Genomic DNA, 72,089 nt, shown 5'->3' on the forward strand with positions numbered 1-72,089 from the left:
GTACTGATGAGGAGTTGGGGTTGGGCCGGTCTCCTGGGTGACGCTGAGGAGCGGCCAAATGTCCTCGTGCGCCCTCTGGAGCCCTCTCAAGGAAAGAGATAGTTCTTGCAGCAAGAAAGTCAGCTTTAAGGTTAGGAATGATAGGGGGTGGCCTGCTAAACATGATAGGAGAGCCACCCAGTCCCCGCCAGTTTCCATGGTTCCTTTTTACCTGCCCTGAACTTTGGGGTCTATAAGCACAATGTAATTTCCAATTTGCCCCAATAGCCCTGGTTACTACCTGCGTTACTTGTGCCCTTTGTGGCAGAGCAGCAACCAGGCCTCTTTCAAGGGAGTGCACTAGAAGGAGATATCAGCCCCTCCTTTGCTAGCAGCAACAGATACCAAACCCTTTCAGTACATTTGACCAGCTTCATTTCAGCCCATCTTTACAGATTCCAGGGTCCATTGTCTTTCTTTAACCAGCAAGCTAAATGACATTGGCCTGTATTATCTAATTCAGCACAGGCAGGGGGAAGGGCCCATTAAATCTTTGCCTTGAGAAACTGTGAGCCCCACCCTTAAATGTTCCAATCAGACTAGAAAAGCCACAAATACCTTTTAAATTTACCCCAGAATTCCAAAATCCCAACACAGCACAGAATGTCACATAGCAAATCAAAGTTCCCAGCAAACAAACAGACAGAGGTGTTTACAAACATCAAATAAACATTTATACTTACACCTTTTCAGTGAACAAGTATCTTTACAGTCTTGGGCTCTTGAGCAGATAACAGGAACACCGCCCAAGTCCCCTGATGGGGGCCTGACAGGAACAGATGTGGGGGCCTTTCTTTCCCACATCCCAGGACAGGATTTTTGACCTATGTCTCATTCAGATAGAAACGGTTTTCATCACAAACAAACAAACAAATCCAAAACCAAAAACCAAGAAAATCAAGGCCAGAAGTATGTTTCAGGGGTACCAAGGAAGGAGAAGTTAGGCAGTGTCCAGCTCTTCTCACAATCCACCACCAGTGACCAGTTCCAGCTTACTGGCCTATTATTTATTCAACATTTCTTTTTCTTTTCATCACACCAAAGCCATGCTTTTCAGTTAGTTAGAACTTTTAGCCTTAATTTTTAGGTGACACATAAATATTTAACATTCCTCAGATTAACAATACATTCAAATTTAACAACAAGGATACATATTTAAGCAATAAGGACAGATCAATTTACAGAAGCAGAGACAGCATGCAATCCAAACCACAGCTGTGGGTAAACACATTATCTAGAACCTAGGTTAAACTTAGGCATATCCTGGGTCTCCCGAACACTGAGTTGCAAGTTAGCTGGAGCCCTCCCGACCCTGGGACAGCTGCACTGTCCCTTCCAGGCAAAGGAAAAATATGCCCTTTAAGATCAGTATGAAACCACAGTTTCTATCTGAAAATTAGAAATTGGATTACTGCTATCAGTGCCTTTTAAAGACTTTGACATAACCTTTAATTGTTTTTAGTTTAAGGAAAGCAGGGTTTTCTAGATTTAAGAGATTAGCTTAAAAATAAATCTGCGAGGCAAGCACACTTCCTGCCCCATCCACATTTCTGCAGCAAAACTCCGCCTTAAAGCTCCACCCCTGACTAAATCAGAGGGAGGGGCCTTTGCTGTTTCAAGATGGCGGCCCCCAGGGGAGCGGCAAACCATGCGGCCAACATGGCGGCAGCCAAGTCACACAGCTCAGAGTGGCTGTCTAAACTGTTCTCTGACAGAAAAGATGATTTCCTTATTCTCACAATAAACAAGGGAAGAGCAAACCAAAATTCCTAAAAGATAGATGGCCAACCTTATATTGTAGACAAACAGAAATCTCATTAGCTGTTTATATCTTTTATAATTATCTTAAAGAATATCAATCAAATTCAAACTGGTTTTTGCATTAAAAATTCAGTTGAGATCTTAAAATTAATCCCCCTTTTAATCAGACCAATGAGTAACATATTTTGACAAAAACAAGTTATACATTAGATATTTAATTAATTTCTTCCGATTCAATTTGCACTTTAAACCTTCAGAGCCCACAAGTCAAATATTAGCAGTTCTTTGACTAGTAAACTACTTTTTACTTCCAAGTGGCTCTGGAAAACTACATTTGAGCCCTGCAAACAGGTTCTGACATACCTGGTCTTTTCAGATGTAAATTGACCACATTCTTTAAGATTTTGCTGCAGGCAGGAGGCAACTATCTCCTTCCTCCATTAAGAAAAGCTTTCTTAATTAACAAAGGACCATTTTTTTTTCCTTTGGAAAAACTGTTCTTTATTATGGAAATGCCAATCCTGCTGCTAGAATTTAGCTAGCATCTTTTTCTGCACATTTGCAAGGAGCTTCCAGCTTAAAATTCTATCCAAAATCGGATGGTGCGCACATTAGTTCTAAGCCAGCTTTTCTTCTCACACGTGCACAGAAATTTCAGACCCATTTACCTGGGGAGGGGGTGACCTGTTTTCACAGACCCTTACTCAGATGCCCACCTGACCAAAATCCTGGAGCCACACAAAGGAGGGGAGAGGGCAGGCCCCCTCCCTCCACACTCACATACTTTCACCAGACATTCATTCAGAGTTTAAACAATCCATTCAATTTCTAACAACTTCCCAACTCCTGAGGGAGCTCTACAGCCTCCCCCAATCTCCTTGAAATGATCAATCACAATACCCAAAGGAGCAGTCTGAGTCTGTCCCATAACATCCGTCCAGTAAGTCCACAGAAAACAAAAACACAGACACAGACAAACAAGAGGGCCCCAAAGAACAGCCTTCCAACTCCATGGAAGCAAAAACTGAAGCTAGACGATGGCTGCGCTCCAACCAGCGGGAGCAACCCGCCTTGTCTCAGATTGAGGGGGTTCCTACAGACCTTCCGACTCCGCGGAAGAAAAATTACACCCCTACAGATGGAGGGTTGAGGCTTCCCCCGACTCCTCCCTCCCTTGATCCTCCTGTGCGTCCACTTGGATCATTCCAGGCGATTACATATTTCAGAAGTGAGCTCACACAGGACAGATAACACACATTGTGCAGGAGTGGTTTCAAGAACATGAGGGAGACTTTACCTTGCTTAGGTGGCCCCCACAATCACCAGATCTCAATCCAATTGAGCATTTGTGGGATGAAGTTAAAAGAGCAATCAGGCAGCTGGTTTCACAACTATCAAATCTCACAGAACTGGACAGTGCTATTCATCAGGCATGGTGTCAGATTCCTCGCATCACCTTTCAACATCTCGTGGAGTCAATGCCAAGAAGAATCGCCACAGTATTGAAGGCAAAAGGTGGCCCAATGAAGTACTGATGGGGTGGTCATAATAATCTGGTTATAATAATATTATATATATTCCATGTTCAAAGCCTGTTAAATTGCGTTGTTTACCCATATCTTCAGAAAAAATAATTTCTACTGTCATGGTAAACAAACTGCTTCCCTATTTATAATGGTCTGGCCCTCTAGCAACTTCAGCATGAAATTATAGCTAATTTTCCTACAAGTCAGGTGGTTGAAATAACCTGGTCATTCAGTGTACTTCAAATATGCAAGTTGTGATGCCTTTTAGATTGAGGGTATCAATCAAGACACCAATAATTTCTTCTTATTGTACTTTACGTTTACTGAGTCCTATCTTTCCTGATCTTAGTCAACTTATGTTTCGTGTGAATAAAAGCTGTACTAAAAATCACATTTCTATATAGAAACCTGATGCTAATATTTTCTTTTCTTCAAAAGAAAATTTGTCATAGTGTTTAGACATGATTTTCTAATTTGAAGTATGGTGTTGGAGGAAGGCTCTACAGATACCGTGGACAGCCAGAAAGATGAACAAGTGGATCCAAGGGCAAGTTAAGCCTTCAACATCACTGTAGGTAAAAAAAAAAAAAGACAAAACTGAAGCTGTCTTACTTCAGGCACATCATGAGAAGGCAGAATTATTTTGAAAAGACAATAATGCTTGGAAAAATCAAAGGCAGCAAAAAAGAGGAAGATCAAATATGAGATGGATTGAGGCCATAAAAGAAGTTATAGTTAGCTATCTACAAGGGCTGAGTAGGGCAGTTGAGAACATGATATTGTGAACATCACTCATTCATAGGGTTGCTAATGGCTTGTAACACACACACACACACACACACATCATGAGGTGGTAGAAATACATTTTGATCTTCTAGATATAGCCAAAGAATCTCTTTATTTGTGAAACAGGTCAGTCGTTGGTCCAGAAACTGATGTTCTACAGTTGTCTGTGACAATGAACAGACCATCGATTCAGTAGTCCATCACCTGGAGAGATTTCTAGATGATAAATCCCTGGGTACCCAGTGGATGCTTGGGGCTTTTGCTGATTCCCAGATAGTCCTAAGAGATTTCACTTTCTCCGTTCTATTAAGCAAAATATGTTGGTTTTTCCACTTATTTTTCAGAGTCAGGGAAACTCAAGATCAGTCTATGATAACTGCACTGGAATCATTTTGTTAGGGAGTCTGAGTGACACTGAGGACCTTAACTCAAAGTGCTATTTCTTTTATTACTTATTATAAAGCAGTCACCAACTAATTTATCTTTTATAGTAATATATATTTCAAACACATCAATTCTTAGAAAAAAATGTAGCACCAATGTCTAAAATGTAGTTTATTATTAGTATCTACCTCATTCAAGCAGGAGCATGATAAGTAATAGGGACACAAGCAGATATTTGATCATCTTCCTATTTTTAAAAAAGTCAGCATCTCCATGTTGCTCCTGCAGATCATACGTTCTCCATTCCAACTCAGTTTAACTGACACAGTTTAAGTGAGTTTCCAATTGAAATATGTAAAATAAATTATTCTGGGGCCAAGTGAAGATTTTAAGCCAAAAGGTAACACAAAGCAATGCTTTGTTTTAAATTTAATTTCATGGCTAGTGTAGGGTCACTACATTTTTTTAAAAGGCAAGGTTTATATGTAAGTGCATGAAATTGAGAAATATTACCAATTTCCAAGAATAAAACTTCAACTATCCAAAATCATCTGGGGATGAATGTTCTACATATATCTACTTTCTAGACAACAAAGTTTACCATATCTTAGGAATCATTTTCAACTGCATCATATACTTCCTTGACTTTTTCTCAGCAACATACGGACTGACTTGTCTGCACTGGAGTCATTGGGATGGTAAAGTGCATAGAGCTGTTGACCCTGCCCGGAATGTCTAAGCCCATAATACTTTCCCAATGACTTTGGTTGGGTAACCTCTTCCTTTGATATCCATTAAAGAATATATATTCCATTCTCTTAGTTTGTTGTTTCTTCCTGCTATTGCCTTGAGAAAACTAAAGAAACAATCTCTGTCCATGCACCAGGTCACAAGTACACTTCCCAGTCAGGGCACACACCTAGGTGTGAGTTCAGTCCCCAGTCTGGAGGTAATGGGAAGCAATGGATCAAGGTACCTCACTTACACCACATCGATGTTTCTCTCTCTCCCCATTCCTCCCACTCTAAAATCAATGTAGAAACAGAAACAATCTCATTAAAATTATTTATTAAAAGAAGTTTTTTTTAAGTCATTGAATGAGGGAATACAGATATTGTCAAAGGAATTCAAATTCAGGAAATTTGTGTCAGTTGTCAGCTTGACAGGTGTGTTATGGAGTACTGAATTTCCCAGTAGTTTAACCCTAAACTAAGTGCTGGATTACTATGCATGTATGGCCTCTTTTCTCCTTAATAATGAGAGAATCCTAGAAGATCTGTGTTCTAATGATACCCCCCAGTTATAGACCCGAGTTTCATAAAGCAATAGCATATTGTAGTAGAGATTTAGAGTTTAGACCTCTATCTATTTCCAGCTCTGTCACCCACTAGTGGTATGACTTTGGATAGAAACTTACCTCTGATAGATCTTATCCCCTTGGAATGAAAAGGAGTATAACCTGATAAGGTCAAAGGTGCTTCCAGCTCCAAAAGCCATTATGAGGGATTGGCAATAACCAAGAGGAATCTCTCCCGATAATATATGATGTGAGAAGGTAATTGTGATGTTATGTAGCATGAAATGAAATGAAGGCCATAGAACACGGTTAAAAGTGAAATAGGAAAAGAACCTATGAGTCAACTTATAAATGATCTGCTCTCCTTGATAAAATCTGAAAAGTATCATCATCATTATTCTTATAACTGATGCCACTCATATAATTATTAAAACCTAAGCTCCAGCCTAAGTATTTAATTACCCTTTTCAAATTAAATGTATATGTATATATGTATATTTGTGATGAACAAGAATACCTTAAAGAAATTCAGGAAATTCAATGAACTTATATCCTTTGGTTTTGTCAATTGAAATTGAATTGGTCTATAGATCCCTCTGTTGAGAAATGTATACGTTTATTTGGGTACGGATATCAGTTAACTTGTCCTTTGCTATCAAGAGCAAGGGTAAGATAATGGTGGTGATGAAAATATAAAAGCCCTCTCTTTGGAAGACTTTACCCCAAGGTAAATGGTGATAAGAAAAAATTAGGAGTAGGGATTAACACATTGAAAATGCAAAGTTTCTCTTAAAGAAAGACTTTATTCCTATTAAGGCACAGCCCAATAATAGAGTTAGGATGCATCTACATTTCTCCTCTTCAACTTGATCCAGATGCCATTAGTAGGACGAAGAATCACCTCTCCTGTCAGACCAAGTTCTTCTCTTTTCTGGTTGGATTCTACCCAAAAATGCCTCAGGATGCATGAAAGAACGACCTTTTCTTCCATCATGGCAAACCTTTGACCTTCAAATTAATGTAAATAACATGACTTTAATTACAGATATATCTCAAATGGGAGAAACAACAGGTACTATTAGAGGGAGCAAGTGATGTTAGATTTTCACAGCAGGCCCTGGGAGAACCAGTATCACTTAGGATGCTTCCTAATAATAAAGATTCTTGGGTGCCCTTCTGGCTCCCACCCAGTGCATCTGAATAGCTCTGAGGACAAGGAATCTAGCCCACGCAGCACCCAGGTGAATCCTGGGCTCATTGAAGCATGAGAACCACAACTCTAGAACGCTTTCCTACTGGGCCTTTCATGTAGTTTACTATAGAGTTACCAGGCCTCATTGTACCAATGCCTGCATTTACATAAACACTAAAACCCCAGGTATACTAAAGCCAAAAGTGTTTATAATGCATGGCAATGTGCATTCATTTTGTTGAAGTGTTTCTGCTGGTCCTATGGTGAGCATTCTCTGTTTTGGTTTTGAAAAAAGGAATTCCTACAAGCAATAAAAACAGGTTAAATAAACTAATTGTTATAAATAAGCTTTCTACCATATAAAGTATATTCTACTTCAATCCAAAGATCTATATTTTAAAACTCTACCATGAAACTGGTTATGCTTTATGATATGGGCTGAATGGTATCCCCCCCAAATTCATCTGCTCAATTCTTAACCCTCAGAACCTCAGAAAGTGACTGCATTAGTAGATTGGGCCCTTAAAGAGGCGATTAAAATAAAATGAGGTCCTATGGATGGGCCCTAATCCAATCTGACTGGTGTCTTTATAAAAAAAAGAGATCAAGCCCTGGCTGGGTGGCTCAGTTGGTTGGTTTGTCATCCCATTCAGCATAAGGTTGTTAGTTCAATTCTATCAGGGCATATACCTAGGTTGTGGGTTAGATTCCTGGTTTGGGCACGTATGGGAGGCAACCACTCAATGTTTCCCTCACATCAATGTTTCCCTCTCTTTCTAAAAATAAATAAAAACATATCCTTGAGTGGAGATTAATTAGAAACACACACACACACACACACACACACACACACACACACACACACACAGGAATAAACTATGTGAAGACACAGGGAGAAGACATCTATCTACAAGCCAAGGAGAGAGGCCTCAGAAGAAACCAGCCCTGCAGACACCTTGATCTTGTACTTCTGGCTTCCAGAATTGTGAGAAAATTAAATTCTGTCATTTAAGCCACCACCTGTCTGTGGTGCTTTGTTACAGCAGCCCTACAAAACTGATATACTTTACGACAGTCATAATAAAGTGGGAGAAAAAAATAAAACAAGTTTTTTAACAGACTTGTATCTGACACACCACATCTCAAAGACATTATTGTAAGAAACCCCTGTCATGTGCGCCTGAAAGGTCAAAACAATTCTGATGGATACAAACCTATACAGTTTCTGGGTCCAGCAGAGAAGGGCACATATGCGTATGGATGGCGTCCCATCGAATTCTCGGGAAAGAACCGCTCTGGCTTGAACTCCTCAGGGTCTGGGAAGTACTTCGGGTCTCTATGCAGTGCGTAGGGAATGATGAGTATTTGAGAGCCTTTCACAACCTTGTATCCTCCTGTCATGAGGCAGTCGATATGTCATGAGAATAAAGCAAGACAGATACAAAAAAGTCCACTCTCCCCACTACTTTCATGAAAGAATTCTCACCAACATCACAATCTTCATTAAGACCACGTCCAATTATAGGCACAGAAGGAAAAATACGAAGGGTCTCCTTAATAACACACTCGAGATATTTAAGTTTCTTCAGGTCTTCTAAGGTAACAGGGCGATCAGAATTCCCTGATCAAAGTAAATACATGAAATAAAATAAATGAAAGAACGATTTGGGCTTGGCGGATAAGACATCAAAAAATAATCTACATTAATAAAAGACAAAGATGCTAATTGACCATACCTTTGCTATGCCCACCAGCCAATCAGAAGAGTATGCAAATTAACCCAACAAAGATGGCCATTAAATTTGCATACTGCAGGTGGGACCAGCAGCGCCAGATAGTGCCCGCGGATCCGGGCCGCAGATCGGGGACCGAGAAGTGGGGCGGGCAGCGCCAGATGCCACCCGGGGAGGCGGAGCCGGCAATCACCCCGGCCAGAAGCCTGAGGCCTGGGCAGGGGTGGAGCCTGTGATCAGAGTGGGCTGGGGGTCCCTTGCCAGGCCTAAGGCCCCAGCCAGAGGCCTTAGGCCTGGACAGGCAATCTGAGCGGCCTGGGGGTTCCCTACCCAGGCCTAATGCCCCTCTGGCATGGGCAGGAGTGGAGCCTGTGATTGGAGCAAGTTGGGGGTCCCCTGCCCAGGCCTAACGCCCCAGCCAGAGGCCTGAGGCCTGGGTAGGCGATCAGAGCGAACTGGGGGTCCCCTGTCCAGGCCTAATGCCCTGGCCAGAGGCCTGAGACCTGGGCAGGGGCAGAGCCTGTGATTGGAGCAAGCTGGGGGTCCCCTGCCCAGGCCTAATGCCCCAGCCAGAGGCCTAAGGGCTGGGCAGGAGCGGAGCCTACGATCGGAGGGGGCTGCAGGTCCCCTGCCCAGGCCTAAGGCCCCAGCCAGAGGTCTTAGGCCTGGGCAGGGGTGTAGTCAGTGATCCCACGGGGCTGGGGGTCCCCTGTCCAGGCCTAATGCCTAGCTTAAGGCCTTAGGCCTGGGCAGGTGCCGAGCCGGGGATCGGTATGAACTACAGAGGAAACACCTTTTCTGACAGCTCATTGGCTAAGCTCCCTGTATGCCACTGGTAATATTCTTAGTAACTTGGGTAATAAGAATCCAAGAAGGTGGAGAAACCAAGATGGCGACATAGGTTAATGCCGGAGTTTGCTGCCTCGAACAACCACTCCAAAAATACAACTAAAAGATGGAACGGACATCATCCAGAACCACAGGAAGGCTGGCTGAGTGGAAGTTCTACAACTAGGAGGAAAGAAGAAAGCATACCGAGACTCAGAGGAGGCGCAGTGCTGAAGTAAAATACTGAGGTGTGGAGGTGCGCACGGAGCGGGCTGGTGGCTGAGGGCGTGGTTGTCTGTTTCAATCCGGAGGGAGCCTCAGACTCTGAGCTCCATATCCGGGGCGAGTCTCTAGGGACCCAGACTCAAACGGGAGAAGCAGGACTGTCTGGCTTCGGTCGGAACTCGAATGCAGCTTTCTCTTCGAGGTTTGCAGCGGTTGCTGGGACTCTGAGAGGAAGAGCCCCTGGGGACAGACCGAGAGCAGCCATAACTGCTCGCTCCGCCCGCCCTGTAGATCCCCTGGGACCCGCCCCGCCCAAGCCCTGCACAGAGGCATTTGACGGATAGTCTCAGGCAAAGGCTAGATTAGCACCTCCCTAGAGGACAGTAGTTCTCCCACTGCAGACACAGCTGATTCACATAGCCAGTTGGCCTGGAGGTCAAGTAGTAATTACCTACAACAATCAAGGCTTAACTACAACAAGACTTCGCACAAAGACCACAAGGGGGTGCACCAAGAAAGCATAAAAAATGTGGAGACAAAGAAACAGGACTCAGATGTCAGATTTGGAGGATATGGAGCTCAAAACCACACTTTTAAGGTCCTTCAATAATTTTCTAGAAACTGCCGATAAACTTAATGAGATCTACAAGAAATCTAATGAGACCCTCAATGTTGTGGTAAAGAACCAACTAGAAATTAAGCATACACTGACTGAAATAAAGAATATTATACAGACACCCAACAGCAGACCAGAGGAACGCAAGAATCAAGTCAAAGATTTGAAATGCGAAGAAGCAAAAAACACCCAACCGAAAAAGCAAAAGGAAAACAGAATCCGAAAATACGAAGATAGTGTAAGGAGCCTCTGGGACAGCTTCAAGCGTACCAATATCAGAATTATAGGGGTGCCAGAAGATGAGAGAGAGCAAGATATTGAAAAACCTATTTGAAGAAGTCATGACAGAAAACTTCCCCTACCTGGTGAAAGAAATAGACTTACAGGTCCAGGAAGAGCAGAGAACCCCAAACAAAAGGAATCCAAAGAGGACCACACCAAGACACATCATCATTAAAATGCCAAGAGCAAAAGACAAAGAGAGAATCTTAAAAGCAGCAAGAGAAAGAAAATCAGTTACCTACAAGGGAATACCCATACGACTGTCAGCTGATTTCTCAACAGAAACTTTGCAGGCCAGAAGGGAGTGGCAAGAAATATTCAAAGTGATGTATGCCAAGAACCTACAACCAAGATTACTTTACCCAGCAAAGCTCTCATTCAGAAGTGAATGTCAGATAAAGAGCTTCACAGATAAGGAAAAGCTAAAGGAGTTCATCACCACCAAACCAGTATTATATGAAATGCTGAAAGGTATCCTTTAAGAAGAGGAAGAAGAAGAAAAAGGTAAAGATACAAATTATGAACAACAAATATGCATCTATCAACAAGTGAATCTAAGAATCAAGTGAATAAATAATCTGATATACAGAATGAACTGGTGATTATAATAGAATCAGGGACATAGAAAGGGAGTGGACTGACTATTCCTGGGCGGGGGAGGGAAGGGGTGTGGGGGGTGCGGGAAGAGACTGGACAAAAATCGTGCACCTATGGATGAGGACAGTGGGTGGGGAGTGAGGGCGGAGGGTGGGGTGGGAACTGGGAGGAGGGGAGTTATGGGGGGAAAAAGAGGAACAAATGTAATAATCTGAACAATAAAGATTTAATTAAAAAAAATAAAATAAAATAAAGAAAAAAAAAAGAATCCAAGAAGGTGATGTAGGGTTTTTCCACCTCACTCCTGGAGAAAAAAACGAAGGTCTGATGCTGGAGGGGCTAAGAAATATCATATCCTGCCCTAGCCGCTTTGGCTTAGTAGATAATGCCTCGGCCTGCCTACCACATGTCTGGGTTCAATTCTGACCAAGGGCATGTATCTAGGTTGCAGGCTCTTCCCTGGCTGGGGCCCAGGTCAGCGCTCATGCAGGAGGCAACTAATCAAAGTGTTCCTCTTACTTTGATGTTTTTCTCTGTCTTTCCCTCTCTCTTCCACATTCTCTAAAAATCAATGGAAACATATCCTCAGGTGAGGATAAAAAATAAATAAATAAATAAATAAATAAATGTCATATCCTATGAAAGACACATCTTGAAAATGCCTAAAGAAAGTTGTCATTTTTTCATGGGGAAAGAACTGGAGTCCATGTTGATGAAAACACCTTGGTGGCTGCGGTGACTGGCAGTGGCTGCAGCAGCGGGATAATGGGCTGGTGCCTTCCCCTGATCAGCCCGGTCACCTCCCACAAAAGGAGGCCAGACTGTGACTTAGGCCCGCTCCCCAAGGGGATCAGGAAGCAGGCCTAAGCCGTCAGAAGGACATCCCCTGAGGGCTCCCCGTATGTGAGAAGGGGCAGGCTGGGCTAAGGGACCACCCCTCTCCCAGTGCACAAATTTCATGCACCGGGCCCCTAGTATATTATAACATCAATATACTTAATGTTAAATACCAACAGCTAAAGTATAATTCTTAATAGTATAGATAATCAAAATAAAATGAGACAATAATGCTAAGTAAAAAAAAAAACAGATACAAAAGGTCACATGTTGTTTCATTAAATTTGGAGGAAGTACTCAAAGCAGATAAATCCATAGAGACAGAGTGTAAATGTGGTGCCGCAAGGGACTGGAGGAAGAGAAAATGGGCAGTGGCTGATTAATGGTGCAGGGGTTTCCTTTTGGCTGCTGAAATGGGTTGGAATTAGAGGGAGGTGACAGTTGCATAACATTGTGAATGCATGAAACTATAAGTTTAAAACATTTAATTTTGAATTCTCAGAGCCTCCTCCAGAAGTGTATCTTCTCCTGGGCCAGCTTCTTGGACTCTCCCCATAGCCTGACCCCCAAACGCCTTCCATTCCCCCCTCAAGAAGAAATCCAATGGCTTCTTGGTCTTGCCAATGGGAGAAAAAACACAGCAAGAAGCAACTGAACATATTGAGAGAGCAAAAAATAAGACAGACCAACTCAATGAACAAGCCAGGGAGAAGATTCTCAAGGTGGACATATAACAAATTCTGCCAACCATTGTTTTTCAGAAGAGGTAGGAATTGATGGCCCAAATCCCACATTTTTGAGCAACAATATTTGCAACCATCTCTATGACTGCACTGTGTGGGGACACGCATGGAAAGGCACTGTGTTATTTAACCAGAGTTGAAGTACAGAATTGAAAAGTAATAAATCAGGTCACAGAACAGATTTTCATTGCGATGAAAACCTTTCCTTGGAAAATAGTTGTACCCAAAGAATTTCATCTGAGTGCAAGCCGTGATGCATTTTCAAAGTCCACAAAATATCTGGAAAGGATTTGGTGAAATGTTCACATCCAATGCAGGATAAAGCCAGCAGGAAGAGGCCGAGAAACAAAAATCTGGTTTATGGCCATTCTGATGCAGGTGCAGGTAAGTTGGGAGAGATCATCGAAGGTGGTATTTGCCAAAATCCAATTCATTACTACTTGCTTCCTGATATGGAAGATGAAGATGGGGAAGGAGAAGAGAAGAAGATGATGATGGAGGGGGAGAGGGAGAGGATTGAAAGCTACCAACGAAGAAGCTGATGGGGATGAAGGAGACGGTGACTAAGGAACACAGATGGATTCCAACCTTCTTTTTAAAAGTTTCCTCCAGTCACTGGGAGCAAGTTCAATCTGGATTTTGTTTTGTTTTGTTTTACTCTTAGGCTCAATCATTCTGCCCTTAAAGTCTTTTCTCTCCCTTACATCCTGGCTCTCAACTTATTTTGGGGGAAATACCTTGAGCAGAATACAGTGGGAAAAGAATCTCTAATACTGTCTGTTCCCAATTCACTTTTTTTTTTTTTTAGTTTTAAAAGTATTTTTATTTTTTTCATTTATTTTTATTTATTTATTTTTCTTTATTGATTAAGGTATTATATATGTATCCCTATCCACTCCTTGTCCCCTATAACCCCCCCTCCCCCACTCATGCTCTCATCCCCCTGTTGTCTGTGTGCATTGGTTAGGCTAATATGGATGCACACAAGTCCAAATTCATTTTTATCCCTTCCCTACTCAACAAACACTATGTGGAATCAATGCCCTGTGCTCCGTGGAAAAGAAAAACTTTCTGATTACATTGCTCCTCTGGAGGCTGGAGGCTGGAGGCTCAGCCCATGCAGTAGTGCACAAAATTCGCGCTTTCTTCCTCCTTTCTCTGTACATTGAGCACACAGATTACACAGTGTCTCTGTGAATGTAAACAGCATTTACCAACATATACTGTCTACTTACTCTTGTATGGAACATTTTTAAAAAAAATAAAAATGGGTTTATAGAAGGTCAAAGGGTAGATATGAGATATTTGGGTTAGTTAAGTGGGCATTTTGACAACAAGGTTTCCCCTTTGGTATGTTTAATTGTGATGTTTAATGGACTTCCTTGCAGTTTAAGATGAAATTCTCTCCTACGGCTTGGGCGCTGCCACTCAATGGGACAATAGCAGACCTGCAGAATCTTATTTGGAATCATCATTCCCTATTGTATTTTGTTCCTGTTTAATTAATTTTCTTTTGTTTGTTTCACTGGAAAGAAAAGGTAATGCTCAATTTTAAACATTAAAAGTGTACCAGTTGCTTTCTTATAATGAAACTAAATGTGCAGTTTACCCCAGTAACAAAAAAAAGAAAAAAAAAGAAAAAGAAAAGAAAAAATGAGGAATGAATACTTACATCTCAATTTCCAAAGATCAGTTGCTCAAAAAATGTTTAGAACTAATACTGGGGATAGAAGAGAAGTGAGGCACAATTAGCAAAAAGCATGAGAAGCAGCCGAATAAAAATTCTAGTAAAAATGGTGTCACTAATCATGTGAGATCCAAAAGCATTTGTGACACCTGCATTGGGCTAGAAATTGTAAAAAACACCAACATGGGAACACATTCCAAAAGAACCTGGGTTGGGGGTATAGCTCAGTGGTAGAGCATTTGACTGCAAAAGAACCTGGGTTTCTAGAATACCCAATTTGCCCACCAGAGGCAATCTGAGAGAAATTCAACTTGATACAGGAAAAATGAAATGATGACAGTAACAGAGCCCAGAAGTTTAGATCATCTCCATTCTACAAAATACAGTCTTCCCTCTTGATATGAAAATCCAGTCCTCACACCATCTGGACATGAAATTACTTTTCCAACTTTACCTCTCAATGGGTTCTAACAAATGTTCTGAATTCCACCTGTCCTTTGATGCTTACTGTTATCTTCCAACTTCTCCACTTTGCCATTGTGCAACTGGAGCCTGTCTTTCTAGAATGTCTTCCACCTTCTCCTCTTTTCCTTTATTATTCCTTCCCCACTTTGCACTAGGAAAATCCATCAGACAGCACTTTGTTGGTTGGCCAACCCAACCTTTACTTTTCTCTTCCCAGCCATGGGAAGCCATATGACATCTGATAAAACAAAGGATTAAGTTGATGGCACAATGCACAGTTGCTTTGTCTTAGGCTGATCATGACCCACAAACATATCACGTCCTAATCCCTAGTACAGGGGTGGGCAACCTTTTTGTGAATGCATGCCAAAACCAGCAAAATCTCTGACTCAAAATCTCTGACTCTGCGCGCCAACCCTAATTTTTTGAGAACATGTTACGCCTACTTGACATCTCTTAAGGCAGTGATGGCAAACCTTTTGAGCTCGGAGTGTCAGCATTTTGAAAAACCCTAACTTAACTCTGGTGCCATGTCACATATAGAAATTTTTTTATATTTGCAACCATAGTAAAACAAAGACTTAAATTTTTGATATTTATTTTATATATTTAAATGCCATTTAACAAAGAAAAATCAACCAAAAAAATGAGTTCGCGTGTCACCTCTGACACACGTGTCATAGGTTTGCCATCACTGTCTTAAGGTGTATGTATGTGAAGAACCTTGAAGAAATAATAAAATTCATTTGAGTGACAAAAACACAGATATGATGATGAAAAGTAGATTTATTTTTTAATGTATATATGTACACTGATAGTCTGACAGAAAACTTTATGACTCCATTTGATATTATCAGTAGGACTTTTGCTGCTGCATCACTGATGACAGAGATTTTACATCACGTTTATATTTCGTGACATTCAGAGATATGCACGAGCTACTACTTTCATCAGTCAGGCTACTCCTACTATGAGACTTAACAAAATTCATCACTGAGAACAAAGATTCACAAGCGTATGTGGATGAAACCAAGACACTGGTTGAATCTAGGAAGGCAGGGAGAGTTAAGACAGAGGCATAGAAATTGCTCTTCCCCTCTCTCATCAATCCATGTCTATGGTCTTTAAGATAACTTGTTATGTAAAATTATTTATTTATCTAAGATGCACCTACACTGAATTTATCTGAAAAATAAAAAGTCGATATTAAGAAAAAAATTGTAAATGGAAGAGTATAAGAGAGGGTTTGGCGTGCCAGCAAAAGTTACTGGTGTGCCATGTTTGGCACGCATGCCAGGGGTTGCCCACCCCTGCCCTAGAACCTTTAAATATTACTTTTTTGGGGGGGAAAAGGTGCTTTTGAAGATTTTATCAAGGATCTTAAAATGGAGAGATGATCGTGGATTATTCAGGTGGGCCATGAATGCCATCACAAATGTTATAAGAGAGAACAGAGGGAGATTTGACACCCACCCACAGAAGAGAAGGTCATGTGAAGATGGAGACAGAGATGTGAATGATGTGGCCATAAGCCAAAGTATGTTGGCAGTCACCAGAAGGAATGGATTCTCCCCTCAGGCTTCCAAAAAGTGCAGCCCTGCCAACACATTGATTTAACTCAGAGATACTCATCTGGGCCTTCTGGTGTCCAGAACTGTAAGAGAATAAATTTCTATTGTGCTCAGCCACCCAGTTTGCAGAATCGGTGATAGCAGTCATAGGAGACTAATATTATCCTCCATCCCCTCCTTCCCTTTCTTATTGCCTTAGAGATAAACATGAGACCCAGAACAACAATCAAGAAAACAAAATCCACGATGATAAAATGACAGAGACAGAAAAGAGCAAGCTCAGGATTCTAACAACATCCCTATTGGCTTCAGCCTAGGACCCCTTACCTACAGGTTACTGGTTGTACAAAAGAAATGTATGTCCCATCAGCTTAACCCACAGCAATCCTATATGAAACAGCTCTCCTTGACCCGCTAACCAGCTTCACCTCTCCTCTCTGCCCTCCGCTAGCTTCTTCTTCCTCAGATCGCTCAAGCACACAGCCATGACTTGATACTTTCTACACAGTGTCTGCTTCACTTGCAGCAGCAAGGTTTTTGAGTACAGTGATATTTATCTATGTATCCCCAGGATCTCCCCCGATGCAGTCACATGCCAAGCAATCAGCAAATGCCCGTAAACAAATGGATGAGGTCTTGCAAAGGACATTAGGCCTTGAAGGGGTACCATATGGCAGCCTTCCTGCTTATTACAGTGTCTTTAGAATAGGCCAAACTGCACATTCTTAATGAGCAAGAATGCCATTTGCTTCAGTGACTTGGGACGTTCAGTGTAAGTAGTGAAAGGGCCATACGTACCAAACACTTCATCCAGTTCATTGTCCAATGTTTTCTGGACTTCTGGATAGCAACCCAGTAGGTACAAGGCCCAGTTTATTCCAGCTGCAGTTGTGTCATGGCCCTACAAATGTAAGAGAAAAAAACAACAGCTTAGAAAGCAGAGTTCTATTGAGAAGGTTAGGATGCTAACTCTATTTTGAATTGTCTCTGGATTTGACAGTGGTGACGTGACCTCAGACAGAACAAGTTAATTTTATACAGTATTTTACCTCCGTGGGGAACAAACCAATGGAACAATCCCTTCAAAGGGGATGCCTCTGGGTACAGGGACATTCAATACGACAGAGTCACATACTTGGTGAGAGTGGCTGGGCTGGGCTAACAGGAGGCATTCCAAGGGGACTCCGTGCGCTGGACTGTTTTTGAGGGAATAAAAGTGTGACTTTCCTGAGCCAAGTGGCCAGATCTGCACTTGTCCACTGTCCCCCATTTGTACGGTCGGCTTCACCCAGACACCAGGGAGCACATGGGTGGTTCTGAGCAACAGTCTCCACATCACGAAGTTGATAAACACCCCATTTAAACCTTAATGAGTTTGAGGCAAAATTCCAAACATTTTGTAGAAACAAACTCAATTATTCTTCACAAAAAATCCATGGGAGCCCAGCAGGCCTGGTTCAGTGCTTGAGCATTAATCTATGAACCAGGAGGTCATGGTTCGATTCCTGGTCACGACACATGGGGTTATGGGCTCAATCACCAGTAGGGGGCATGCAGGAGGCAGCCAATCAATAATGATTCTCTCTCATTATTGATGTTTCTGTCTCTCCCTCTCCCTTCAATAAAAATATATTTCTCTGAAATCAATAAAAATATATACATATTTAAAATCTCCATGGGATGCATGATACTGCTATTCACATTTTAGAGATGACAAACTGAGCCCCCAAAAGATGCTACATGACTTTCCCAGGGCCCGACAGCTTCATAGGAGGTGGAGGCAAGAATAGGATCCTCAGAGTTTCTGATGACAAAGCAGAGTCCACACTCTTCACCTCGGGGAGCGTGGAGGATCCGGGGTGAGGAGACTCCAGCTCCAATACTGATGGTGACACCCTGGAGGACCTTATTCTCTATCCGTTCAGGGTCTTTAGACATCAGCCCCTTATTTACTGTCCTCATCTCACCACGACACTCCATATGCATAATGGTAAATTCTTCAGAAAAAAAAATGTATTTGAAAAAAAAAAGATACTATTATAACTCTTACTCGTCCATTTTCCCTATGCAACACAAGTGATCATTGTAATATTTCATCTCCTGGAAGAAGTCTCTGAAGCACTTGTTTTAGCTCCTAAGTGGAATTGTTGTGGACTTTTCTGCAATTTTCTGATGTTGGCATGATTGTCTTTTCTCATACTTGCAATTTCTTTACAGAAATGACCCTGAAGTCCAGACAAAAGCTGGCCCATGTCACTCAGTTGTTTAGCAAAGTCATAGAGGACGTGCTCTTGCTAAACAATTCTAATAGCTTCTCTTGAATTTGAAAGTGAAGTTCCTGTTTTATTTTTTTCTGTGACCCAAAGGCAGCAAATACAAAGCACAGAGCCAACAAGTGCATTGGTGGAACTGCGCAGGGCAAGAATCAGCCAGACCAGGAGCATAAAAGGCCTGGCATAGACATAGAAGCATGGAACAGATTGTCTGTTCCATCTCAGAGGGAAGGAGGGGGTGGGTGTGTGAGGGGGTGGGAAGAGATCAACCAAAGAACTTGTATGCATATATGCATAACCCATGGACACAGACAATAAGGTGGTGAAGGCCTGGGGTTGGGGGCAGGAGCAGGCTATAAGGGGTTATTGGGGGAAAATGGGGGACATATGTAGTACTTTTAACAATAAAGATTTTAAAAATTAATAAAATGAAATTTAAAAGTAAAAAAATAAAATAAAAGGCCTGGCAGCAACAGCCTGCATCCTCTTACGGAGGAGATCAGAATATTGTAGTTATACATGCTATGTTCTCTATTTCATGGGTAGAAGGGAAAAATTAGAACATCAAAGAATGTTAGAGCTGCAAGAAAGAGATCATTAGTCTGGTTGTTTTTGTGGAAGTGAGAGGTTACTGGTGCCAGATGGATGTGTATGTACAGGTGTGAGTGTGTGTGTAAGTGCATGTGTGTGTGTGGGTGTGTGGGTGCAGGGGCCACTTCAACATCAGATACCAGCCAATATCTATTGCACAAGAATGTGCCGGGCATGATGGTTGGTGCACATTAGAAAACTATTCACCTAGTCCTCAGAGCTGTTCTGTGAGGCCCGTGCTGTAACAGCGAGGACACAGAAGTCCCGAAAGGGAGAGGAGGTGCCTGAGGTCACACTTCTAGTATAGGTCAGAGCTGGGATTTGGCTCCACAGCCCACATTTTAGTGAAATACTTGTAGATGTCCATTTTCTGCATAATGTTTCTTTTCTATGAAGTGATCTGCTTAAAATAGCAGTTTAAAACCACTGATAGAGTCCATCTTTCCACTTTCCACACAGGGGACTGTGGCAGAGATCTGCAATGACTGGGCCTGTCTCGTATGGCCAGTCAGCACAGACCTGGGAGAGGTCAGGTCTGCAGACCCTTCGCACCGCTTGCTTCCTGCTACAGGGCACTGCACCCAGGCGGCTGCAGGCAGAGCAAACACAGTGCATGCAGCCTGCCATAGAAAACTGATGGCTTTGCCTTTCTTCTATTTCCAGGATATTCCACATACTGCCTCTTAAAACCATTTCTTAATCTTTATTTGGTAAGCCACATGTTAAGAGCTTTTCTATTTATAATATTTAATGTCGTTACTTGTAAAGTTATCTTTGTGAAAAATTCGTCTTTTTGCCCAGCCGGTATGGCTCAGTGGTTGAGTGTTGACCTATGAATAAGGAGGTCATGGTTCAATTCCTGTTCAGGGCACATTCAGGAGGCAGCCAATCAATGATTCTCTCTCATCATTGATGTTTCCATCTCTCTTTCCCTATCCCTTTCTCTCTCTCCTTAAAAAAAAAGAATAAAACTATATATTTTTTAAATTTGTCTTTTTTTTTTTAAATGTAAAGACCAGAAATCTCTTTAGAATCACAAACTGGTTAACTATCTACTAGAAGGAGCTGGGAAGATGGTGGCTGGCAGGACAGAGTTGAGGAAGAAGGTCTGAGTGAGTGAGGAAGTGACAGGGGAGTGCGTGGATGTGTGTAGTGTGTGGGAATGAGTGAGGGACAGTTAAAACCGGCAGGAGTATCAGAGGCTGGTAGACCAGGCTCTTCTGGACAGGGAACCCCTACCACCGCTGCGGGCACTCCCCTAGCTGTGGGGATCGGGCAGGGAGCCCACACCATCTTGAAGGGGAGAGGGGCCTCCTCTAGGAACTCATCAGCACCACCACCCAGACTGGCCTTGGACACCGCCTGCGACCCCGCAGCCACACCAGACGAAGTCATGCCGCCTTGTCCGCAGACCTGCAGACCCTAGGACATCTCCCTCCAAGGGCGCACAGATCCCGCAGCAGTAAGTGGGACTTCCCCCTCCCTGGCTGCCGACCTCCAGACACCGTGGTCACGCCGATCCAGCGCACAGGCACCCTGAGTCTGCCACCCTGGCAGAGGGCTCTCTGGTGCCTCTGTAAGCCCCTGCTGGGTGCGCACATATCCAAATAAGAGCGCACGGCCCTGGCAGTAGAACCTCGGACTTCCCACTTCCTGGCTGCCTGCCCACAGATACAGTGATCATGTGGTTTCAGCACACAGGTCCCCTGAGTCCTCTGCCCTGTGAGCAGCCTATGGGCGCACTCATATCCAACTAAGGGCGACAACCCTGGCTGCAGAAACTCGGACTTCCCCCTCCTCGACTGCCGATCTCCGGTCCCCGCAGTGGCACCAATCCAGCGCACAGCCCCCTTGAGCCTGCTGCCTTGGCAGGTGGCTCCCAGGTGCCTCTCAGAGCCACAGCAAGGCATCCAGTTCCCAAGGTAGCGCTGCGGAAGCATACGAGCACCCTGAGCTCACTGTCGCAGCAGACAGCTCCTGGGTGCCTCTGTAAGCCGCTGCTGAATGCATGTATCCAACCAAGGGAACACGGTTCGCCGAACAGAAACTGGGACTTCTCGCTCCCCCGGTTAGCAGCACACCAAGATCTTGCAGCTCCAGCTTGTGGGCCCCACGAGCACACAGCCCCAGCAGATGGCTCCTGGGCCCCTCTGTGAGCTGCCATTGGGCGTGTGCCTCTCCAACCAAGGGCACACGGCTCCCTCAAAAGGATACATGACATCTCCTTCCCGGCTGCCTACCTCTGGACACCTTGGTGAGTTACTGAGTACCCTCCTCCCCAGACAAGGTCACATTGTTTCAGCCATAGACTCCGAGATTCCCACAACCCCAGATGCTGGATCCTGAACCCCCTTGTCATTCAGAGAGGGAAATCACTTTGGCCAGAGTCCCACTGCCTCAACCGCAGACTATGGGACAGCCGTCTCCCACTGTCTCAGGCTCTGGGACCCTCGTAGTGAGTTATAGAGTGACGCTACCCCAGCAAGAGTCACACAACACCAGCCAAAGTCAAAGTACCTGAGCCTCAGGCCCCAAGACCCCTTCCTCCCAAGCCCATGCACTCTGGGAACTCATAGTGAGCACATACCAGTGAGACCTCAGGCAACCCTTTCCACAAGTGCTGGAACCATGATCACATCTACAACAGCTTGCACAACGAAGGTGGAGGTGAGTCACATTGCCAATTTGTGATGAAACTTCATCCACGAATAAGAAACTAACACTCAAGATCCAAGTACATCAAGAGAACCCAAATAGCTCAAGTAGGCGACTCCGCTAGATCACCAAGCCCAGGAGATCTGAGAAACTGCACCACTTGGTCCCAAAAATCACCAACTAAAAAGGATTATCCCCAAAAGAACCTGGGTAGCAAAGCACTTGGATGTAAGACATAGAAACAATTAAAACATTACAGCAAATAGTGGGGAGACATAAAAACAATCCCCAAAGGAAAGAAATAAAGGAATCAACAGAAAGGGAATTAAATGAGATGGAGGCAAGTAACTTGTCAGAGAAAGAATTCAGAGCAATGGTTATAAGGATGCTCAAACATCTGGATGACAAATACACACAATTCAATTAGAATTATAAGAAGCTGAATAAGAATGTCATCAACATGAAAAGGAATCAAGAGGAAATGAAGAATGACCTAGCTGCAATAAAGAACATAAAGAAAGGCTTCAATAGCAGACTTGAAGAGGCTGAGTACCATACCAGTGAATTAGAAGACAGGGTAGGAAAAAACACACAAACACAGCAGCAATTGGAAAGAAAACTTACAAAGCAGGAGGTGAGCCTAAGGGAGCTTTGGGACAACAAGAAAGGAAACAACATCTACATAATAGGGGTGCCAGAAAGACAGGAAGCGGAGCAAGGAATAGAAAACCAGTTTGAAGAAATAATGACAGAAAACTTCCCTGATGTTGGGAAGAAAGAAAACCATACAAGTCTACAGCTTTTTCTGAAGAAGAAAGTTGATCTGGTATTTAATTAGGGTCTTAAATTTTGTAATTTCTAACTACAATATAATGACTCTTCATCAGTTATAACAAGCTACTTCAAAATGTAATCAGACTTATAAAAATGCTAAAAACTTTTTAAAAGAATTCCTAGAAATTATTTTTTTAAGTTAAAAAGAAATTGAGAACAGATCATCCCTTATACCAAGGATCTCAACATATTTTAAAAGGTGGCTACAAATAATTCTTGCTATTTCATGTTATTTTTAATTTTATTATTCAATGCTTTAACAAGTCTATTAGTGCTGGCTATTTCTTCATCCTTAGCAACTCCCAAGATTAAAAACAAATATTTTCTTGTTATGTAACAGGAACTGTAATTTGTTTAATGATGATACCTGAGACTAACATGACAACACAAAATACCTCAAACATGAAAGTGTCCACTTCTTCTCGAATTGCCTCAAGGCTTAGCTTGTTCCCTTCATCATCCATCACATTTAAAAGCAGGTCGAGAAAAGCCTTGTGTTTTCTCTTGGAGAGGTTCATGCCTTTGTCATCACTTTTACGTTCTTCATATCTCTTTATTTCATTGGCCCGTTCATTGATGACCTGTATGATTTAAATGATCACATGCTTTAGTGTAGAATTTGATATGGCCTAATAATCATTGTCCTGTGAAAATATACTAGCTTCTTCAACTGATTTTTTTTCTAAGCCTTTCCTGTTCTGTCTCACTCAACAGGAACTTCGGTTTTTATGAAAATATAGTAAAGCTTTCTGTGAACATTTTTAGGGCATTATTTGACAAGACTTTTAAAAACAAATTTAATGTCAGACAAATACATCATTTCCAAGGACTATTTTTGCAGCCTTTCCAACATGGGAATAGAGTAGTAGTCTCCTGAATAGGGCCACAGCGACTTGAAAGAGCTCATGAGAAAAAGTTGGGTCATAGTGAGAACACAATCATTATATAATAGACTAATTATAGATCACTCTAATTACGTGTTGTATTGGAGAAAAGAATCACCATGTATGCTTGTTGCTCCTTCTGCCTAAAATGCTCTTGGCTCAGAAGCCAGCATGACTAGCTTCCTCCCTAGTTTAAATCTCCACTGCCCATTGTCACACTGTCAGGGTCACTGCTACCCTAGTCCCTAGCTCTCAATCTCTTCCGAAGCCTACCTTTTTTTCCATTTTACTTACCACCAGGCATTGTATTTCTTATTGAATGACTTTCTCCTCCAACTTTAATGTAGCAGCAAATTTTCCTTTATTCATTGATATATTTCCAAACTTTAGAACACTGCTTGGCATTTTAAAAATGTTCATCAGGCCCTAACCAGTTTGGCTCAGTGGATAGAGCGTCGGCCTGTGGACTGAAAGGTCCCAGGTTCGATTCTGGTCAAGGGCATGTACCTTGGTTGTGGGCACATCCCCAGTAGGAGGTGTACAGGAAGCAGCTGATTGATGTTTCTCTCTCATCGATGTTTCTAATTCTCTATCCCTCTCCCTTTCTCTGTAAAAAATCAATAAAATATATATTTTTAAAAAAACATAAACATCCCTTTAAAATAAAATGTTCATCAGGTATGTGTTGAATGAATAAAAAAATGAAAGCCTCTGAGCTTAATTTGGTTACACATTTCAACTTTCTCCTCCTTTCAGGCAATTGTCCAAACCTGCTTCTGCTTTGAATGAACAGATCCCAAATTCCATAAGGGCAAGCATCATGTCCTCTCTTTGACTCTTGGTGAAACCCCTAGTGCCTGGCACTCAGTATGCAATATTTGATATTATCCATCCAATTTGGAATTCATTCATTATTGATACTGATATTAATGCATGAAATTTGAAGACAAGTGTAATCTACACTAATGAAAGACAAAGATGCTAATTGACCATACCTTTGCTATGCCCACCAATCAGAGCGACTATATGCAAATTAACCCAACCAAGATGGCGACTGGCAGCCACGAAGCTGGAGCAAGCAGGAGGCTTGGTTGCCCGGGTGATGAAGGAAGCCAAGCTTCCCACTTGCCCTGAGCCGGCTGTGGCTTCCGCTCATGGCAACAAAGTTTCAATTATAGAAGACAAATAAATACCAGATAGCTGCTTCCAGCCAGCCTCCACTGGGAGCTTGGGGGGCTGGGGGCCGTGGCCAGCCTGCAAACAGCCATCTGCCTCTCACCCAGGCTGACCACACTCTCATGGGGTGAGGGTCCCCGCTGGAGGCTTGGCCAGCCTGAAAACTGCCATCAGCCACTCACCCAGACTGACCAGGCACCCCAGCAGGACCCCCCCCCACCCTGAAGGGGGTGTGGCCAGCCTGAAAACGGCCCTCAGCCCCTCACCCAAGCTGGCCAGGCACCCTGGGGGAACCCCTTCCCTGAAGGAGCTGTGGCCAGCCTCCAAACAGCCATCAGCCCCTCACCCAGGCTGGCCAGGCACTCCTATATAATAAAACGGTAATATGAAAATTGACCCTAACAGCAGAATGACTGGGAATGACTGGTCACTATGACACACACTGACCACCAGGGGGCAGATGCTCAATGCAGGAGCTTCCTCTTGGTGGTCAGTCCGCTCCCACAGGGGGAGCTCTGATCAGCCACAAGCCAGGCTGCCGTCTGCCAGTACAGTGGTGGTGGTGGGAGCCTCTCCCGCCTCCTCAGCAGCGCTAAGGATGTCCGACTACAGCTTAGGCCTGCTCTCCGCTGGCAAGTAGACATCCCCCGAGGGCCCCCAGGCTGCCAGAGGGATGTCTGACTGCCAGCTTAGGCCCAATCCCCCCAGGGAACGTGCCTAAGCCAGCAGGTGAACATCCTTCGAGGGGTCCCAGACTGCGAGAGGGCACAGGCCAGGCTGAGGGACCCCCCCCCCCCCGCGAGTGCAGAAACTTTTGTGCACCGGGCCTCTAGTTATACTTATAAAATACAAACTGTTCATTGTTCACCTATTGCCAGACAATTATGCTATACTCAACTGAGGGCAGCTCACTCCAACATCTCAGTCATCTAACATCTAGGGACTCTAACCACTTGATCTGTTGGTGGAGGCAGTACCTCATTGTCAGGAAGCAATGCCATCATATTTTAAACTAAAATTTACAGGAAAGAACAAATATAATTACTTCAGCACTTTTATCAATACATATAAATTATAATGCATGTTTTCAATTAAAGTTTGCCTTTTCTAAACATACTTTTAACACAAAGACAGACTATATCCAAAACATTACTATTTCCTTGTCATTAAAAATTAAATAGTAATATCTAGTTAATTTTTATCTTTTCCAGTTTAAGATACTGCTACAAATGCCCTTTGTCTTGGAAAACTATTGCTTAATCCAAACATTTTGCAGAAGATTCTTATAACACAGACCCTGTGTCTTTATTCTCTTAGCATAGCACCCAGTTTCTTAATAAACTACCATAGTTCATATTACATTTTGTAATTATTTATTTATAGACAACCTCCCCCAGTAGACTATCCTCCCCCAGTAGGGAACATTAATGACTGGGTATGTTAAAAAACATAGGAGTCGTGCACTTATAAAAGTTGTAGAAAGTGATAGTGGTAGGGGTTGCACAACATTGTTAATGCCCCTAATGCCACTGAATGGTACACTTAAAATGGCTATTATGATAAATTTTATGTTATGTATGTTTGTCCACATTTAAAAAAATGAGGGCTTACATTGGTGGTAAAATTATGTAAGATCTTTAGGTTCCTTCTGTGGTCCCATCCTTCTTTAAACAAAAGGTACAAAACGTCATGCCAGAACCAAATCGTCTTCATTCTTTGATGTAGTAAATCAGTCATCCTATAAACAGGATGCAAATGTATCAGCTGATATATCAAAAATGTGCATTGCTTGTGTACCTATTTGGTGCCTGGTCTCAATGAGGGTAATATGTGGCAATGATGATAATTCGTCTTAGCGGCTACCAAGAGCTCTATGCTTTATGCGCAACAATGAAGGCATGGGTTATTACACATCCAAGGAAGCTTAAAAAGTAAATGGGTACTATAGAGGAATGAAGAATCCATTACAAAATATCCTTACTAGATGGCCATCTGATCTCTCCTTCTATTTCTTCAGGAAGAGTTCCGAACCACCCCGAGCTGCCTGTAGCTCTTATACCACAGGGTGGGGTGAAATCTGCCTGTTTAATGTCCACACATTTGCTTAATCACTCCTCTGCTAGCCTCATCTCCAGGAAAGTGCCCCTCTGTCACATCACTGTCCCAAGTCCCTCCCTCAACATTTCCAGTGATGGAGCAGAAAGACCTAGACATGATCTCCTCCTTTGAGAGCAGCTTATAGGCCAATTCTGCAGAGTGGCCTTTCCTGGTCACTCAATCAGTGGGCCCTATTTCTGTTTTCTGCTCGAATGTCAACTTTATTTTTTCTTTCTAAGCAATTATTATAGTTTATAAGTTTATACTTATTTGTTTTGATGCTTGTATCCCTGTTATTCTGTACTGTGGACCACTATAAATCTAGTCAGTATCTTGTGTAATGAATGGCAGATTATATCCTATATAATAAAAGCCTTACATGTTGAGTGTCTGGTCCTCCATTCGGACATTCAACCAATCAAAGTTTAATGTGCTAATGATATGCTACAGCCGCACAACTGCTCAATATGATGTGCACTGACCAACAGGGTCAGATACTCCAACTGGTACGTTAGCTTGCTGCTGGGGTCCGTCTGATCAAGAATGAGCGAGATGGGCCAGACACGCCCAGGAGCCTTCCCGGGGTCCCTCCCTGGCTGGCCAACCTCTCGCATCTCTCCCTGGCCCTGATCATACACTGGTGGTGTCCCTTGGCCTGGCCTGCACTGTCTTGAAATCCAGGTCAGGGGACCACCCCCCGCCCTCTCCCCCAGGTGCACGAATTTCATGCACCGGGCCTCTAGTAAGCTAATATGTGGTAAAATTAAATGGACAGTGGACTTAAAGACAGAATTCCTCAAATCAAACCCTGGCCCTGCCTTTTAATACTTGAATAATCTCAAGTAATTTTTCAAAGTAAATATGACTATTTCAATTAAAAAATAATACATACTGAGTGCAGAAAATATGGGAAGAAATAATAACAACTCAAACAAGAAAGGGAATCACATAACACAAAACAATAATCACAGCTAACATTATGAAATAATATCTACAAGTTTTTTTTAATGAATAATTTTTTAAACCTAGTGGTTATCATGCTAAAAATATTGTTTTTATCTCAATGTTATCACTAATCATCATAATGTAATTTATCAGTATATCATAAAATAATCATTTAAAATTATACCATAGCCTGGGTGTGCCACATTTTATACAATAAATCTTTTACTGTTAAAATACATGCTTAAATGATTAGGTTGATTTTTAGTGCAATATTTCATTATGAAACAATGAAAAAGATACAACACAGACAAAAAATTATTAGTGATACTTTTTAAAGCTTGAATCAATAACAATTTTAAAAATAATTAGAAGGGCTCCGTTTACCTATAAACTGCACGGACATACTCAGAATCATCATTAGTCTGAGCATCAATACTCTTGCCCATAGCTGTCTCTGCAAAATATGGGTGAGAAGCAACCACTCAATTCATACACATGCCTTGTGTTTATTTTCCAGTGACAAACACTTGAAAAAAGACATAAATTCTTATATATTTTAGAATTGTTCCTTTCCCTCTTTCACTCTTGCACCTTTTGTTTCTCCTACTCCCTGTTCCTACTCCTGTTTCCCTCTGACCTTCCTGGCAGGTTGGCTCTGCTCCAAGCCCTAATAGTTGGTACTGCTTCTCAGGAGCCTAAATTAGCAGAATGACCACCCCAAAGAAGCCAATATCCTTTCTAACCCCTTCATTTGCATCCCCAGTGAAATGTTATTTTCTATTTGGGCCATTGTATGTTTACACCGTAGCTCTAGAAACAAATCCATGAGACTTACCACAGATAATATCTAAGGCACAAAGAGTGATATAAAAAAAGCAGTTAAATTTTTCCCCGTCAACATGTTTTTCAAGCTTATTAACCAATATGTTGGCTTGTTCATTCATGACATCTAAGAAGTCTTCCAGAATGGTAAAATGGAAAGTGGATGTTAACATTTTTCTCCTGGAGCGCCATTTGTTTCCAGTACTAGAAATACAAGACATGGTTACAAAGAAGAGAAAAGCAACATCCAAAACAAATAAAGCTTAGTCAAGACAACAAATTCTTCTTAATCTACAGATTCCCAAATGCTTTGGTCAGAATGTCAAGGGGAGATTTATATACAGTTACAGGATGGGCATATTTTAAATATTCTTCTATATTACCAATATTTAAAAGAGCACTCACCAAATTTGAAAATTTTAAAAAATTTTCTAAATTTCTAAGTTCTGAGTTTCCAAAAATTAGAAATTTTCCCCCTTTATCCAACCTTAACCCTCTGAAGGTCAATGAGCTCCGTAGTCTACTTTGATCTCTAATATCTTCGAAGTCTCCAAAGTCCCCACCGAAGTCTGCTTTCTCCTTCTCAGTTGATGGGGTCCTGTTGTTGCATGCCAGCTCAAGGATTGAATTACTGTGCTCCACTTACTTCTCTGAGGATGACTGCCTTTTCCATTGAATTTCAAGAATTCCCTGTATAAAACTCCCCTGTGCCATACTCCATTTCTACATTGGGACTTTCTAACTCTCCTTGGAACACTGGTGATCATCATTATTGAATATCATGGCTGGAGATTATTCTACACTCTGGGTTCCTGTCTCTCACAGGCCCATTATCACCCAACCTTTCAGCTTCTCCCTACTACCCGACTGCACATTCTTGCTACAGGAAAACTACCTCGTGTCAACGCCTGACATAAGTTACACACAAGACAGCTTTACCAATTTACACTGACTTACCTTGTAAGAAGTCCTAGGCCAAGCCATGGTTCTACAAACCTGTACAGATGAGATTTGTCAATTTGCTCTGAGCTAGTTAAAATTACCTTAGAAAGAGAGAAAAGAAAAATGAGAGATAGAGATATGAAAGCAACCTTAATTATAAGAATGCTAAACTGGAACACAACTACTTTCTAAAGTAACATTTCATAACAATTACTTCTTTGTGGTTCATTTTCATTACTATGACTCAAAAAAATTTCACTTGTGTTGGAGCATACAACTGTCTCTAACTTTTGGAGACTAGCTGGAGTTGATTGAAAGGAAAATGTCCAAGATAATTCCCTGACTCCTGCCATGAATTAGGAGCCAAGTGGAGTTGTTTATTGAGGGTAGGAGTGAGGGAAGAGAAGGTCAGTGAATCAAAGGATGACCACATTTAGGGAGATGCAAATCACTAGTTTATTATCAGGTATGTTGAATTGGAGGCATTCAAATTGCCATAGTCTGAAAGCAGTTACGAAGCTCAGGATTAAGGCTTATACTAGGTACACATTTGAATGTCTCCAGGATATAAGTAGCATTGGGAACCATGGGTATTATTAGGTTGCCTGGAGTCAAAGTAGAGGAAAAGGGATGAGCATATGCACAAAATGCTTCTCAGGATCTTGCTGCAGTTCCCTACTTTGGACAGATCTCTATCCACATGTACTAAGCCCACTTAACTAGGCCAGCAATGGCTGACATCCCATGTGTGGCCCTCTCCCTATCTCCTCTGGACCAGTAGATTCTGCAGTGTGGTACCGGAGACACTCTAAGAGTTTTACCATAATGAGAAAGAAAAATGTATCCAAGCCCAGCAACCTTAGGAAATTCTGCTGTTAATTTTTCTCCATGAAGAGAAGGTCTGTTGATTCCACTTTTACTTCCTGATCCAAATCCATTGTCATCAAACCATAAGATAATACCCCCAATGTCATGATAATAAGTAAAAGATAGCTATACAATTTTTTTAGGAGTAATTTCAATAGCGTGAATTAACAACATCTTCCCCATCAATATCAGATTAATGTTCTCTTTTTAAAAATTAACTTGAAATAATAAAAGTATAATGGATACTCTGAGCATCTTAAGGGAAACACATAAATTTTATTAGTCTTATATTTTTGTAATCTTAAACGAGTGCCTGGCAGATGATATGAGCTCACCTTGTAGAATAATCTATTTATGGTTCGGTTCAACTGAATACTTCCCAAAAAGGGAGGACAAATACATTACCTGATACCAAATGTGTATAGACATATAGAAGCTGCTACTCTTCTCAGAACTCAGACTATATCTGGAAATCATTAAATGGCACCTTCACAGCCTTAGAAATTTAATGGAGTCCTCACTGTATTGAATTCAATTAAATATAAGGACATACATTTGCTGTTTATTCTGATGAGATTCTCACACCATCAAATATACAGTGAAGCATTGATCATAGTCACCATCGACTCACCTCTATAGTTTCGGCCTTATACATGGCTATTACTGGTACTGTGCCAAGCCAGGCTTTTACCATTGGCACATGTCTGTTTTGTTCAGTATAATAAATCACCTGCTGGAAAAACTCTAGGAGAAAATATTTAATTTTAAATAAGATCCTTAATGTGTCTTTTTTGTTTCTTTTTACTCTTTTAATTTTGGGCAACTCAATTTCTCCCAGATCTTTCACATCTTGAAGCTAACCCACACAGTTGTCCTTACTAAATATTTAGTCAATGAATTATGAGGCTAATTTAATTATGAATGATATATATGCAACAACCTGGTTAACTGAGAAATGCCAAGCACTGTGGATGTTTGTGGTGACCTTGTGACATGCCTTCCCCAAGAATACCGAGGTTGTTCAGTTTCTCCTGACCTGCTTCAGGCTAGTGTTCTATAGAAAGGGATACCTGTCCCAACTCTCCAGCCCTGGTAGATAGATGCTTCCCTTTCACCCTCTCTAAAACAGTATTGAAGTTCGTCAATAAATTGAGATTAGAGCTATGATATGATCCAGCAATTCCTCTTCTGGGTATTTATCTGAAGAACATGAAAACACTAATTCAAAAAGATATATGTACCCCAATGTTAACTGCAGCATTACTTACAATAGCCAGGATATGGAAGCAACCTTAGGTGTCCATCGATGGATGAATGGATAAAGAAGATGTGATAATATTGGCCCAGCTGGCATGACTCAGTGGTTGAGCATTGACTGGGTCAGGATATACGCCCGGGTTGCAGGCAAGATTCCCAGTGTGGGGCATGCAGAAGGCAGCCAATCGATGATTCTCTCTCATCACTGATGTTTCTCTCTCTCTCCCCCTCCCTTCCATATATATATGTATATATATATATATATATATATATGATAAAATATTGACATTTGTGATAACATGAATGGATCTTAAGGATATTATGCTAAGTGAAATAAGTCAGACACACAAGGACAAAAACAGTCTGATTTAACTCATATGTAAAATACAGTCTGATTTAACTCATATGTAAAATATAAAACAAAAAAGTAACAAATGAACAAATATAACAACAGAATAGCGGTTATAGGGGAGAAGGAGAGTGGAGAGAAGGCAAAGTAGTTAAATGGGTTTAAAAAAATGGTAATAGATGGAAACTAGACTTTTGGTTGTGAGCACCCAAAAGAGTATACAAACATCATATTATACTATTGTACACCTGAAATTTAGATAATGTTATTAACCAATGTTACCACAAGAAAAAAATAATTTTAAAAACTTTTGTTTTACTAATCCTTCAACTTCTCAAATGTCTCAGGGCCTCTACAGAACATCTTCTCTTTGTAGGAAACGCTTATTCCTACTGCTTTTTGTCTAATAACACTTACTTATTCTTCAAGTGTCATCTTAAATGTGATTTTGCTGCAAAGTCTTCTGTGATAGTGTGAACAAGATTTCTGGTATTATAACTTCCCAAGTTGACTTCCATTTCTAGTACAGGCACCAGATCTCAGTATTTCTAAATACTATCCTACAATAAAATAAACCAATTCTCCTTGGAGAAGTCATTGATTTTAGGGCCGAGGCAGAAAAAATACAAGAAGACTGGAATATATTATGGTACTGGAAAATAAGGAAGTGCTCAAAAAATGAGAGGGCCATGTTGAAACACCAAGCAGTCAACCTGAAAAGCTCCTAATGCTCCAAACAGAAACAGTTTGTGCAACAGAATAAGTAATGATAGAATTAGTTTGTATCACTTCTCTAGCCAATATCTTATAGTTTTCAGTGTACAGGACTTTCTCCTCCTTGGTTAAATTTATTCCTAGGTGTTTTATTCCTTTTGATTCAGTTATAAATGGGGCTGTTTCCTTAATTTTCTTCCTGGTAGTCCATTGATAGCATAAAGAAATGCAAGTGATTTTTGTATATTGATTCTATACCCTGCAACTTTACTAAATTTATTAATTCCAACATTTCAGGGGGTGGAGTATCGAGGGTTTCCTATATGAACAATCATGTCGTCTGCATTCTTTTTCTTGCCTAAATGTTCTGACTGGCACCTATACTACTATTTTGAATAAAATGGTGAGAGTGAGCATCCTTGTCTTCCTGATCTTAGAGGGAAAGCTTTCAACATCACATATGGTGTTCTTGCCAAAAATGCATAACCTCAATGAAACTGAAAAAAACAACAGACAAATCCAAACTGAGAGTGATTCTACAAAATACCTGTCTCAGAAAATGTGTAAAGGTCTTTATCTAATCTGATAAAGGATCACAGATTAGAAAAGATTAATATTGAAGAACATAACACAAGGAAGCACAACTCCTATATGCCAGGTGAGATTTTGAATTGAGTCATGGAACAGAAAAAGAACACTAGGCAGTGTTGTAAAATTGAAATAAGGGCTGTAGTATTGTTAAGAACATTGGACAAATAATAATGTTCTAGTTTGATAATGATACTAATTCTGTAAAATAACACCATCAGAGCAGGCTTCCTGGGTATATGGCTTATGCGAACTCTATATTATTTTTACAACTTTCCTGTAGTTCTAATATTATTTGAATAAATAAAAGTTTATAAAGAAGGAGAGTTTTATTATTCTGAAGCTGAAGAATAAAAAGTAAGCTGGAGTAAGATTTTAAAATATTTTGTTAGTAGAAGAGAAACACATACACACAGTATCTATATAGATAAAAGCCTAATATGCAAAGTGTCCCCTCGGGAGTTTGACCAAATGGGAGTTCCATCGCTACCTATGACATGTGCTGACCACCAGGGGGCGGTGCAGACCAAAGGAAGCCCCCAGCCGATGGCTGGCAGCTGCTAGGGAACCTACCATGCACAAATTTTGTACACTGGGCCTCTATTCTATACTAATGAAAGCCTTGGTGGCCCTTGTGCGTGACGTCATCACAATATGGCTACCAAAAGATGACTGCCAAAAGGTGACCACCACAAGATGGCCGCCACAAGATGCTCGCCACAAAGATAGCCGCCACAAGGTGGCTGCCACAAGATGGCCACACGCACAGCTGAGGTGGGGCCCGGTGGCCATTCCGCAAGGTGAGGCCTGGGGGTCCCGCAGCTCCATGCAGTGCAGAGAAGACCGGTCTTTGTAGAGGAGGTGAGTCGCGGCAGGAGAGGGCATTTGTGGGCAATCAGGCTGGCAGGGAAGGACAGTTGGTGGCGATCAGGCCAGCAAGGGAGCAGTTAGGAGTCAATCAGGTCAGCAGGGGAGCGGTTAGGGGGCGATCAGGGTGGCAGGCAGAAGTGGTTAGGGGCAATCAGGCAGGTAGGCAGGCGAGTGGTTAGGAGCCAGCAGTCCCAGATTGTGAATTGGATGTCCGACTGCTGAGTTAGGCCATATCCCGCAGGCACACGGACATCCCCCGAGGGGTCCCAGATTGGAGGGGGTGCAGGCCGGGCTGAGGGACACCCCCAGCCCTCGTGCATGAATTTCATGCACCAGGACACTAGTATATAAATAATGGGCTATGTCTACATTTCCTTAGATATAGGAAAAAATTTGGTTTGGGAATGTAACAAAAATGTGGAAGAAAGGTCATAGTGAATATAAGAAAGGATCATTTAGCTAAAAAGAATTACTGAGAAACACTGAGGAAAATGTAGGGATTACATAGGGAAATTGGGTAATCAATCAAAGCAGTTTCCTATGACATGTCCAGATATAAGAATGAATATGATAGAAGTACCTTACTTCTTGAAAACACAACATGCTCACATCAACATGCTCAACAACACACAAATCCAAACTGAGAGCGATTCTACACAATACCTGTCTAAGAAAATGTGTCACCGTCTTGATGTGTATGGAAAGACTGATAAAGGATCACAGATTAGAAAATATTAATATTGAAGAACATAACACAAGGAAGTACAATAACTAAATTCCAGGTGAGATTCTGAATTGAGTCATGGATTCCACAGGCAAGGAACGTGTACCACCAAAGGATCAGATCCCTACTCTCAAGGAATTTATAATCAGAGGAGATGGTCACTGTGCTACTAGTCACAGTATCAGATCAAATGAAAGGGGTGTTAAATTAGAAGGTTAAGTCGGAGGAGTTATTGATTTTCATTGAAAGGACTAGAGAAATTCCAAGGAAGAGATGGCATTTGAGCATAAAAGAATGAGTTGGCTTTTTATAGGAAGAAAAAGGAAGTTAGGGTAAACCAGGCAGCAGAAATAGCAGAGCAGAGGCAGGGAGGTCTGAAAATTGGCTATAGATTTAGCCAAAGCACAGGATGTGGATGATAACATTGATAGATAAGCTTGGAGTGTGGAAGGCTAAAGAAGTTGGATTTTTTTTTATAGCCTCAAGGCAATAACTGAATATTCCTGATGAGTACTAGAACCACAGAGTTATATTTTAGGACAGTAACACTGAGGTGAGTGGGATCTGTGAAGAACTTGCTATTCCTATTCCAAGGATACAGGAAGATTCTGGGGGTGGAATTAGATGCAGCTAGTGTTACGGGCCCTGGTCCTGCTTTATGGCTGGTCCTTATAGTGGGTGTGGGGAAATGGTGACCAGTAATCCCAACAACATTGAAGTAGGGAGGAAAGTTTGGGAGTTAACACTTTCTGTATTGAAATCCCGGAGGCCCCATCTGGGGAATGCAGCCCAGCATTCAGAAAAGTCAAACATGACAAAACTCTGGGTCAGGTCAGGAAACACTAAATTGATGAGTGCAACCCAGAGGTGAGGGTTGAGTGGGGTGGGGGAACACAGTGACTAAAGGATTGGGGTACAGGTTCCAGCCCTCAGAGAAGAGAGCTGGCAATGGTTAGACAGAGCCCAAGTCAAACAACATGAGGTCAGGGGAGGACTGGCTTTCTAATTTGGTTAGGAAATGAGGCACTCTCCTGAGATTGCTGGCAAAATCCAGGGAGGGAGGGATAAGGAGAGCAGACTAGCTGGGAGGCATGTGGTACCCAGGCTTCTTCTAGGCAAAGGGAATGCCCCCTTGACAGCAGCAGGACTAATGCCCACAGCACTGTGAGGCTCCTAATACAGACGGCACCTGAGATTTTGACGGGTTGTTTTAACCCTTTGCGGTCGTATTAAATTTCGACATGGGGGAGCTCCAGTGGCGCAATCGGTTAGCGCGCGGTACTTATAAATTTCGACATGGGTGTCGTACTGGTCGGAAATAATTTCCATTGAAAGAGCAGTGATACATAACATGCAAGATTATGAAGGATAAACAAGATTTATTAATTCTTTTTTGGAACTACGTCTCTACTATAGTAGAATCACTACAAACGTTATCACTTTCTACGTTAGAGTCAGTATTCAAGGTGCCAAAATAAAACTCTTCATCGTTACTTTCAGATTCGCAGTACACTTCTTTCGGTAACTTTCTTTTTGCCATTTTGGAGTATTATTTTGAAATATCTTAACAAGCGAGAATGCCTAATTACAGTTAAACGTAATTTGTAAAGCTTTATTTGAAATTCTGCGAAGTATCTCCGAAGCTTGTCGATTTCTTCACTCTCAAAAGGCGACTGACTCGCCACGGTGTTTTGCATGGCGAGTGTGAAACGACCTCGTTTGTTTATATTGAGTTTCGATATCTCCGATTTGTCAGGGCAATGTTTTGGTTCGTGACAAGGTCGCTTAGACACTTAAGAGCTTTCAGAGAAATTATGAACTGATACATGAATGAATAGAGTTAAGATTCGTACGGTTCCTTGCTGTGGTGGCTGAGAGCAGACATACGACCGGAACGGTAAAAAAGCTTTGGTGGCTGAGAGTAGACAAACGACCGCAAAGGGTTAACAAGGGAATTTGGGCCACACGGACAGATGGACATGGCATAAAAAAACAACTATTAAACTTTGCAGCTCTTTTTCGTGCCAATAAATGTTCACATACTCACCTATCCCCGCTCCTTCTCCCATCCCTCAGCTTCCCCCACCCCTGGGCTTCAGGGCAAGCTGCTCAAAGTGCAGCGGGAGAGAGGCTAAAGCGAAGGGATGTCCATTGCATGTGATACTGAATAAACAGTAGTAACTGTTTAAAGTGTTTTCACATTTGGGCCCCTCAAAACCTAATAATGAATCTTCTAAAATGGCTAACATTCATTCTGTCATGTTTATTTACTGTAGAAGGTAAAAAAACATCAGACCAGAGCTAAGGGTTTTCCATGCCTTATGTCTTTTATGCCTCACCACAGAAGATGAGAAGCACTATTACAGAAGTTAGTGAACAACTGAGGAAGTTGTGCACAGCTAAGTAGTTGCACAATATCACTGAGCTGGTAAATATAGGCCTGGCTTTGTACCCGAGGCACCCAGGCACACAATGTGCTATCATCAGCATTACATCACACCGATTCAAAATGCCTTCCAGGCAAACTGTTGGCTAAATTGTTGTGAGAAGAGCTAGGTCAGATCAACAGTGTCAAAATATACGTAGCATGGCCATAATCACTGCCTTGCTCTGGTTTGACAGAGGAGACAGGGAAATCAACATCCGTGGATTGAAGGCCTCAGTCAGGCCCAATGGCAGGGAGCAGCTGGGGAAGGCAGGTGTTGACAAAAAGGACTGAAAAAGCATAAGACAGGGTTCAACAGCCTAGTTCAGTGGTTCTCAACCTTGGCTGCACATTAGAATCACCTGGGTATATTTTTAAAATCCTGATTTCTGGGCCTCATCCTCTGGAAATTGTTTCTTTTTTACTAATGTTGTGGCCCCTCCCTATAACAAAGAAACAGAATTTCCGGAGAATGAGGCCCAGAAATCAGGATTCTAAAAAGATTCCCAGGTGATTCTAATGTGCAGCCAAGGTTGAGAACCACTGGCCTAGTTGGAAGGCCATTGCAATTCTCCAGGTGAGACTTATGAAGCCAGAATGTGGATGGTAGCCACACAATAAAAGGCATAGCCTCTTGTATAAGACACAAGGGTATTGAGGATGGGGAATATACCTTTAAATGTTGTGCTATGCTCAATTTTGCTGAGCTCAATGCTTCGCACAAAAGAGGGCCTCAAATAAGTGCATGATTGACAATGAAAAAATGGACTCAAACCAAGTTCTGTACAATGGTCTAGAAAATGCACACATTAAATTTAATCCTCAATGTAACTGTAATATAGTGACGTTTACAAGTAAAGGGTAACACACTCTAACTTAAAGAGTTTTAAACAACTTGTCAAAGTCAAGCAATTAGCTTACAAGCAGAGAGGGAGCAAAGGTTGGTCTCATGCTCAGATCCAGTAGTTGTTGATGCATTAAAAAGTCCCCTTGAGAACGATAATGTGTTATCATTCTCTTCTCTCCAGATGTAACTAAAGCGAAATACTCTAAATAATCCAATAACTCACAGTTTGTTTTGAAATGGATCTTATTCACTAGAGATTTCATTCTTAGAAAAATTCCCCCAAAAGCCTATGATGAGATTTCTTAAGTATATTGTTTCCTGTTGGGGAGGAGGGGTCTATATTTCTACACCATTATTTTTTAATATTATAAAGCCTTTGGGTAGAAGGGAAGATTAGCTCTGCCTTTAGTGTTCGCCATGATGATGTTTACAAATGTAGTTTTCATATATCAAAATCTGCTGCATCATTTGCAACATTAGTCACATTAATGTTTGGTTGGTTAAAAGTTTACTTGGATTTCTTCTGCCAGAAACATTTTCTGTATTTTGGTAACACTCTCCCATGAGGCCTCATGTGTTCCTGTGAAGTTGAAATGACAGCATTATTTTTATTTGGAGAAAGGAAAGTGGAAAAGAAATAATCCTTTAAGCTTTGGAATTGATGTTCAGTCTATAAAACGTCTTCAATTAAGCTGAGGGGTGATTGGATTCTAGTTCTGGGCTCATTTTAAAATATGTCATTTGGGGCAAATCTTTCCAGTTTTGGGTATCTCAACTTATCCAGTCACGAAGATGAAGTGCTAAGATCTAACTCACCCTCCCTCATGGGGGATGCAAACATCAGGGACTTTTAGGAGCTTTCTAACTTAAAGTGAGCCCTCTACCCCTATCATAACATAACATAAAGCTGTCTCTTCAAAAGATGATTTTAATAAAAACAACAATTCACTCTTTAACAAATAAGATTTCTGAAACTTGCTGTATGACTTTAACATCATAATTCATGTTGGTATACATACCCTCCTTAGAAGGGCCAAGGAGGAATGATAGTTGTGGTCAAGTCTTGTGATTTCTGCAGGGAGAGGCTCTGGTCTGGAGTGCATTTCTCGTCCCTTATTTTGCCGAGGGGGAGTGGGTGGGTGGGAGATAGATAGACAGACAGACTAAGTTATAAGTTGTGTCTGCCTTTAGGACTTTAACAGTAAAGACAGAAGCAAAAACAGGCAGTGTTTTTGTTGTTGTTGTTTTTCATATATTTGTATTGATTTCAGAGAGGATGGGAGAGGGAGTGAGAGAGAGAAACATCAATGATCTGAGAGAATCTTTGATCAGCTGCCTCCTGCACGCCCCTCACAGGATCTAGCCCGCAAGCCAGGCATATGCCCTTGACCAGAATCAAACCCTACCAAGCCGGCTAGGGCAACAGGCGCTGTTTTAAGATACCAGCAGCCGGGAGTTGTGAAAATGAGAAGAGAAACGGCAGAAGGACGGGAGTTTAGAAACACTGCACTTATGTGTAATGACAACTGGAGAGAACTGGGAACCCATTATCCAGGGGGTGGTAGAGTCGCCCCTCACCCAGCAGCCTGCAGCTCCAGTCCTGGTGCTCCAGGCGGGTAAGCGGGCGGTTCCCTGCAAGGGGCCCAACAGCCTCGGCGAGGATGCAGCTGGCCCGGGCGCACAGTCCCTTACCTTTCCCTCCTCGCTTAGGGATCAGCGCGTGTCCCAGGAAGGGGTAGGCACCCGAAATGCTGGGGATGGGCCTCATTTGCAGCCAGTTATGCGCGTAGCTCGCCATCATCCGCAGGAAGCTCAGGATGAGGGTGGCGCCCGCCAGGGAGACGGCGCTGAGCGCGCCCCAGAGCAGCAGCTTCTGCCCGACGTGCACCAGCCAGACGGCCACCATCGCGCCAGCGGTCGGCTCTGCACGGGGACTGAGACACAGAACCTTGGAGCACGGTGCTTGGCGCCAGGGCGGGGTCCAGCCCCTGCCTTTCAAGTGCGGACTCTGGGAGGAGTCCTGACATCCCGGGGGCGGGAGCAGCGGGCCGGGAGGGCGGGGGAAGCGGTGGCGCCCGGCCCAATCGCCTCTCCCTCCTCCCGCAACCCGTAGGCACCAGCCCAGGCGCCCAGAAGCGGGACTTCCCGTGCAGGGACCGCCCTGCCCCCTCGGGACTGGGTTGCAGCCTCCGGGGCTCGGAGGAAAGCACCGCCGGGTTGTTGTGCAGACAAACGCCTAGTAACGCGCAAGGGCCTCTGTTTGGTTCAGCAGAAACGAAAGCCCGGAAGGCGGATTCTGAAGGCAGAGAGTGCTGAGAAGACACGGAGGCCCTTGAGTGGCGTGGGGAGGAGAATGGGTGCAATTTAGGGCAATTCAGGATGGAGAGGCGCACTGGGGCTGGGGTGGGCTGACTTCCGTTACAGGAGTGAGCGGTACGTTTTAGAATGGAAATAACGGGGCGCCGGGTTGGAAGTTCGGTTTGGGGTTAGTTTTTCCCTGGCTGGGCGCCTGGCCTCATGATGCTCCCTTGCGCAACCTGTAGTGTCCTCTCTCCTGGGACTGGCTGCGCGCGGGAGGTGGGGTGCATCCTGGCTGCGCATCAGGGTCATTCAGAGCAGCTCCCTACTCTGACCTGGGACTCCAACCTGAGGGAGCAGGTAAAGTTCGTCATCAGGTCACGGGAGAGCTGAATCATGTTCTTGTGATCCCAATGGTTTCCCAATTATCCTCGGGACCAAGAGAACATCGGGCGGTGGAGAGGATGAAGGTCAAGGTCTCTGGAAGTGGGAGAGATAAGAGATGCTGGCAGAGCGGGGGTTGGATAAAGGAACAGTAATTATGAAGTAACTCTCAAAAGACAAGTCACTGAGCCTATGGAAGGAAGGAAGGGAAAGGGAATGATGGTGAGAAGGATGCCCCAATTCTGCCCATGGCTGTGTTCACTGACTAGGAATTTTCCTTCTTCAGGTAGCGGGACCCCAATCCTGACTCTGGTTCTCTTTTCTACAGGTGATCCTCCCTACAGAGGCGCTGGGCTAGGAGTGTCGCTCTCTAGGAGCAGGTCCATAGTGATCGGGAAGGTGCCAAGGAAGATGACCTATAGTGAGAAATGCCCTGGATCCTACTTTGCTCAATTCCCTGCATTTTACTGGCAGCTCTGGTACAGGTGGCAGGGCCTCTTCTGGGCAGAGAGAAACATGCTTAAGGCTTTTCTCCAACTGATTCTTTTTTAAGTCATCCATCTGTCCTGACATGGAAAAGGTTTAGGAAACAGTAAGTGAGCCCTAACCGGTTTGGCTCAGTGGATAGAGCGTCAGCCTGGGGTTAAAGGGTCCCAGGTTCTATTCCAGTCAAAGGCATGTACCTTGGTTGCAGGCACATCCCCAGTAGGGGGTGTGCAGGAGGAAGCTGATCGATGTTTCTCTCTCATCGATGTTTCTAACTCTCGATCCCTCTCCCTTCCATTCTGTAAAAAATCAATAAAATATATTTAAAAAAAGGAAATAGTAAATGAAAGATAAACTTTTAAAGTTGCAGAATAGAGTACATAATGTAATGCCATCTTTGGGGGAAAATAAAGTTTAGTTCTCTGCAGCTAGACTAATGTCTGGGAGGAAAAACACTGGTCAACCTTATGAGATGTCCATGGAGAAGAACTTACATTCTTTATTTTATGTACTTTGATATTATTTCATCTGCTTTATATATTTTCTTTAATATCTTTAAGTAGATCTCATCTCTCTAAAAGTCTATCACAGCTATGAAACTATGAGAGTTGTCTATATCTGACTCTCTGCTCATCTCTGTGGACAAAACAAGGAATATATAACCAATACCCTCAAAAGTGGAGAAGGGGGAGGGCGGATGCTTCCGGCAGCAGCCAACATGAGCAGGAAGTTCTCCGAAGCAGAGAAGGGTATGATGGATTCAAGAAAGGGTATGATGGGTTCAAGCCAACATGAGCAAGAAGTGCTTCGAAGCAGAGAAGGGTATGATGGGTTCAAGAAATTGTGCAGGGGATCCCTGCTTGGAGCACAGGGTGGCTCAGGGTGACCAGGACAAGACAATGTTAATGTTCACAAGGAGCATGGAGCCAGCTTGAATGACCTTGACTCCCAGGCTTAGAAATTGTATATTTATTTTGAAGGCAGTTTGTGGGTGAGAAAGAGAGCACCAAGGATTTTGTGAATCAGGTTAGTGGGGCTCCATCCTGCGAAGCTGGTCAGCTCTAAGAGCCCAGAATCAATCAGATAATTAGCAGTTTAAACACTGAAAGTGCATATTCTAGAAATGATTCTACTTGCATTGAGAGTAACCTAATATATTGAGGATTTAATTGTTCTATGAAAGAAACAAACAATCTTTAGGACACAGGTTTGCAATCCTGAATGAGTACTCTATGAAAATAGTCCAATGTTCTGACTTCATACCCTTCTACGGCTACCTGATTAGTTGCTAGGGAAGAGGAACAATGAAAATATGAGAAACATGGAAGGTTCTGGTGTCCTTGCATCATGACAAAGTTAGCCCAGTTTCCCTGCTCTGACCCTGAGACTTCTGCCTCTAGTTTCCCTCACTGCTCTCGGGTATTTCCTTCATTTTGACTCTTCACTGTGTGCTGGTGTGTTGCACGCTGACAACTGTGTGCTCTTCCCTCTTCCAACATCCAAGGCCCTGGCTAGCCTTATCAGCCTTGCCTCTCATCTCCCATAAGCACTTGAGTGTTCTCTCCCCCAGTTAGTGCTGAGTGGGGTGGCCGCTATCTGCTGTGCTTGTGTCCTAGGGCCCTCACCTGACACCTAGTGTGATAGGAAGCAGATTTTTCCTCGCTGTGGGAAGAGATCATCCCTTCTCTTCCATCTCAGTGCTGAGCACACCTTTGAAGTAGAAAAGTGCCCAGGACATGCTTGGTTGTGGGAGTTGGATTCAGAATAGGGATCCTGACAGAATGTAGATATCATAGGTAGAAGATTGGTTAGGTCTCTACAAGGAAATACAAAACTTAGCATTGCCAATGGAAATTAACAAATGCTCAGAATCCTGTTTGGTAACTAGCCACAAGACTAAAGTATATACTCATGAATGTCAGTTAATTTATCCATTTCCTTTCCCTGCCCCAAATCAGAAAAGGTATCTCCTGAACATTAATGGATAAGCCCTGTCAATATCTTATTTTGTAATCTCGCTCAGAAGTGACCCCACACTTCTGTGGATCATCACACTCACACACTCTATCTTTCACATAGAATTCCTCAGATTTCGCAAAACGAAATGTACTCCCCTTAATAAGAAGCTGTTACCTCTCATATCTGCCTTGGGGTTTGTATGGAATGGATCTGATTATAGTTCGGGTTCTGAAACATTGTAGTTGTTAAGCCTCTTGGTCCACTCGGATGGGTGTTAGGCACAAACACTGTATGTGGATGTTACTAGTTCAGCTGTCAGGGCCCCATCTTATTTCCAAGTTCTTGGGTGAGGCGCCCGCTGTGTCATTTTTAGTGGCACAGTTTGAACCTGGCCCTGAAGGGGGAGGAGTGGGCACTGCTGTTCCAAGTCCCCTCACCTGAACACAGGTGTTTGGGGTTTGTTTGTTTGTTTGTTTACCAGCCTTCCCTGCTGCCAGAGAGCTGGCCGCCCCCTGCCCCGGCACAGTTGGTCTTGTCAGACTAGATAAGTTCCAGCTCTTTTGGAAGCAGTGTTATCTCCCTCTGTTCAAATTCCTCCATCTCAGCCCAGAGCCTGGCCAGTTGGGTGAAGCTCAAAGGGTGAAGGAGAAATTAGTGTTTCTTTAAGGCAGGTATCCAGGAGGGGAGCCTGGGTACCTATTGTGGACACAGTCCTGAGCTGCTGGAGCTGCAGTCCAGGCCCAATTAGCAGGGAGCTAGGCAGGGTTTTTGTTTAGCTTAGCAACCGCCAGCACGTCCTGGAGGCCCATGGGGGTAACTCCGCCACCAGAGGCCCCATCCGCACCCTCAGCCCGCGGTGGCGCTGGCAGCTGCGCACCTGGGCGCTGGGTTCTCAGGGCACCAGGACAGAGAGGGACAGAGGGCGCCGCTGCCCCTGCAGCCTCAGCCCCGCGAGCCATCTGGGCGTCGGGAAGGTGGTCTCCAGGGCTTTGGGGCTTAGCGCCTGGAGACGCTCCTCTGCGTGGGGAGCACAATAGAGGTTCCTGGGGGACCCCGGCAGACAGGAACCCCAGGATCTCCGCCCCGCCCCGCCTGGGGCTGCCTCCTCAGGATCCTTGCGAGTAGGGGCGATGGAGCCCCAAAGCCCGGCTCCCCGTGGTCTTGAGGTTCCAGCAGCGAGGACAGCATTTCCAAGTCTGGGCCATGAAGGTCGCCGTGTAGGACCTCGGGTCTCTCTTTTCCAAAATCTTCAAGACCTCGATTGTGTCCCCAGCGTCCCTGGCGGTCCCCTCCCCGGTTGTGTCCTCCAGCAAATCGGAAGGCGCTGCCATTGCGGGCCGGCGGGCACAGCGCTGAGCACGGCCCCCACCCTGCCCCTCCTCCCCGCCTTGGTGCCTGACTCCCCCTGCACCTGGGGAGCCCCCATGCTCTGCTCACCACCTCCTACCCCAGGGTCTCCGTCGCCACCCGCGCGGTAGAAGCCCTAGGGACCCCCTCTTCCCTGCCCAGTAGCCCCAGAGCAACTAAAGTCCAGTCCCTGCCCCAGGACCTGCCCCTGGCCCTGTGGGGTGGTGGCTGCAGAGCCCAGAGCTCCCCAGCGCACCTGGGGGCGGGGACACGGTCAATCCCAGGCCCTGGCGGGGTCTGGCAGGCTCTATGTCCTTTTACATCAATAACATCCAGTTCTTCTCCCAAGAAATCAGTGTCATGGTAAAATGGAGTGTGGCAGATCACTGGACAGCAAATCACACATCAGAGACACAAAACCTTAGCTCCCATCAGTCTCCTCAGAAAAAAGTGATCTCAACCAGAAGAAAGTGTTTTCATTGTTTACCTGGGATGCTGTACCTGCTGCTTTGTGGACTGAAACCAGAAATAGCTCTGTTCTCGTGTACTTGGTAACCCGCTTTTAGATGTTTTGAGGAGACAAAGATTTCTAATGGTCAAAAAGGGAAATATATATGAATCATATAAAACATATTAAAGAAAAATAACATTTTCACAGCACATATGTAAGTCAATTCATGTTGACCAACACTGTCTCTGGTTGAGAACCACTGCCTCAGTCGATAAGGAAAATGACTAATGGTGGTGACAAATGCCCTGCCATTTGTCCTTCTCACAGTCTGAGGACACATGGCATGGGCCATCACCTGGGATACAAATGCCAACCTTGGTCCGGGTTCTAGACTTGCCATGCCCTCAAGCTAATACTTTTATTTCTTCGAGTTTCTGTTTTGAAATAAATATGTATTCATTCATTAGACATGTACTCAATGCCCATTGACATGCAATATGAAAGGGGACCTCCTTCCAAGTAGTTCACAGTTTAGTGAGGAGATAGAGATCAACAATCCTATATAATAATCTATTTATATAAAAACCCTGGGTGTAACACCACATCCAAAGCTCAAACAACCGGAAGGAAGTCAATCCTCCAGGGGTCGTCTTGGAAATGGCTACGCCCTCCCTGAGCTGTTTCCGGTAAGGGCGAGGTTTCAGGCAGGAACCTGCCCTCGGAGCGTGGAGGCATATCTTTATAAAGTTTTAATACATTTTATTAGAGGTCGTGATAGTACTATTTTACCCACAGTGTCTACAGCAATTGCTGCAAATTTACTTCTCCGTGGAAGCACCTTTCATTCCCAATATAAATTACCCATTCCACTAAATGAAACTTCAATTTCTAGACTCCATATAAAATCGAACCTGGGACCTTTCAGTCCGAAGGCCGACGCTCTATCCACTGAGCCAAACCGGTTCTGGCCTTTATAAAGTTTAGACAGATTACTAAGAGAAATTTGAATGTTGTATTTGGTGGGAAAGTTCTCCTTCTTGGAGGGGATTTTTGACAATGTCTCAGTATTGTACCACATGCTATGCAATCAGCCATAGTACAAACGAGTTTAAAGTACTGTAGTATTTGGGATGTTTCAGAAAGTTGTGTCTTACAACAAATATGAGATCAGAGGATTCTGCTTATAGTGAATTGTCAGTAAAACTTGGAGATGGCAGACTTGATAGCAGTTTTAATTTACGAATGGATATTACTAAAATCCCCTGTGAAATGATTTGTAATGAAACTATTATTGAAGCTACATTTGGAAATACTATATCTATTGATAATATTAAAAATATATCTAAACGTGAAATTCTTTGTCCAAAAAATGAGCACATTCAAATAAATGAAGAAATTTTGGATATATTCAGTGGAGATTTTCACACATATTTGAGCGATGATTCCATTGATTCCACAGATGATGCTGAAGAGGAAAACTTTCCCATCAAATTTCTTAATAGTAATACTCCTTCGGGAATGCCGTGTCACAAATTAAAATTGAAAGTGGGTGCAATCATCATGCTATTGAGAAATCTCAATAGTAAATGGGGTCTTTGTAATGGTACCAGATTTATTATCAAAAGATTACGACCTAACATTATCAAAGCTGAAGTATTAACAGGATCTGCAGAGGGAGAGGCTGTTCTGACTCCAAGAATTAATTTGTCCCCATCTGACACTGGCCTCCCATTTAAATTGATTCAATGACAGTTTCCTGTGGTGCCAGCATTTGTGATGACTATTAATAAATCACAAGGACAAACTCTAGACAAAGTGGGCATATTACTACCTGAACCTGTTTTCGCACATGGTCAGTTATATGTTGCTTTCTCTCTGGTTTGAAGAACATGTGATGTTACAGTTAAAGTTCTAAGTACTTCATCACAAGGGAAATTAGTCAAGCACTCTGCAAGTGTTTTCACTCTTAATGTGGTGTCCAGGGAGATATTAGAATAAGTTTAATCACTTTATCAGTCATTGTTTGCATTACTGTTGTTTTTATATCATGTTTTTGTTGTTTTCATATCATGTTTTTGTCATTTTTATATCATGCTTCTGTTGTTATATCCTTTTGTTACTGTTTATTAATAAATTTATATATTATTTTCATATACATTTTACTAATTTCCTTTCATCTTTCACACTTCTATTATAAAGGGCAAATAGCAATATTAAAATATTTCTGCTAATTAATTCCCTTTTAATGTGCACAAATTTTGTGCACCGGGCTGCCAAAAGTGATGCAGTCTTTTGCCATGTGAACCTTTGCTGCCAAAAGACTGCATCACTTCCCGTGGCCTATTCCTTCTCTGTACTCAGTCTCCCTCATGAGAGTTGAAGCCATGGCAGTCTCTCACCTTCTTAGCTTCTTACCCACTTCTCAGTCCCAAAGGCTCTGACTGTGGGAAGGACTCCTCTGTTCACCCCTGTACACGAAGATGTTGTTAGTAATAAAGAGATCGATCCAGTACTACTGGCTTCCACTGGCAACGTTAAACCCATCCTTCATACCCCAGGGGAGGTCACATTTCAAAACTCTCCTCTCAATTCTGCCCAAACAGTGTCCTGCCCTGACCTACAAAAGCCCAGCAGTGACCCTGCCAGCACTGTCCAAAGGCCCCATAAGATTATCAATACCAAAGGGCCACAGATAAAAGACTTTTATTGCCAACCATTTTCTCCTGTTTCAACATAAAGCAGCATCCAACAAAGACCAATATCTTGATTACATGCCCAAGTAAAAGATGAGGTTGTGTTTATTTGTACTCATTTCCTGGAACCCAGCCAGATTTGACGAAATCTGGATATTTTTCCCTCCAGAGGAAATTTAACCCTTCAGTGGCTTATTGTGTGGTTTGTGAAGAACCCAGACCTTGTGGGGGGTTTTCAGCCCCCCTCCCCCCCCCAACTTTAGCCCTTCCTACCACTGAGAGTCTCTGCGTGTGGAAGGAAAAACTCGATCTCTCTTAGCAACTTTTCTATTTTTCTACTTAACCTACACAATATTTTATAAATAGTGACTTCTGTAGTCACTTCTGTGTGAACGTACTTCAGCTTAATGTAGCACACCCAGTATCAGTGTGGTTATCATGGGCAACTTGGAAATTTGTGTTCAATAGATTAAATATATATATTTGATTGTATATATTTCATCTAATAGGTATAGTAGATGAAATATATACATAGATTAAATATATATAATTGATTTCAGAGAGGAAGAGAGAGTGAGAGTGAGATAGAAACATCAATGATGAGAGAGAATCATTGATTGGCTGCCTCTTGCATGCCTCACACTGGAGATTGAGTCTCCAACCCGGTTATGTGCCCTGACCAGGAATCAAACCATGACTTCATGGTTCATAGGTGGACACTCAACCACTGAGCCACGCTAGCTGGGCGTGTTACATTCCAGGGCTACGTGCTACTACCATGAGCGCTATGAGAGTTTTTATACCTAATAATACTTCCAAATTGCTATCATGAATCCTGATATCCCCTGAACCCACAGCCAAGCAGATTCCTTGCCCTCCATGAAGGCTGCGATAAGCCCAGGGCAGGAGCTGCAACCAGACACCTTCAGCCCCACAGGTCGTCCCAGCATGGCCAGCCTGGAGCCTGTGGCCACTCCAGGGTCACCAAAGCAAGAGGTCAAAATGAAAAGATGCATCACCATTCTCCCAAGATGAAATGTCTCACCTCTTTCTTAGAAAAACAGATGTTACACAGGTTTCTTCCCTTGCACTTGTCCAAAAAAACCCGAGCTTACTGGTGCTTCACCCCCAGTAAGGCGGGCAGTGGTAGGGTTAATGACCCCGTGGGTGATGCACAGAGAATTGTTATCTCTGAGATATACTGAGTTCCAGACAAACAGGGAGGTTAGAATGGCACCAGGCACTGTGCTAGAATCTGAACTGTTTTCTTTGGTTCTGTTTCACAATCGGAGAAAAAACACTCTTTAATCACACTCTTTCGCCATTTTATTTCACACCAAACAATCCTGGAGACATTCAGTGTTATCTCCATTATTAGTGGGATTAGCAAATACTGGAAGCATGCCTCTGGGAGCCATCAGCCTTAGCCCCATTGTTTGCTGTGTCACTTTTTATCCCCGTGGCAGGGACGCGAGGTAGATACCACTCTCACGGTTCTGCAGATCAGAGCCCCAAGGCTCAGTGTTTGAATGAAACCCACGTTGGAAAACTTACACTTCAGACTGGGCTCCTCCCCACCTCTGAGGAGCTTCCTCACGCTGGTGACTTCATCAGAGACTGTCCATCGCTTCCCCGTGTTTTTTCTAAAATCCAGTCCACGTACTCAGCAACTTTGGTGTAGACACCTGGTTGTTCCCTGAGGCCACAGCCTCCACCCCAACTGGTGATGCCCACCAAATGCCATATTCCATGGTGTTTACAAACTAAAGGGCCACCTGAATCTCCCTGTGTCACAGTGGGCAGAAAAAGAAAATGAGAGAAGGTTATGACAGACGTGTCTTTAACATTCTGTAGTCATACCACACACAACACACAAGTCTGATTTCTTATAGATCTATAGGCATGTAATATGGCTCATTAGCTCTTGAACATGGTGAAAATTATGTAATTCAATAATATATTGTCCGACAAAGAAATGTTGACATTTTCATTTCACTGTCAAATATGCCTAATATTCAGACAATCAATGATTCTCTCTCATCATTGATGTTTCTATTCTTCTCTTCCTCTCCCTTCCTCTTTCTGAAAGTGCCGGAAGCCGGTCCATCCTTGCTGCTTGACACAGTTTCTGCAGGGAAGAAACATCTGCACAGCATATGTTTCAAGGGGCCTGGCATATATGGCATACTGTTCTTAATATGTTTGCTCACCTTCTTGGCGCTATGTGTTTTAACCAAGGTCACCTCTCAGAGAAAGTTTGTTTCCCCAGGTAGGGATTTTTCCCTGAAGTTAGGGAGGGAATAAAACCCCTTAACTAATTGCCAGGCGGGTAGTTAATCACTTTAACTACGAACAATCACCCTTAAACTACATAATCTTTACTCCCTGGAATGGAGATAAGAAACACCCTAACCTTTGGAATAGAAATTGACAGGATTAAAATCAACTGGTATAAATAAGAATGTAACAAGACAATAAAACACAGAACCTGGCTGAAGATCCTGGATAGAACCTGGCTAGAGAACCCAACTATGCTGTTCAACTGAACGCTGCCTCCGTGTCATTCTTTCTTCGCCGACTCCGTCCACACCTTTGGGAACCCCTGGACCCGCTGGGGCTGGACCCCAACATGAAAGCAATAAAAACATTTTAAAAAATAAGCTTAATATTCTTACATTTTAGTATATTTATTGTAAGTACAGTTGTCCTCCTTTAAATATAGCATGTCCCTGCACAGATTGTGACAAATGTTATATAAATTATATATATACTAGTAGCCCGGTGCATGAAATTCATGCACATTAAAAGGGAATTAATTGCCCTAACCAGTTTGGCTCAGTGGATAGAGCATCGGCCTGCGGACTCAAGGGTCCCAGGTTTAATTCCGGTCAAGGGCATGTACCTTGGTTGTGGCACATCCCCAGTAAGGAGTGTGCAGGCGGCAGCTGATCGATGTTTCTCTCTCATGGACATTTCTAACTCTCAATCCCTCTCCCTTCCTCTCTGTAAAAAAATCAATAAAATATATTTTTTTAAAAAGGGAATTAATTAGCAGAGTTATTTTAATATTGCTATTTGTCCTTTCTCTATAATAGAAGTGTGAGAGATGAAAGGAAATTAGTAAAATGTATATGAAAATAATATATAAATTTATTAATAAATAAACAGTAACAAAAGGATATAACAACAGAAGCATGATATAAAAATGACAAAAACATGATATGAAAACAACAAAAACATGATATAAAAACAACAGTAATGCAAACAATGACTGATAAAGTGATTAAACTTATTCTAATATCTCCCTGGACACCACATTAAGAGTGAAAACACTTGCAGAGTGCTTGACTAATTTCCCTTGTGATGAAGTACTTAGAACTTTAACTGTAACATCACATGTTCTTCAAACCAGAGAGAAAGCAACATATAACTGACCATGTGCGAAAACAGGTTCAGGTAGTAATATGCCCACTTTGTCTAGAGTTTGTCCTTGTGATTTATTAATAGTCATCACAAATGCTGGCATCACGGGAAACTGTCATTGAATCAATTTAAATGGGAGGCCAGTGTCAGATGGGGACAAATTAATTCTTGGAGTCAGAACAGCCTCTCCCTCTGCAGATCCTGTTAATACTTCAGCTTTGATAATGTTAGGTCGTAATCTTTTGATAATAAATCTGGTACCATTACAAAGACCCCATTTACTATTGAGATTTCTCAATAGCATGATGATTGCACCCACTTTCAATTTTAATTTGTGACACGGCATTCCCGAAGGAGTAATACTATTAAGAAATTTGATGGGAAAGTTTTCCTCTTCAGCATCATCTGTGGAATCAATGGAATCATCGCTCAAATATGTGTGAAAATCTCCACTGAGTATATCCAAAATTTCTTCATTTAGTTTTTGAATGTGCTCATTTTTTGGACAAAGAATTTCACATTTAGATATATTTTTAATATTATCTATAGCAGTGGTTCTCAACCTTGGCTGTACATTAGAATCACCTGGGAATCTTTTTAAAATCCTGATTCCTGGGCCTCATCCTCCAGAAATTGTTTCTTTGTTATGGGGTGGGGCCACAACATCAGTAACAAAGAAACAGAATTAAAACTTTATTGTGGGGCCCTGACCGGTTTGGCTCAGTGGATAGAGCGTCGGCCTGCGGACTGCAGGGTCCCAGGTTCGATTCCGGTCAAGGGCATGTACCTTGGTTGCGGGCACATTCCCAGTAGGAGGTATGCAGGAAGCAGCTGATAGAGGTTTCTCTCTCATCGATGTTTCCAACTCTCTATCCCTCTCCCTTCCTCTCTGTAAAAAATCAATAAAATATATTTTAAAAAAATAAAACTTTATTGTGGGGAGCCGCTACAGCGTTTTGGACAGGTTCAAGCCTTGGACTTATGAGAGGGCAGAGTTGTCTCATTGCCACGTGCAAGTCCTAGCTTGGAGGCCAGGGCCCTCCCAGCACAATTATAACCAACAGCTGTAGTTGTAAGTTTGAAGCTATGGTCCGAACACGTGGCCCCACGTGCCTGAGTGATGTAGGCTTGATAGAATTCAGGTGCGTGTAGTTGAGTAAGATTGAAATCTAGGAGAATGTTGTAAACATCTTGGTCATGCCCTTACTTTGCCTCGTAGCATCTGCTATAAAATAAGGCATGGCTGTGGGCGTGGGCACCGTCTCTCAGAGAAGCAGCCTCCTACCGAGACCCGGCTTTCATTCTCTTGTCTGTCTTTTCTAAGCCTTTCAGCTGCCCCCACTCAGGTTCAGCCCATGCTGGCGCAGCACACTTTAGAAAGAGATGCCTCCATGCTCCCAGGGTGGGTTCCTGCCTCAAACCCTGCCCTTACAGGAAACAGCTCCAGGAAACAGCTTGGGGGAGGGCAAAGCTGTTGCCAAGACAACCCCTGCAGGACTGACTTCCTTTTGCTTGGTCGCGGTGGTTGTGGTCATGATGAACACCACCCATGGTTTTTATATATGTATAAAATTTTAGAGGTTTTGTATGAAATTATAAGATCATTTAACTCTGATTTTTAAAAAATGTAATGACATATTCTATTAGAAAATATATTTTGAAATGGATTTTCTCAAGTATGCATGATTATTATGACAGAAGACATTACCTTACAAACATCTTTTCCCCCTTCTTTATGGCCAACACAGATCATCTGTTTGGTTATTTCATAATCTCTATATCTTTTCTGGCATTCTCCATTTGTTACCAGAGTAATATTTGCCTTTTTTAGGATATTTTGAATTTCACCTATGAAGTAACCAATATATAACTTCATAAGGAGGAAATACAATAAATGTGAAAATAGACTACACTGAGCACGTGGTCATCTTTGTGGCAGCCATCTTTGTGGTAGCCATCTTGTGGCAGCCATCTTGTGATGAAATCACGTGCCAGGACTCGAGGACCACCTAGGCTTTTATTAGTATAGATATTCTCAACAAAAAGCTTGCTTTCCATTCTATTTACTTAAGACTGTGTTATCGACAGTTGTGACCATGACTCCTTGTGCACATGAAATATACACCTGTTATTAAATCCTTTATTGAAACAATCGATTCACCCAGTGATTCACAAGCATTTTCCTTATAAACCTTTGATAGAAAACAACTAGCTTCTACTACTTTAAGTGAATGCAGCACTTGTTTAAAATGAAGATTTCCAGGCCACTGCAACTTTCGTTCAGTAGGTCTGGGATTCAGCCTAAGAAATTCCTTTTGTAAGATCCACTCTAGGTGATTCCTTGAACCCCATTTGAGAAGCATACCCCTGTGAGATGCTGCACCACTTTGCACACAACTGCTTCCATTTTGAAAAATGACTGGCTTCCCCAATAAGGAAATATCACCTTTTACCTTTTATCTGTGCCATTAGTTATACTTGCAGGGAGAAAACTGAATGACAAACACCTGGGGTGAAAGGTGCACATGACCTGGCAGTGATGGGTGCTCGGAGTGTACATGGCGGTCACATCCCCGCCTCTGAAGAAGACATTCTCATATAGTTGAGGTAGGCATCCTGTGATATAATCATTGAAAAAACATGTTAATTTGGAACAAATGCAAATAATGCTTTTAATAGAAATGTATCTGTGTTCTGATCCTTCTTTTTTATTTTTTAAAATATATTTTATTGATTTTTTACAGAGAGGAAGAGAGACGGATAGAGAGTTAGAAACATCGATGAGAGATAAAGATCGATCAGCTGCTTCCTGCACACCTCCTCCTGGGGATGTGCCCACAACCAAGGAACATGCTCTTGACTGGAATCGAACCTGGGACCTTTCAGTCTGCAGGCTGACGCTCTATCCACTGAGCCAAACTGGTTAGGGCATGATCCTTCTTAATTCCTCAATGGAATACCCAAAGATCTGTGCAACATGACTTTAAGTATAGGGGCAGAATAAAACATATTAAGGCCACTATTTGAACAAATTATGATTAAAAGGCATTTTATGGGTACTTCTATATGAAAAAACACTGGGGTGCATTTTTTTAAATCATATAATAATTTGCACATAAATTATTGCCAAGAAAACTCACTCCTAGCTTGGCTTCTCCCTGTTGCCTGACATGCTATGAAAATACCATGTCTTAAAAATAATGATGTATGGTCTCTTTTCAAAAGACTTTCTCTTTTTTTTTAATATATATTTCTTTATTGGTTTCAGAGAGGAAGGGAGAAGGAGAGAGAGATAGAAACATCAACGATGAGAGAGAATCATTGATCGGCTGCCTCCTGCACACCCCCACTGGGGATTGAGCCCACAACCGAGGCACGTGCCCTTGGCCAAAATCGAACCTGGGACCCTTCAGTCCGCAGGCCGACGCTCTATCCACTGAGCCAAGCCAGCTAGGGCTCAAAACACTTTCTTAACAAACATCCCCCTAGATTCTCACAAGAGTTCTGTAAGGGAAGCTGGAGACAGGCTTGATCAGATGCATCTGACTTTTTCTTTTTTTAAGAAAGCTGTTAAGTAACTGGGTTTCAGGGCAGTACTGACTTATCCATGATCCACAGGGCTAATGAGTGTCTGGCCTTTCGAACTTCCCATCTTGTTCCCTTTTATTGTCCAATATTAAATGTTCTTCCTCATCTCAGTTTAATCGAGCAAATTAACAGTTATTGGACAGTTATTACTTTAGGCATGAGTGCAAGGCAGTGTTGGCTAAGTTTCTGCAAGCTCTGTTTTTAGATAATTTAAGCAAATGCATGTATATGCCAAGCTGAAAATATATTTGGAGGTGTTTGCTGTTTGGAATTGTTCATAGTTCTAAAGTACCCTGCATCCCACATATGATTATTGTTATCTTTACTCTTATACTCTTGGGTTTTCCTGGAAAGACCCACTACAAAGTCTGCTTAATAAGCTTTTCCAACTCCAGTAGTGCGTTCCCTCTGGCTGGTCAACTGTCCGTTAACCACAGGATATTCACGTAACAACCTTGTCCATGGCTTAGGGCAGCAGTCACGCTTCAATTTTAATCATGTCTATTTTTGTATTGTCTTTCAGGGAATGGACAGCTTAGACACATGTATTTCATTAACACTCAAGTTTAAATTTCCTCTGCACTGTCCAACCCCTCTGAGGATTCTAGCCCTGGGCTCTATTATGACACCCAACCTAACAAAATTGCTTCTCTCCTCAGAGGTGTGGCTAAGATGACTTGCCTTTGGGTAAGGTTTATATTTAGGAAGAGCAGAGATCTCTTTAGGCGGGAGCTTCTGGGAATACAAGTGCCAAGTATGCAGGAGTGGCCTGCTTCTTAGGCGACTGGTGCTTTTGGCTGATTCATAATTACTAAGCTACCACCTTCCCCATCTCAATACACAGAAAGGGTGCACACAATGACTGGTGTTAGCTGAGAGCCCCCATTCTGGGCCTGAGCCTTTGTCAACTGCCAGGTGACTCGGCCGCTGGTAAGGGCAGCTAAAAATACACTAACTTTGGAGAGAAGCAGAAAGAAAGTTCTAGTGAGTGTTCTTGTTTATCCTCATAGGTTGGTGATGATGATGACAACATGATGAGAGGCTTTTTGTATTGTATTTTAGAGCATCTGTAAAACAATGTTACACAAGTTATCTCATAACATAAAGTTATGTTATATCACACTGGGCCCTGTGTCCGTAGACTTTGGGTTATATGGTTTTGTTTTTTTAAAAAATTACATAATCAATAAGGAGAAGAAAAGGACTCTGATTTTTATAAATTGGGTGAAGGATATGAAAAGGTAATTTGCAAAAGTAAAACAAGCGACTGATTAAGTATATGAAAAATTGTTAAGAATCATAAATACAGGCAAGTTAAACCAACTAGATGCCATTTTACTCACCAGAGTAGCAAACATTTTAAATTATCTAAGTACCCTGTGTTGAGGTACTGACTTTAGTTGCAAATGATAAAAAAACAAACAAAAAGCCTAGTTCAAAGTTCAACGTAACTGATAAAAATGAAATGTACGGGCTCAGACCCCAGAGTCCATGGGGAATCTGGATTCAGGCAGACCTGGGCGTGGGGCTCAGCTGACCCTATTGTAACACCATTTGTCTGCAGACGATTGCTCTGTTTTGGTGTCGCCTTTGCTTCACATAATGGCAAGACCGTGTCAGAGCCCAGGCCTCTCTGTGCTCCCAAGCTCAAGTCCAGTATGAAGCAAGCAAAAAAAAAAAAAAAAAATCAGTATTATCTCTAGAAGTGCAAACAATAGTGTTGTTGCCAGGCGGTGGCTCTGAGCAGGTCACTTCAGGCAGCAGGCTGTGTGCACTCACTGGGTCGGGCCTGCCTGGGTCGCAGCCACAACCGCATGGACCCAAACTGGGAGGCAGCAGTCTCCCAGAGATGAGTTAGGCGACTGCTCCAGAGAGGTGAGGAGGTGCCAGGAGAGGAACAACTGATGAATATTCCAGTCAGCCTAAGTGGGGAAATGATCCCTCCCATGTGCTGGGGAGAAAGTCAGCGTAGGAATAGCCTTTCTGGAAGTGAATTTCACAATGTAGAGCATGAAACCTTCCAAAATACCCACACCTTTCTACCTTATTTCTAAAAGGTTATTCTACCCAAATAACTGCATATGTGTGCAGAAACCTGCATACAAAAATAACATGAATGGGGGGAATACTAAGCTTCAAATAATATGACATACAAATTCACACGAGAAGATAGCTATAAATAGGAAACGTGAGTAATAAAAATATCTATGATTAATAACATCTTTGTTAAATGTGTAAGTAGACATGTGTAGACAAATAAATGAAAGATTAAACAAAAGACCTTTCAAAGTAGCCATTTCTGAATGATGAGATTATAGACAATAGTCTCTCATTTTCTGCTTACTTGCACCTCCAATTTTCCTAGCATGAACATATATAATTTTTTTTCCAAAAAAAGAAAGTTGTAGTGGCCATGGTCCAGGGCATCTCTGGCTTCTAATCCTCAGCATCAGTGGACTTGTACGTGGTGATGATTATGGCTCAGAAGAACAATGAAGAGTGAGGGGACGGATGGAGGGGAGTTGTGGTTTAGAAAAAAAAGCTTCTTCCTGAAGAAATGATCTCTCTTTAGAAACAACCTTTACCCAAGAGGTGTTTGTCTCAGCCACACATCTGAGAAATAAGGAAACAGCACTGTGGTGCCGTCATCCTAAGTCAACACAGACTCCCAATCCACCCCTAAGGGCGGCACAGACAAAACTCCGCTCTACCAGGGTTCATGGGAAACAGTGTCCATACTCATCCTAATTCCCTGAAAATTTCATGGAGAGAGAGAGAAATAAGGTCAAAACCACTGATTTGTTGAAACTAGAGCTACTCAAATGGATGGCTTATTGAACTGAATTTAAAATAGGAACTTTCAATTTTGAAATGGTTTGCAGGTTGCCTATAAGAATCAAAGTATGTACTGTGTACCTGTTAGGATACTCAGATTGGACGCAGGCACTTTAAAATGCCTGGCACTCTGGAACATTCAGACAGAGTTGATTTTTAACTAATGTTGATAGGAGGCCGATTGTTTTCGAGCTGCTTTGCAGGGAGTCCTTTCCAAACAGAAGTTTCTGCCAACACATACCCAGAGGCACTCCCACTCCTGGGCTCCTTGCCCTGAGGTGCCTGGGAAATACTAGCATTCAAAGGACGAGTCCTGACTTATTAGGGCCTGGCTCCTTCCCGAAAGCTCTATGTTCAGTAGCTTTTTCCAGTGGTGCTCTGTCCTTCCTAACTTCCCTCCCACACTCATAACTGTAGATAATCCACTCACCACAGGAGACTGTAGCAAACAAGCAAATGAAATAAGCTGCTTGCCTGAAGGGAACCATCCTAAAAGAGAAAGCAGCACATGTGTGACTCTGCTGGGTGAGGGCTACTGAACATGAGCCTTAATCTAAGGTGACAGAGAGTTTCCTTTCTATGTGTGGATGGTGAATCTCAGCACACAATTACCATATAGAGAACATGGGTTTCCTACACATTTAGTGCCCCAGACTCGACACAAGATGCAAATTGAGACATCCAGAGGAATACTTGAGTTCATTGCTCATTTGTCACCGGTGTTGTTCATAATTATGGAAAGGAAGCTGGTTGAAGGGAACTAAACAGTTGTGAACCCTCTTGAGTTGAGCACAAGAAAATTATTGTACATAATGGCAATAATATCGTTCCAGATTCCCCAAGTAAAGCTCTCAAAATATTGAAGCGCATTTGTTAATTTTTAAATCAGTCAATATTCTTAGAGTTTAAAATAGCTAACACTTAAATATGTCCACATATAAGAACACCAGTTTCTTCAATACTTTCTAAATAGGCAGGCAAATAAAACAAATTAGTGGCTTCTTCATAACGTAAAAACTAGACTTAATTTTTTTAAAAAACCTGCTTTATTTGGAAGCAATGGGAATAATAGAAATTCTCTACCTGAAGGCACAGCTGCTTCCGAGCTTCTGGGCCGAGGATCTCCTGCCTCTGACAAAGGGCCACCCGTCGGCAGCCTCCCTGCTGGGCTCTGCAGGCCGTGTTCACTTGCCTTCGCTATTGACTTTAGCTTTCTGCCAACGGTTTCAGCGTTTTGTCCTGTCAACATGGTCCATGGGCATGCCATTCCTGTGTCCAGCTACTGAATATATTAACCGTTTCATGTTGGGGCCATACAATTCGTACTCAGGTTTCCTTTTTGAAAAATGTTCATCACATTCCCCATTCTTTGGAGTCAAATGAAGCTTAAACCTCATCTAATGGGACTTTCTCCATTGTAATTGCCTAGCTGCACAACTGAATAACATGTGGGTGTGGATAGCTGAACCTGAAAGGATCTTCTAGCAAATGGTACCTATGCCACGAGCAAAGAATCTAATATCACTGAAATTTAAGTATGAAAGGGAGTTGGTTGATGTCTAGGTCCTGCTCCCACCTAATTCAGAAATAAGATGTAACACGGCTGACAAGCTACAATTCCCAGACCAAATCTGGCCCAGTACTTCTTTTTGTAAATAGAGTCTTATTGGCACACAGCCATGTACATTTAATCATATATTATGGAGGCTTGCTTTCACTCTACAACTACAGTGAAGCAGTGGTGACAGAGACAGTAAGGCCCACAAAGCTGAAAAGATTTGCTTAGGTGGCTCAGTTGGCTGGAGCATCCTCCTGTACACCAAAAGTTTGCAGGTTCAAATCCCAGTCAGGACACATACCTGGGTTGTGGTTTCAATTTCTGGTCAGGGCACATACAGGTGACAAATGATCGATGTCTCTCTCCTACTTCTCTGTTTCTCTCTCTTGTTCTCCCTCTCCCTCAGTCTCTAAAATAAATAAATATCCTTGGGTGAGAATTTTAAAAAGGGAAGTTGGAAACCCAGTTTAACACTCGTGGCATAGAGTTTGGTCTTCTCTGTCAGGATACCTTGACTGCAAAAAACATACTGGTTTCAGAGGAGCCCATTTCTGCTCAGGAAGTTCTATCTTATTTCAATTTTTAAGAAAAAGTCTCCCTATACACTGAAATACACCTCCTTGCAACTTCTATCCTTCCATCATAGATTTATCTACTCCATCCACACAAAATAATTTATTCTCCTTTTTGTATTTCTTAAAATATTTAAAGACATAACCACTTTCCCACTAAATTTCCTTTGTTTTCTAACTATTCTTCAAAATTGCATTACATCAGTTTGGTTAGAAAGTTAGATTTTCAGGGATTTGATGCTTAAGTAAATAATTAATGCATATTGCTGCACTGCAGGGCTCTGTTTATTAAAAATGGAGGATAACTAGGCCAATAAAATAATTTTTGGTTGTAATGCAGTAGTATATTTCAAATATGCAAACTGTGATGCCTTTTAGATTGAGGGTATCAATCAAGACACCAGCCATTTCTTTTTATTGTACTTTACATTTACGAGTCCTGTCTTTCCTGATCTTAGTCAACTTATGTTTCATGAGAATAAAGGCTGTACTAAAAATTACATTTCCATATAGAAAACTGATGCTAATATTTTCTTTTTTCAAAAGAAAAGTTGTCATAGTGTTTAGACATGATTTTCTTATTTGAAATATGGTGTTGGAGGAAGGCTCTACAGATACCCTGGACAGCCAGAAAGATGAACAAGTGGATCCAAGAGCAAGTTAAGCCTTCAACATCACTGGAGGTAAAAAAAAAACAAAACTGAAGCTGTCTTACTTCAGGCACATCATGAGGTGCTAGAAATACATTTTGATCTTCTAGATATAGTCCAAGAATCTCTTTATTTGTGAGACAGGTCAGTAGTTGGTCCAGTAACTGATGTTCCACAGTTGCCTATGACAATGAACAGACCATTGATTCAGTAGTCCATCACCTGCAGAGATTTCTAGATGATAAATCCCTGGGTACCCAGTGGATGCTTGGGGCTTTTCCTGATTCCCAGGTAGTCCTAAGAGATTTCACTTTCTCCTTTCTATTAAGCAAAATATGTTGGTCTTTCCCCTTATTTTTCAGAGTCAGAGAAACTCAAGATCAGTCTATGATAACTGCACAGGGATCATTTTTTTTTAAATCTTTATTGTTCAGATTATTACATTTGTTCCTCTTTTTTCCCCCCATAACTCCCCTCCTTCCAGCTCCCACCCCACCCTCCACCCTCACTCCCCACCCGCTGAGTTCATCCATAGTTGCATGATTTTTGTCCAGTCACTTCCCGCATCTCCCACACCCCTTTCCCCCTAAGAATAGTCAGTCCATTCCCTTTCTATGTCCCTGATTCATTATAATCACCAGTTCATTCTGTACATCAGGTTATTTATTCACTTGATTCTTAGATTCATTTGTTGATAGATGCATATTTGTTGTTCCTAATTTGTATCTTTACCTTTTTCTTCTTCTTCCTCTTCTTAAAGGATACCTTTCAGCATTTCATATAATACTGGTTTGGCGGTGATGAACTCCTTTAGTTTTTCCTTATCTGTGAAGCTCTTTATCTGACCTTCAATTCTGAATGATAGCTTTGCTGGATAAAGTAATCTTGGTTGTAGGTTCTTGGTATTCAGCACTTTGAAAATTTCTTGCCATTCCCTTCTGGCCTGCAAAGTTTCTGTTGAGAAATCAGCTGACAGTCGTATGGGTATTCCCTTGTAGGTAATTGAGCCTCTTTCTCTTGCTGCTTTTAAGATTTTCTCTTTGTCTTTTGCTCTTGGCATTTTAATGATGATGTGTCTTGGTGTGGTCCTCTTTGGATTCCTTTTGTTTGGGGTTCTCTGTGCTTCTTGGACCTGTAAGTCCATTTCTTTCTCCAGGTGGGGGGAGTTTTCTGCCATTATTTCTTGAAATAGGTTTTCAATATCTTGCTGTCTCTCATCTTCTGGCACTCCAATAATTCTGATATTAGACCGCTTAAAGCTGTCCCAGAGGCTCCTTACACTATCTTCACACTTTCGGATTCTTTTTTCATTTTGCTTTTCCAATTGGGTGTTTTTTGTCGAATCTTTGGTTTGATTCTTGTGCTCCTCTGGTCTGCTATTGGGTATAATATTCTTTATTTCAGTCCGTGTATGCTTACTTTCTAATTTCTTTATCGTAGCATCGAGGGTCTCATTAGTTTTCGTGAGGCTCTGCACAAATTTATGGCAAGCCCTCAAAATTGCGATTCTTAGCTCCATATCCTCCATTTCTGTCATGTTTTTTTGTCTCCGCATCTTATATGCTTTCTTGGTGCCCCCCCTTGTGGTCTCTGTGCGCAGTCTTGTTCTAGCCAAGCCTTAATTGTTGTAGTTAACACTAGAGGGATTTGACCACCAGGCCGACTGGCTGTAGGAATCAGCTGTGGAAAACATCTGTCTTCTGGGGAGGCGTTATTCCAGCCTTTGCCTGAGGCGGTAGGCAAATGGTTGTGCGCAGGGCTTGGGCGGGGCGGGCTCAACAGGGCGGGGGGAGGGAGCAGCTATGGCCGCTCTCAGTCCGTCCCCAGGGGCTCTGCCTCTCTGTCCCAACAACCACTGCAAACCTCGGAGGGGCCGTAGCCAGACAGTCCCGCTTCTCCCGTTTGAGTCTGGGTCCCTAGAGACTCGCCCGGATCTGTAGCCCAGAGTCTGAGACTCGCTCCTGATTGAAAACGACAATCGCGCCCTCAGCCTCCAGCCCGCTTTGCGCGCGCACCCTCACCACCGCACCGCCGTACCTTTAAATTTTCCACACTGCGCCTCCGCTGAGCGTCGGAATGCTGTTGTTTTTGCTTCTAGTTGAAGAGACTCTCCTCAGCCAGCCTTCCCGTGGTTCTGGTTGATGTCCGCTCCGACTTTTAGTTGTATTTTTGAAGTGGTTGTTCGAGGCAGCAAACTCCGGTGTTTACCTATGCCGCCATCTTCCCGGTGACCTCCCTTCCCTCTGCACAGGGATCATTTTGTTAGGGAGTCTGAGTGACACTGAGGACATTAACTCAAAGGTGCAATTTCTTTTATTACTTATTATAAAGCAGTCACCCACTAATTTATCTTTTAAAGTAACATATATTTCAAACTGACATCAATTCTTAGAATAAAATGTAGCACCCATCTCTAAAATGTAGTTTATTATCAGTATCTACCTCATTCAAGCAGGAGCATGATAGGTAATAGGGACACAAGCAGATATTTGATCATCTTCTTATTTTTTTTAAAAAGCAGCATCTTCATGTTGATACTGCAGACCATGACATACTTTCTCCATTCTAACTCAGTTTAACTGACACAATTTAAGTGAGTTTCCAATTGAAATATGAAAAATAAATTATTCTGGGGCCAAGTGAAGATTTTAAGCCAAAAGGTAACACAAAGCAATTCTTTGCTTTAAAATTAATTTCATGTCTAGTGTAGGGTCACTACATTTTTTAAAGGCAAGGTTTAAATGCAAGTGCATGAAATTGAGAAATAATACCAATTTCCAAGAATAAAACTTCAATTATCCAAAATCATCTGGGGATGAATGTTCTGTTTATATCTACTTTCTAGATAACAAAGTTTATCATATCTTGGGAATCATTTTCAACTGCATCATATACTTCCTTGACTTTTTCTCAGAAACATACGGATTGACTTGTCTGCACTGGGGGTCATTGGGATGGTAAAGTGCGTAGAGCTGTTGACCTTGCCTTGAATGCACGAGCCCATAATACTTGCCCAGTGACTTTGGTTGGGTCACCTATTCCTTTGATATCCATTAAAGAATATATATTCCATTCTCTTACCTGCTTCTACCTGCTATTGCCTTGAGGAAACCAAAGAAACAATCTCTGTCCCATGCACCAAAAGGTCACAAGTTTGCTTCCCAGTCAGGGCACACACCTAGGTGTGAGTTCGATCCCCAGTCAGGAGGTGAACAGGACGCAATGGATCAAGGTGCCTCTCTCACATCACATCAATGTTTTTCTCTCTCTCCCCATTTCTCCCATTCTAAAATCAATGTAGAAATAGAAACAATCTCATTAAAATTATTTATTAAAAGAAGTTTTTTTAAGTCACTGAGTGAGGGAGTAAAAATATTGTCAATGGAATTTAAATTCAGGGAATTTGTGTCAGTTGTCGGCTTGACAGGTATGTTCTGGATGATTGAATTTCCCAGTAGTGTAACTCTAAACTAAGTGGCTTCTCTTCTCCTTAATGATGAGAGAATTCTAGACGATCTGTGTTCTAATGATACACCCAGTTATAGACCCGAGTTTCATAAAGCAATAGCATATTGTTGTAGAGATTTAGAGTTTAGACCTCTATCTATTTCCAGCTCTGACACTCCCTAGTGGTATGACTTTGGATAGAAACTTACCTCTGATAGATCTTATCCCCTTGGAATGAAAAGGAGTATAACCTGATAAGGTCTAAGGTGCTTCCAGCTCCAAAAGCCATTATAAGGGACTGGAGATCACCAAGAGGAATCTCTCCCGGTAATATATGATATGTGAAGGTAATTGTGATGTTATGTAAAATGAAGTGAAATGAAGGCCATAAGTACAAAGTTAAAAGGGAAATAGGAACAGAACCTATGAGTCAACTTATAAATGATCTGCTCTCCTTGGTAAAATCTGAAAAGTATCATCATAATAATTATTCTCATAACTGATGCCACTGACATAATTTTTAAAACCTAAGCTCCAGCCTAAGTATTTTATTACCCTTTTCAAAATAAATGTATTTGTATATATGTACTAGTGGCCCCTTGTACGAAGATTCGCACAATAGGCCTTCCTTCCCCTGGCTGCAAGCACCGGTTTTCTTCCAGCACCCAGGACCCAGGCCTTTGGTCCGGCCGCAGCAGTGAGTCTTGGCTTCTCTGCTCTGGCTGCTCCCAGCTACTCCTTTTTTTTTTTTTTTCCAGTTCCTCGAGCAGAGGCCAGGTCTGGCTGGAAGCCTGGGTCGCCCCTGGTGATCCAGGCCCCCAGCCACTCCTTGAGCTTAGCCCAGGGCGGGCTGGAAACCTGGTTCACCCTGACAACCCAGACCCCCAGGCACACCTTGAGCAGAGTCCAGGGCCTGTGGGAAGCTTGGCTCCTCCATCGACGGGAGCAACCCAAGCCTCCTGCTCACTCCAGCTCTGTGGCCACCTCCATCTTCAGTCATCGCTGTGAGCCTATGTATGCAAATTAACCGCCATCTTTGTTGGGTTAATTTGCATAGTCACTCTGATTGGCTGGGGGGTGTACTGGAATTGGGGTGTGATGGTTAATTTGCATGTTTCTCTTTTATTAGTGTAAATATTTGTGTTCAACAAGAATACCTTAAAAAAATTCTAGAACTTCAATTAACTTATATCCTTTGGGTCTGTCAATTGAAATTGAATTGGTCTATGGATCCCTATGTTGAGAAATGAATATGTTTACTTGGGTACAAACATCAGTTAACTTGCCTTTTGGGATCAAGAGCAAGGGTAAGATAATGGTGGTGATGAAAATATAAAAACTCTCTCTTTGGAAGACTTGACCCCAAGGTAAGTGGGGATAAGAATAAATTAGGTGTAGGGATTAACACATTGTAAATGCAAAGTTTCTCTTAAAGAAAGACTTTATTCCTATTAAGGCACAGCCCAATAATAGAGTTAGGATGCATCTGCATTTCTCCTCTTCAACTTGATCCAGATGCCATTAGTAGGACGAAGAATTAACTCTCCTGCCAGACCGAGTTCTTCTCTTTTCTGGTTGGATTCTACCCAAAAATGCCTCAGGATGCATGAAAGAACGACCTTTTCTTCCATCATGGCAAACCTTTGACCTTCATATTAATGTAAATAGCATGACTTTAATTACAGATATATCTCAAATGGGAGAAACAACAGGTTCCATTAGAGGGAGCAAGTGATGTTAGATTTTCACAGCAGGCCCTGGGAGAACCAGTATCACTCAGGATCTCAGGATGCTTCCTAATAATAAAGATCCTTGAGTGCCCTTCTGGCTCCCACCCAGTGCATCTGAATAGCTCTGAGGACAAGGAATCTAGCCCACGCAGCACCCAGGTGAATCCTGGGCTCATTGAAGCATGAGAACCACTACTCTAGAACGCTTTCCTACTGGGCCTTTCATGTAGTTTACTATAGAGTTACCAGGCCTCATTGTACCAATGCCTGCATTTACATAAACAGTAAAACCCCAGGTATACTAAAGCCAAAAGTGTTTATAATGCTTGGCGATGTGCATTTATTTTGTTGATGTATTTCTGCTGGTCCTATGGTGAGCATTCTTTGTTTTGGTTTTGAAAAAGCAATTCTTAAAAGCAATAAAAAAAAAGGTTAAAGAAACTAATTGTTATAAATAAGCTTTCTACCATATAAAGTATATTCTACTTCAATCCAGAGATTTACATTTTAAAACTCTACCATGAAACTGGTTATGCTTTATGTTATGGGCTGAATGGTATTCCCGCCCAATTCATCTGCTGAATTCTTAGCCCTCAGTACCTGACAATGTGACTGCATTTGGGGATTGGGCCCTTAAAGAGGTGAGTAAAAGAAAATGAGGTCCTATGGATGGGCCCTAATTCAAACTGACTGTTGTTTTTATAAAAAGAAGAGATCAAGCCCTGGCTGGGTGGCTCAGTTGGTTGGTATGTCATCCCATTCACCATAAGGTTGTGAATTCAATTCCATCAGGGCATATGCCTAGGTTGTGGGTTAGATTCTTGCTAGGGCACATATGAGAGGCAACCAATCAATGTTTCTCTAACAATATTTCTATCTCTCTCTAAAAATCAATAAAAACATATCCTTGAGTGGGGATTAATTAGAAACACAGAGAGAGAGAGAGAGAGAGAGAGAGAGAGAGAGAGAGAGAGAGAGAGGAATAAACTATGTGAAGACACAGGGAGAAGACATCTATCTATAAGCCAAGGAGAGAGGCCTCAGAAGAAACCAGCCCTGCAGACACCTTGATCTGGGACTTCTGGCCTCCAGAATTGTGAGAAAATTAAATTCTGTCATTTAAGCCACCCAGTCTGTGGTGCTTTGTTACAGCAGCCCTAGAAAACTGATATACTTTACGACAGTTTAGTAAAGTGGGGGGGAAAATAAAACAACTAGTTGTTTTTTTTTAACAGACTTGTATCCGAGACACTACATCACAAAGACATTATTGTGAGAAACCTCCTGCCATGTGCATCTGAAAGGTCAAATCGATTCTGATGGATACAAACCTATACAGTTTCTGGGTCCAGCAGAGAAGGGCACATATGCGTATGGATGGCGTCCCATCGAATTCTCGGGAAAGAACCGCTCTGGCTTGAACTCCTCAGGGTCTGGGAAGTACTTCGGGTCTCTATGCAGTGCGTAGGGAATGATGAGTATTTGAGAACCTTTCACAATGTTGTACCCCCCTGTCATGAGGCAGTCGATATGTCATGAGAACAGAGCAAGACAGACACAGAAAAGTCCACTCTCCCCACTACTCTCATGAAAGAATTCTCACCAACATCACAATCTTCATTAAGACCACGGGCAATTATAGGCACAGAAGGAAATATACGAAGGGTCTCCTTAATAACACACTCCAGATATTTAAGTTTCTTCAGGTCTTCTAAGGTAACAGGGCGATCAGAATTCCCTGATCAAAGTAAATACATGAAATAAAATAAATGAAAGAACTATTTGGGCTTGGTGGATAAGACATCAAAAAAAGAATATATTATAACATCAATACACTGAATGTTAAATACCAACAGCAAAAGTAAAATTCTTCATAGTATAGATAACCTAAATAAAATGAGACAATAATGCTAAGTAAAAAAAAAAAAGATACAAAAGGTCACATGTTGTATCATTAAATTTGGAGGAAGTACTCAGAGAAGATAAATCCATAGAGACAGAGTGTAAATGAGGTGCTGCCAGGGGCTGGGGGAAGAGAAAATGGGGAGTGGCTGATTAATGGTGCAGGGTTTCCTTTTGGCTGCTGAAATGGGTTGGAATTAGAGGGAGGTGACAGTTGTATAACTTGTGAATGCATGAAACTATAAATTTAAAACATTTAATTTTGAATTATCAGAGCTTCTTTCAGAAGTGTATCTTCTCCTGGGTCAGGTTCCTGGACTCTCCCTATAGCCTGGCCCCCAAATATTCTCCATTTTCTCCTCAGAAAAAAATCCAAATTGCTTCTTGGACTTGCCAAGGGGAGAAAAATCACAGCAGAAACATACTGAGAAAGCAAAACAATGAGACAGACAACTCAATGAACGAGCCAGTGAGAAGATTCTGAAGGCGGACATATAACAAATTCTACCAACCATTGTTTTTCAGAATAAGTAGGAATGATGGCCCAAATCCCACATTTTTGAGCACAACATTTGTACAACCACCTCTATCCTACACTGCGTGGGGAGATGCATGGAAAGGCACTGTGTTATTTAACCAGAGTTGAAGTGACAGAATTGAAAAGTAATAAATCAGGTCACAAAACAGATTTTCATTGCGATAAAAACCCTTCCTTGGAAAATAGTTGTACCCAAAGAAATTCATCTGAGTGCAAGCCGTGATGCATTTTCAAAGTCCACGAAATATCTGGAAAGGATTTGGTGAAATGTTCACAGCCAATGCAGGATAAAGCCAGCAGGAAGAGGCCGAGAAACAAAAATCTGGTTTATGGCCATTCTGATGCAGGTGCAGATAAGTTGGGAGAGATCATCAAAGGTGGTATTTGCCAAAATCCAATTCATTACTACTTGCTTCCTGATATGGAAGATGAAGAAAGGGATGGAGAAGGGAAGAAGATGATGATGGAGGGGGAGAGGGAGAGGATTGAAAGCTACCAACGAAGAAGCTGATGAGGATGAAGGAGACGGTGACTAAGGAACACGGATGGATTCCAACCTTCTTTTTAAAAGTTTCCTCCAGTCACTGGGAGCAAGTTACAGTCTGGGTTTTGTTTTGTTTTGCTTTACTCTTAGGCTCAGTCATTCTGCTCTTGAAGTCTTTTCTCTCCCTTACATCCTGATTCTCAACTTATTTGGAGGGAATACCTTGAGCAGAATACAGTGGGAAAAGAATCTCTAACGCTTTCTGTTCCAAATTCACTTTTTTTCTTTACTTTTAGAAGTATTTTTCCATTGATTTTTAAAATTTATTTTTCTTCATTTATTAAGGTATTACATTTGTGTCCTTATCTCCCCATTGCCCTCCTATGCCCCCACTCATACACTCACCCCCATGTTGTCTGTGTGCATTGGTTAGGCTAATATGCATGCACACAAGTCCAAATTCACTTTTATCCCTTCCTGACTCAACAAACACTATGTGGAAACAATGCCCCTGTGCTCCGTGGGAAAGAAAAACCTTCTGCTTAAATTGCTCCGCTAGAGGCTGGAGCCTCAGCCCGCGCAGTAGTGCACAGAATTCCAGCTTGTTTCCTCCTTTCTCTGGACATTGAGCACACAGATTACACTGTGCCTCTGTGAATGTGGACAGTTAGCATTTACCAACATATACCTGTCTACTTTCTCTTGTATGGAACATTTTTTAAAATTAAAATAAATGGGTTTATAGAAGGTCAAAGGGTAGATATGAGATGTTTGTGTTAGTTAAGTGGGCATTTTGAAAACAAGGCTTCCCCTTTGGTATGTTTAATTGTGATGTTTAATGGACTCTTGCAGTTTAAGATGATACTTTTAAAATAAAATTCTCTCCTAATAGTGGCCTGAGGCTTGCAACTCAATAGGAGAAGAGCGGACCTGCAGAATCTTATTTGGAATTGTCATTCTCTATTGTAATTTTGTTCCTGTTTATGTGATTTTTTTTGTTTGTTTCACTGGAAAGAAAAGATAATGCTCAATTTTAAACATTAAAAATGTACCAGTTGCTTTCTTATACTGAAACTAAATGTGAAGTTTACACCAGTAACAAAACAAAACAAAAAAAGAGGAATTAATGCTTACATCTCAATATCCAAAGATCAGTTGCTCAAAAAATGTTTAGAACTAATACTGGGGATAGAAGAGAAGTGAGGCACAATTAGCAAAAAGCATGAGAAGCAGCCGAATAAAAATTCTAGTAAAAATGGTGTCACTAATCATGTGAGATCCAAAAGCATTTGTGACACCTGCATTGGGCTACAAATTGTAAAAAACACCAACATGGGAACATATTCCAAAAGAACCAGGGTTTTTAGAACACCCAATTTGCCCACCAGAGGCAATCTGAGAGAAATTCAACTTGATACAGGAAAAATGAAATGATGACAGAAACAGAGCCCAGAAGTTTAGATCATCTCCATTCTACAAAACAAAGTCTTCCCTCTTGATGTGAAAATCCAGTCCTCACACCATCTGGACATGAAATTACTTTTCCCACTTTACCTCTCAATGGGTTCTAACAAATGTTCTGAATTCCATCTGTCCTTTGATGCTTACTATTATCTTCCAACTTCTCCACTCTGCCATTGTGCAACTGGAGCCTGTCTTTCCAGAATGTCTTCCACCTCCTCCTCTTTTCCTTTATTATTCCTTCCCCACTTTTTAAAAAATATATTTTATTGATTTTTTACAGAGAGGAAGGGTGAGCTCTAGAGAGTTAGAAACATTTATCAGCTGCCTCCTGCACATCCCCCGCTGGGGATGTGCCCACAACCAAGGTACATGCCCTTGACTGGAATCGAACCCGGGACCTTTTAGTCCACAGGCTGACGCTCTATTCACTGAGCCATACCAGTCAGGGCTATTCCTTCCCCACTTTGCACTAGGAAAATCTATGAGACACTACTTTGTTCGTTGTCCAACCCAACATTTACCTTTCTCTTCCCAGCCACGGGAAGCCATATGACATCTGATTAATCTGATTAAAAAGGATTAAGTTGATGGCACATGCACAGTTCCTCTGTGGTAGGCTGATCATGACCCACAAATATATCAGATCCTAATCCATAGAATATTTAAATATTACTTTTTTGGGGAAAGGTGCTTTTGAAGATTTTATCAAGGATCTTAAAATGGAGAGATGATCGTGGATTATCCAGTTGGGCCATGAATGCCATCACAAATGTTATGATAAGAGGGAGCACAGGAAGATTTGACACACATCCATAGAAGAGAAGACCATGTGAAGATGGACACAGAGATTGGAATGATGTGGCCATAAGCCAAGGTATGTTGGCAGTCACCAGAAGGAATGGATTCTCCCCTCAGGCTTCCAAAAAGTGCAGCCCTGCCAACACATTGATTTAACTCAGAGATACTGATCTGGGCCTTCTGGTGTCCAGAACTGTAAGAGAATAAATTTAGTCTGGAAATGGAAGAAAAGTGATTAAAGTAAAATTAGTATTTGAGCCTAAGAGCAGTCAAAGGAGACTAATATTATCCTTCATCCCCTCCTCCCCTTCTTGCCATAGAGATAAACATGAGACACAGAACAACAATTGAGAAAACAAAATTCACCATGATAAAAATGACAGAGAGAGAGAAAAGAGCAAGCCCAGGATTCTCACAACATCCCTATTGGCATCAACCTAGGACCCCTTACCTACAGGTTACTGGTTGTATAAAAGAAATGTATGTCCCATCAGCTTAAACCACAGCAATCCTATATGGAACAGCTCTCCTTGACCCGCTAACCAGCTTCACCTCTCCTCTCTGCTCTCTGCTAGCCCCTTCTTCCTCATATCGCTCAAGCACACAGCCATGAGTTGATACTTTCTACACAGTGTCTGCTTCACTTGCAGCAGCAAGGTTTTTGAGCACAGTGATATTTATATATGTAGCCCCAGGATCTCCCCTGGTGCAGTCACATGCCAAGCAATCAGCAAACGCCTGTAAACAAATGGATGAGGTCTTGCAAAGGACATTAGGCCTTGAAGGGGTCCCATATAGCAGCCTTCCTGCTTATTACAGTGTCTTTAGAACAGGCCCGACTGCACATTCTTAATGAGCAAGAATGGCATTTGCTTCAGTGCCTTGGGATCTTCAATGTAAGTAGTGAAGGGGCCATACATACCAAACACTTCATCCAGTTCATTGTCTAATTTTTTCTGGACTTCTGGATGCCAACTCAATAGGTACAAGGCCCAGTTTATTCCAGCTGCAGTAGTGTCATGGCCCTACAAATGTAAGAGAAAAAAAAAAGCT

The 72,089-nt window shown here is 42.3% G+C and overlaps 2 protein-coding genes across 5 annotated transcripts in view; both read right to left on the reverse strand.

Annotated features, from left to right (window-relative positions):
• Positions 1–6,576: 6,576 nt before the first annotated feature.
• LOC102428801 (cytochrome P450 4V2-like) lies at positions 6,577–40,373 on the reverse strand. 4 transcript variants are annotated; one of them, XM_006092651.3, is made up of 11 exons: positions 40,122–40,373; positions 31,287–31,399; positions 29,804–29,889; positions 28,860–29,050; positions 28,409–28,478; positions 26,594–26,720; positions 23,318–23,503; positions 17,368–17,470; positions 8,472–8,606; positions 8,200–8,379; positions 6,577–6,801 (listed from the first exon to the last, which is right to left on the reverse strand). In XM_006092651.3, the coding sequence occupies exons 1-11, from the start codon at positions 40,333–40,335 to the stop codon at positions 6,629–6,631; spliced, it is 1,578 nt and encodes a 525-aa protein (XP_006092713.1). In that variant the 5' UTR covers positions 40,336–40,373; the 3' UTR covers positions 6,577–6,628. The 4 variants fall into 4 exon arrangements, with proteins under 4 accessions (XP_006092713.1, XP_023612936.1, XP_023612937.1 ...); XM_023757168.1 differs by lacking the exon at positions 8,472–8,606; XM_023757169.1 differs by lacking the exons at positions 6,577–6,801; positions 8,200–8,379 and adding an exon at positions 14,519–14,566 and having other exon boundaries at positions 8,477–8,606.
• Positions 40,374–65,580: 25,207 nt separating this feature from the next.
• Positions 65,581–72,089, reverse strand: part of LOC102429106 (cytochrome P450 4V2-like) — a 14,672-nt gene continuing 8,163 nt past the window's right edge. Inside the window, exons 3-6 of the mRNA XM_023757174.1 lie at positions 71,959–72,061; positions 67,454–67,588; positions 67,182–67,361; positions 65,581–65,768 (exon numbers count right to left, since the gene is read on the reverse strand). Of these exons, the coding sequence (XP_023612942.1) occupies positions 65,596–65,768; positions 67,182–67,361; positions 67,454–67,588; positions 71,959–72,061 (591 nt within the window). The 3' untranslated portion in view covers positions 65,581–65,595. The remainder of the gene's footprint in view (positions 65,769–67,181; positions 67,362–67,453; positions 67,589–71,958; positions 72,062–72,089) is intronic.

This window comes from Myotis lucifugus, unplaced genomic scaffold (assembly GCF_000147115.1).
Source record: "Myotis lucifugus unplaced genomic scaffold, Myoluc2.0 scaffold_102, whole genome shotgun sequence".
Classification (NCBI taxonomy): domain Eukaryota; kingdom Metazoa; phylum Chordata; class Mammalia; order Chiroptera; family Vespertilionidae; genus Myotis; species Myotis lucifugus.

Excerpts from the sequence above, each read along its gene's own strand:
- LOC102428801 (XM_006092651.3), bottom strand. The coding sequence starts at position 40,335 with ATGGTGGCCGTCTGGCTGGTGCACGTCGGGCAGAAGCTGCTGCTCTGG. Across the intron at positions 31,400-40,121 it reads CCCTAAGCGAGGAGGGAAAG|AGTTTTTCCAGCAGGTGATT; the intron begins GTAAGGGACTGT and ends ATTTTCTCCTAG. Across the intron at positions 6,802-8,199 it reads TGGACCCAGAAACTGTATAG|GTCAAAGGTTTGCCATGATG; the intron begins GTTTGTATCCAT and ends ATTAATTTGAAG.